Source organism: Phytophthora infestans, genomic scaffold (assembly GCF_000142945.1).
Source record: "Phytophthora infestans T30-4 supercont1.71 genomic scaffold, whole genome shotgun sequence".
NCBI lineage: Eukaryota > Oomycota > Peronosporomycetes > Peronosporales > Peronosporaceae > Phytophthora > Phytophthora infestans.
Genome location: NW_003303688.1, coordinates 461,915 through 533,328, shown reverse-complemented (window position 1 = coordinate 533,328; position 71,414 = coordinate 461,915). Strand labels below are relative to the sequence as shown.

Here is a 71,414-nt window from a genome sequence, read left to right as displayed (position 1 = left end):
GGCATTTCGGAGCCCGTTTAAGTTGCTGGCCCCGTGGATCCGATTCCCATCTCGACAAAGACTCAGTGGTGCGTTGCTTCGACAAGCACGTGATCAAATTCGCCAGAAGACTATTGAAATCATTCGCGAGCAAAGATTCGTCTCTATTGTAACAGATCCCTGGACTAATGTCAACCATTCAACCATTATTAACTTTATGGTCGTGGCTCCGGGAATGCCGTCCATGTTTTGGTCTTCATTAGCACTTGGCACGGATTCAGAAACGGGCGAGTATTTGGCAGAACACCTAGGTAGAGTTATTGATGAAGTCGAACGGGAAACAGGGGCCGTAATTCCTGGAATACTGACAGACAATGCTAGTAATATGGAGGCTGCAAGAGGAATATTGGAGAGATCTCGATCAATCTTTACAGGAGGTTGCTCTGCTCACGTGTTGAATTTATTGGTTGAGGACTTGTTCAAGCTGGACTTCTTCAAAGCTGCTCAAACCAAAGCACTTGCTATTACCACGTATGTCCGAGACCATCACGCCGTGCTTAGCCAGTTTCCAACAACACTGAGCGAGACGCTAAACGGACATCACAGAGCGTTGGTTGTACCCGTCAGCACGCGTTGGTATTCTCTCCACGTATGTCTATCCCGGGTGCTCGAGAATAAGAACGTGCTAAAAAACTGTATTTGGAGCCGCAATTTTCAGATTTAATCCGGAATTCTGCCTCAAGCGCAACAGCTAAAGAAAAATGCCGTCAAGTGAGAAGAAATATTAAAGATCGGGGATATTGGAATAAGCTTGAACAAGTTGTGGGATTTCTTGACCCCGTGATTCAACCCTTCGTGAGCTCGAGTCAGACAACTGTCCAATCTCACGCGTTTTATTCTCGGTTTTGGGAGCTGCTCAACCACCCTGCTTAGGGCACTGAGACTGAAGAATCAGATCTACAAGCGTCAATCAACGCGTGTGTTGAATATCGCTGGAATTTGTGCACACTGACGCTGCAGAGTTAGCATTTCCCCTAGACCCCCCACTGACCTGAATCGTTTTGTCGGCTCCGACGAAGGTGATACTATCAAACAAGGATGTGCATTTGTAGCAAGAACTGCTATACTTACGCGCTTACGAGTGACTAGAAATCAGTTCAATCAAGCTTTGTATGGCTTTGCTGGTAAGAAGCGGCGGTGGTCAGCTGCAAAGAGAGCGATATATGCGAGAGCGGATCCTCAGGACTGGTGGTCTTCTAACCGAAATGAGTATCCGTTGCTGTGGGAGATCGCCAAGCTCGTATTTTTGCAATACCGACGTCTTCGGCGGCAAGCGAGCGCGCATGAAGCATCATGGATTTCAATCATTCCAAGAAGCGCAACAAGCTGACGACAGAGAAGGTCGGTATCATCGTACAGCTACGTCAATCATCACGCCGCTCAGAAGGAGGCTGCAGACTGGGCACGGGTGCACTCCTATCCAGAAAACCATGAAGCCCTCGAGAGATAGAGATGCCAGAACAGAATGCTGCGTGATCAACATTCTGATAAGCGGTCGACCTAGGGTTGTTTTGATCTATTTTGAGCAATTTCGCAATTGATACTGCACAAGCAAATCGTTTTAAATATTTTCGAAATTACTCGAAACCATCACTATCAGCAGGATCACGACATGGAACCTACAGCCAGCGGATGACCTCGCCCCAGCCACGTCGATCTCCTAGCCTTGTTTCTCGGCGAGTTACAACTTCACCATTTGTTCAAGTACGAACACCGCGTGTTGGAGCTGCCCGGCGGCCCGGACGCCCAAAGCACTTGTTTTGGAGCTACTTCGAAAAGGTGACGGATGGGTCGTCGAAGCCGCATGCTGAGTGTAACTATTGCAGAGCGATTGTCCGCAGTGCCCAACCGGGGACGAACATGCAACGTCACCTTAAGAGCTGCCCAGATGCTCCTGCCGCTGTTAAACAACGCGTTATTGACTACTTCCCAAGCGTCCAACATTATCCAGTATTTTCAGCAACTGATGGGCCTCTTCTTGCTTCTGGTGATAATGCACACTCGACCTTGGGTGCCAACACTGCACAGTCAGTACCAGTGTCAACACCCGCCCAGCTGCAACTTCAGTTTGAAAGTTGCGTTGGCCGCCATGTTCTACCTGTGTGCACTGCCATTTACGCTGGTGGAATCCGAGGCATTTCGGAGCCCGTTTAAGTTGCTGGGCCCCGTGGATCCGATTCCCATCTCGACAAAGACTCAGTGGTGCGTTGCTTCGACAAGCACGTGATCAAATTCGCCAGAAGACTATTGAAATCATTCGCGAGCAAAGATTCGTCTCTATTGTAACAGATCCCTGGACTAATGTCAACCATTCAACCATTATTAACTTTATGGTCGTGGCTCCGGGAATGCCGTCCATGTTTTGGTCTTCATTAGCACTTGGCACGGATTCAGAAACGGGCGAGTATTTGGCAGAACACCTAGGTAGAGTTATTGATGAAGTCGAACGGGAAACAGGGGCCGTAATTCCTGGAATACTGACAGACAATGCTAGTAATATGGAGGCTGCAAGAGGAATATTGGAGAGATCTCGATCAATCTTTACAGGAGGTTGCTCTGCTCACGTGTTGAATTTATTGGTTGAGGACTTGTTCAAGCTGGACTTCTTCAAAGCTGCTCAAACCAAAGCACTTGCTATTACCACGTATGTCCGAGACCATCACGCCGTGCTTAGCCAGTTTCCAACAACACTGAGCGAGACGCTAAACGGACATCACAAAGCGTTGGTTGTACCCGTCAGCACGCGTTGGTATTCTCTCCACGTATGTCTATCCCGGGTGCTCGAGAATAAGAACGTGCTAAAAAACTGTATTTGGAGCCGCAATTTTTAGATTTAATCCGGAATTCTGCCTCAAGCGCAACAGCTAAAGAAAAATGCCGTCAAGTGAGAAGAAATATTAAAGATCGGGGATTTTGGAATAAGCTTGAACAAGTTGTGGGATTTCTTGACCCCGTGATTCAAACCCTTCGTGAGCTCGAGTCAGACAACTGTCCAATCTCACGCGTTTATTCTCGGTTTTAGGAGCTGCTAAACCACCCTGCTTACGGCACTGAGACTGAACAGTCGGATCTACAAGCGTCAATCAAGGCGTGTGTTGAATATCGCTGGGATTTTGCGCACACTGACGCTGCAGGGTTAGCATTTCTCCTAGACCCCCACACTGACCTGAATCGCTTTGTCGGCTCCGACGAAGGTGATACTATCGAGCAAGGATGTGCGTTTGCAACAAGGACTGGTATACTTACGCGCTTACGAGTGACTAGAAATCAGTTCAATCAAGCTTTGTATCGCTTTGCTGGTAAGAAGCGGCGGCGGCCAGCTGCAAAGAGAGCGATATATGCGGGAGCGGATCCTCAGGACTGGTGGTCTTCTAACCGAAATGAGTATCCGTTGCTGTGGGAGATCGCCAAGCTCGTATTTGCAATACCGACGTCCTCGGCGGCAAGCGAGCGAGCATGGAGCATCATGGATTTCATCCATTCCAAGAAGCGCAACAAGCTGACGACAGAGAAGGTCGATATGCTAGCGTACATCTACGTTAATCATCACGCCGCTCAGAAGGAGGCTGCAGACTGGGCACGGGTGCACTCTTATTTAGAAAGCCATGAAGCCCTCGAGAGAGAGATGCCAGAACAGAATGCAGCGTGATTAACATTCTGATAAGCGGTCGACCTAGGGTTGTTTTGATCTATTTTGAACAATTTCGCAATTAATACTGCACAAGTAAATCGTTTTAAATATTTTCGAAATTACTCGAAACCATCACTATGAGCAGGATCACGACATGGAGCCAGTGTCTCCCTACAGCCAGCGGATGACCTCGCCCCAGCCATGTCGATCTCCTAGACTTGTTTCTCGGCGAGTTACAGCTTCACCATTTGTTCAAGTACGAACACCGCGTGTTGGAGCTGCCCGGCGGCCCGGACGCCCAAAGCACTTGCTTTGGAGCTACTTCGAAAAGGTGACGGATGGGTCGTCGAAGCCGCATGCTGAGTGTAACTATTGCAGAGCGATTGTCCGCAGTGCCCAACCGGGGACGAACATGCAACGTCACCTTAAGAGCTGCCCAGATGCTCCTGCCGCTGTTAAACAACGCGTTATTGACTACTTCCCAAGCGTCCAACATTATCCAGTATTTTCAGCAACTGATGGGCCTCTTCTTGCTTCTGGTGATAATGCACACTCGACCTTGGGTGTCAACACTGCACAGTCAGTACCAGTGTCAACACCCGCCCAGCTGCAACTTCAGTTTGAAATTGCGTTGGCCGCCATGTTCTACCTGTGTGCACTGCCATTTACGCTGGTGGAATCCGAGGCATTTCGGAGCCCGTTTAAGTTGCTGGCGCCGTGGATCCGATTCCCATCTCGACAAAGACTTAGTGGTGCGTTGCTTCGACAAGCACGTGATCAAATTCGCCAGAAGACTATTGAAATCATTCGCGAGCAAAGATTCGTCTCTATTGTAACAGATCCCTGGACTAATGTCAACCATTCAACCATTATTAACTTTATGGTCGTGGCTCCGGGAATGCCGTCCATGTTTTGGTCTTCATTAGCACTTGGCACGGATTCAGAAACGGGCGAGTATTTGGCAGAACACCTAGGTAGAGTTATTGATGAAGTCGAACGGGAAACAGGGGCCGTAATTGCTGGAATACTGACAGACAATGCTAGTAATATGGAGGCTGCAAGAGGAATATTGGAGAGATCTCGATCAATCTTTACAGGAGGTTGCTCTGCTCACGTGTTGAATTTATTGGTTGAGGACTTGTTCAAGCTGGACTTCTTCAAAGCTGCTCAAACCAAAGCACTTGCTATTACCACGTATGTCCGAGACCATCACGCCGTGCTTAGCCAGTTTCAAACAACACTGAGCGAGACGCTAAACGGACATCACAGAGCGTTGGTTGTACCCGTCAGCACGCGTTGGTATTCTCTCCACGTATGTCTATCCCGGGTGCTCGAGAATAAGAACGTGCTAAAAAACTGTATTTGGAGCCGCAATTTTCAGATTTAATCCGGAATTCTGCCTCAAGCGCAACAGCTAAAGAAAAATGCCGTCAAGTGAGAAGAAATATTAAAGATCGGGGATTTTGGAATAAGCTTGAACAAGTTGTGGGATTTCTTGACCCCGTGATTCAAACCCTTCGTGAGCTCGAGTCAGACAACTGTCCAATCTCACGCGTTTATTCTCGGTTTTAGGAGCTGCTAAACCACCCTGCTTACGGCACTGAGACTGAACAGTCGGATCTACAAGCGTCAATCAAGGCGTGTGTTGAATATCGCTGGGATTTTGCGCACACTGACGCTGCAGGGTTAGCATTTCTCCTAGACCCCCACACTGACCTGAATCGCTTTGTCGGCTCCGACGAAGGTGATACTATCGAGCAAGGATGTGCGTTTGCAACAAGGACTGGTATACTTACGCGCTTACGAGTGACTAGAAATCAGTTCAATCAAGCTTTGTATCGCTTTGCTGGTAAGAAGCGGCGGCGGCCAGCTGCAAAGAGAGCGATATATGCGGGAGCGGATCCTCAGGACTGGTGGTCTTCTAACCGAAATGAGTATCCGTTGCTGTGGGAGATCGCCAAGCTCGTATTTGCAATACCGACGTCCTCGGCGGCAAGCGAGCGAGCATGGAGCATCATGGATTTCATCCATTCCAAGAAGCGCAACAAGCTGACGACAGAGAAGGTCGATATGCTAGCGTACATCTACGTTAATCATCACGCCGCTCAGAAGGAGGCTGCAGACTGGGAACGGGTGCACTCTTATCCAGAAAGCCATGAAGCCCTCGAGAGAGAGATGCCAGAACAGAATCCAGCGTGATCAACATTCTGATAAGCGGTCGACCTAGGGTTGTTTTGATCTATTTTGAGCAATTTCGCAATTAATACTGCACAAGCAAATCGTTTTAAATATTTTCGAAATTACTCGAAACCACCACTATCAGCAGGATCACGACACGGAACCAGTGTCTTCCCTACAGCCAGCGGATGACCTCGCCCCAGCCACGTCGATCTCCTAGACTTGTTTCTCGGCGAGTTACAACTTCACCATTTGTTCAAGTACGAACACCCGCGTGTTGGAGCTGCCCGGCGGCCCGGACGCCCAAAGCACTTGCTTCGGAGCTACTTCGAAAAGGTGACGGATGGGTCGTCGAAGCCGCATGCTGAGTGTAACTATTGCAGAGCAATTGTCCGCAGTGCCCAACCGGGGACGAACATGCAACGTCACCTTAAGAGCTGCCCAGATGCTCCTGCCACTGTTAAACAACGCGTTATTGAGTACTTCCCAAGCGTCCAACATTATCCAGTATTTTCAGCAACTGATGGGCCTCCTTTTGCTTCTGGTGATAATGCACACTCAACCTTGGGTGTCAACACTGCACAGTCAGTACCAGTGTCAACACCCGCCCAGCTGCAACTTCAGTTTGTTGGCCGCCATGTTCTACCTGTGTGCACTGCCATTTACGCTGGTGGAATCCGAGGCATTTCGGAGCCCGTTTAAGTTGCTGGCCCCGTGGATCCGATTTCCATCTCGACAAAGACTTAGTGGTGCGTTGCTTCGACAAGCACGTGATCAAATTCGCCAGAAGACTATTGAAATCATTCGCGAGCAAAGATTCGTCTCTATTGTAACAGATCCCTGGACTAATGTCAACCATTCAACCATTATTAACTTTATGGTCGTGGCTCCGGGAATGCCGTCCATGTTTTGGTCTTCATTAGCACTTGGCACGGATTCAGAAACGGGCGAGTATTTGGCAGAACACCTAGGTAGAGTTATTGATGAAGTCGAACAGGAAACAGGGGCCGTAATTGCTGGAATACTGACAGACAATGCTAGTAATATGGAGGCTGCAAGAGGAATATTGGAGAGATCTCGATCAATCTTTACAGGAGGTTGCTCTGCCCACGTGTTGAATTTATTGGTTGAGGACTTGTTCAAGCTGGACTTCTTCAAAGCTGCTCAAACCAAAGCACTTGCTATTACCACGTATGTCCGAGACCATCACGCCGTGCTTAGCCAGTTTCCAACAACACTGAGCGAGACGCTAAACGGACATCACAAAGCGTTGGTTGTACCCGTCAGCACGCGTTGGTATTCTCTCCACGTATGTCTATCCCGGGTGCTCGAGAATAAGAACGTGCTAAAAAACTGTATTTGGAGCCGCAATTTTCAGATTTAATCCGGAATTCTGCCTCAAGCGCAACAGCTAAAGAAAAATGCCGTCAAGTGAGAAGAAATATCAAAGATCGGGGATTTTGGAATAAGCTTGAACAAGTTGTGGGATTTCTTGACCCCGTGATTCAAACCCTTCGTGAGCTCGAGTCAGACAACTGTCCAATCTCACGCGTTTATTCTCAGTTTTAGGAGCTGCTAAACCACCCTGCTTACGGCACTGAGACTGAACAGTCGGATCTACAAGCGTCAATCAAGGCGTGTGTTGAATATCGCTGGGATTTTGTGCACACTGACGCTGCAGGGTTAGCATTTCTCCTAGACCCCCACACTGACCTGAATCGCTTTGTCGGCTCCGACGAAGGTGATACTATCGAGCAAGGATGTGCGTTTGCAACAAGGACTGGTATACTTACGCGCTTACGAGTGACTAGAAATCAGTTCAATCAAGCTTTGTATCGCTTTGCTGGTAAGAAGCGGCGGTGGCCAGCTGCAAAGAGAGCGATATATGCGGGAGCGGATCCTCAGGACTGGTGGTCTTCTAACCGAAATGAGTATCCGTTGCTGTGGGAGATCGCCAAGCTCGTATTTGCAATACCGACGTCCTCGGCGGCAAGCGAGCGAGCATGGAGCATCATGGATTTCATCCATTCCAAGAAGCGCAACAAGCCGACGACAGAGAAGGTCGATATGCTAGCGTACATCTACGTTAATCATCACGCCGCTCAGAAGGAGGCTGCAGACTGGGCACGGGTGCACTCTTATTTAGAAAACCATGAAGCCCTCGAGAGAGAGATGCCAGAACAGAATGCAGCGTGATTAACATTCTGATAAGCGGTCGACCTAGGGTTGTTTTGATCTATTTTGAGCAATTTCGCAATTAATACTGCACAAGCAAATTGTTTTAAATATTTTCGAAATTACTCGAAACCATCACTATCAGCAGGATCACGACACGGAACCAGTGTCTCCCTACAGCCAGCGGATGACCTCGCCCCAGCCACGTCGATCTCCTAGACTTGTTTCTCGGCGAGTTACAGCTTCACCATTTGTTCAAGTACGAACACCGCGTGTTGAAGCTGCCCGGCGGCCCGGACGCCCAAAGCACTTGTTTTGGAGCTACTTCGAAAAGGTGACGGATGGGTCGTCGAAGCCGCATGCTGAGTGTAACTATTGCAGAGCGATTGTCCGCAGTGCCCAACCGGGGACGAACATGCAACGTCACCTTAAGAGCTGCCCAGATGCTCCTGCCGCTGTTAAACAACGCGTTATTGACTACTTCCCAAGCGTCCAACATTATCCAGTATTTTCAGCAACTGATGGGCCTCTTCTTGCTTCTGGTGATAATGCACACTCGACCTTGGGTGTCAACACTGCACAGTCAGTACCAGTGTCAACACCCGCCCAGCTGCAACTTCAGTTTGTTGGCCGCCATGTTCTACCTGTGTGCACTGCCATTTACGCTGGTGGAATCCGAGGCATTTCGGAGCCCGTTTAACTTGCTGGCCCCGTGGATCCGATTTCCATCTCGACAAAGACTCAATGATGCGTTGCTTCGACAAGCACGTGATCAAATTCGCCAGAAGACTATTGAAATCATTCGCGAGCTAAGATTCGTCTCTATTGTAACAGATCCCTGGACTAATGTCAACCATTCAACCATTATTAACTTTATGGTCGTGGCTCCGGGAATGCCGTCCATGTTTTGGTCTTCATTAGCACTTGGCACGGATTCAGAAACGGGCGAGTATTTGGCAGAACACCTAGGTAGAGTTATTGATGAAGTCGAACGGGAAACAGGGGCCGTAATTGCTGGAATACTGACAGACAATGCTAGTAATATGGAGGCTGCAAGAGGAATATTGGAGAGATCTCGATCAATCTTTACAGGAGGTTGCTCTGCTCACGTGTTGAATTTATTGGTTGAGGACTTGTTCAAGCTGGACTTCTTCAAAGCTGCTCAAACCAAAGCACTTGCTATTACCACGTATGTCCGAGACCATCACGCCGTGCTTAGCCAGTTTCCAACAACACTGAGCGAGACGCTAAACGGACATCACAAAGCGTTGGTTGTACCCGTCAGCACGCGTTGGTATTCTCTCCACGTATGTCTATCCCGGGTGCTCGAGAATAAGAACGTGCTAAAAAACTGTATTTGGAGCCGCAATTTTTAGATTTAATCCGGAATTCTGCCTCAAGCGCAACAGCTAAAGAAAAATGCCGTCAAGTGAGAAGAAATATTAAAGATCGGGGATTTTGGAATAAGCTTGAACAAGTTGTGGGATTTCTTGACCCCGTGATTCAAACCCTTCGTGAGCTCGAGTCAGACAACTGTCCAATCTCACGCGTTTATTCTCGGTGTTAGGAGCTGCTAAACCACCCTGCTTACGGCACTGAGACTGAACAGTCGGATCTATAAGCGTCAATCAAGGCGTGTGTTGAATATCGCTGGGATTTTGTGCACACTGACGCTGCAGGGTTAGCATTCCTCCTAGACCCCCACACTGACCTGAATCGCTTTGTCGGCTCCGACGAAGGTGATACTATCGAGCAAGGATGTGCGTTTGCAACAAGGACTGGTATACTTACGCGCTTACGAGTGACTAGAAATCAGTTCAATCAAGCTTTGTATCGCTTTGCTGGTAAGAAGCGGCGGTGGCCAGCTGCAAAGAGAGCGATATATGCGGGAGCGGATCCTCAGGACTGGTGGTCTTCTAACCGAAATGAGTATCCGTTGCTGTGGGAGATCGCCAAGCTCGTATTTGCAATACCGACGTCCTCGGCGGCAAGCGAGCGAGCATGGAGCATCATAGATTTCATCCATTCCAAGAAGCGCAACAAGCTGACGACAGAGAAGGTCGATATGCTAGCGTACATCTACGTTAATCATCACGCCGCTCAGAAGGAGGCTGCAGACTGGGCACGGGTGCACTCTTATCCAGAAAGCCATGAAGCCCTCGAGAGAGAGATGCCAGAACAGAATGCAGCGTGATCAACATTCTGATAAGCGGTCGACCTAGGGTTGTTTTGATCTATTTTGAGCAATTTCGCAATTAATACTGCACAAGCAAATCGTTTTAAATATTTTCGAAATTACTCGAAACCATCACTATCAGCAGGATCACGACACGGAACCAGTGTCTCCCTACAGCCAGCGGATGACCTCGCCCCAGCCACGTCGATCTCCTAGACTTGTTTCTCGGCGAGTTACAGCTTCACCATTTGTTCAAGTACGAACACCGCGTGTTGAAGCTGCCCGGCGGCCCGGACGCCCAAAGCACTTGCTTCGGAGCTACTTCGAAAAGGTGACGGATGGGTCGTCGAAGCCGCATGCTGAGTGTAACTATTGCAGAGCGATTGTCCGCAGTGACCAACCGGGGACGAACATGCAACGTCACCTTAAGAGCTGCCCAGATGCTCCTGCCGCTGTTAAACAACGCGTTATTGACTACTTCCCAAGCGTCCAACATTATCCAGTATTTTCAGCAACTGATGGGCCTCTTCTTGCTTCTGGTGATAATGCACACTCGACCTTGGGTGTCAACACTGCACAGTCAGTACCAGTGTCAACACCCGCCCAGCTGCAACTTCAGTTTGAAGTTGCGTTGGCCGCCATGTTCTACCTGTGTGCACTGCCATTTACGCTGGTGGAATCCGAGGCATTTCGGAGCCCGTTTAAGTTGCTGGCCCCGTGGATCCGATTCCCATCTCGACAAAGACTCAGTGGTGCGTTGCTTCGACAAGCACGCGATCAAATTCGCCAGAAGACTATTGAAATCATTCGCGAGCAAAGATTCGTCTCTATTGTAACAGATCCCTGGACTAATGTCAACCATTCAACCATTATTAACTTTATGGTCGTGGCTCCGGGAATGCCGTCCATGTTTTGGTCTTCATTAGCACTTGGCACGGATTCAGAAACGGGCGAGTATTTGGCAGAACACCTAGGTAGAGTTATTGATGAAGTCGAACGGGAAACAGGGGCCGTAATTCCTGGAATACTGACAGACAATGCTAGTAATATGGAGGCTGCAAGAGGAATATTGGAGAGATCTCGATCAATCTTTACAGGAGGTTGCTCTGCCCACGTGTTGAATTTATTGGTTGAGGACTTGTTCAAGCTGGACTTCTTCAAAGCTGCTCAAACCAAAGCACTTGCTATTACCACGTATGTCCGAGACCATCACGCCGTGCTTAGCCAGTTTCCAACAACACTGAGCGAGACGCTAAACGGACATCACAGAGCGTTGGTTGTACCCGTCAGCACGCGTTGGTATTCTCTCCACGTATGTCTATCCCGGGTGCTCGAGAATAAGAACGTGCTAAAAAACTGTATTTGGAGCCGCAATTTTCAGATTTAATCCGGAATTCTGCCTCAAGCGCAACAGCTAAAGAAAAATGCCGTCAAGTGAGAAGAAATATTAAAGATCGGGGATTTTGGAATAAGCTTGAACAAGTTGTGGGATTTCTTGACCCCGTGATTCAAACCCTTCGTGAGCTCGAGTCAGACAACTGTCCAATCTCACGCGTTTATTCTCGGTTTTAGGAGCTGCTAAACCACCCTGCTTACGGCACTGAGACTGAACAGTCGGATCTACAAGCGTCAATCAAGGCGTGTGTTGAATATCGCTGGGATTTTGTGCACACTGACGCTGCAGGGTTAGCATTTCTCCTAGACCCCCACACTGACCTGAATCGCTTTGTCGGCTCCGACGAAGGTGATACTATCGAGCAAGGATGTGCGTTTGCAACAAGGACTGGTATACTTACGCGCTTACGAGTGACTAGAAATCAGTTCAATCAAGCTTTGTATCGCTTTGCTGGTAAGAAGCGGCGGCGCCCAGCTGCAAAGAGAGCGATATATGCGGGAGCGGATCCTCAGGACTGGTGTCTTCTAACCGAAATGAGTATCCGTTGCTGTGGGAGATCGCCAAGCTCGTATTGCATACCGACGTCCTCGGCGGCAAGCGAGCGAGCATGGAGCATCATGGATTTCATCCATTCCAAGAAAGCGCAACAAGCTGACGACAGAGAAAGGTCGATATGCTAGCGTACATCTACGTTAATCATCACGCCGCTCAGAAAGAAGACTGCAGACTGAGCACGGGTGCACTCTTATTTAGAAAACCATGAAGCCCTCGAGAGAGAGATGCCAGAACAGAATGCAGCGTGATTAACATTCTGATAAGCGGTCGACCTAGGGTTGTTTTGATCTATTTTGAGCAATTTCGCAATTAATACTGCACAAGCAAATTGTTTTAAATATTTTCGAAATTACTCGAAACCATCACTATCAGCAGGATCACGACACGGAACCAGTGTCTCCCTACAGCCAGCGGATGACCTCGCCCCAGCCACGTCGATCTCCTAGACTTGTTTCTCGGCGAGTTACAGCTTCACCATTTGTTCAAGTACGAACACCGCGTGTTGGAGCTGCCCGGCGGCCCGGACGCCCAAAGCACTTGTTTTGGAGCTACTTCGAAAAGGTGACGGATGGGTCGTCGAAGCCGCATGCTGAGTGTAACTATTGCAGAGCGATTGTCCGCAGTGACCAACCGGGGACGAACATGCAACGTCACCTTAAGAGCTGCCCAGATGCTCCTGCCGCTGTTAAACAACGCGTTATTGACTACTTCCCAAGCGTCCAACATTATCCAGTATTTTCAGCAACTGATGGGCCTCTTCTTGCTTCTGGTGATAATGCACACTCGACCTTGGGTGTCAACACTGCACAGTCAGTACCAGTGTCAGCACCCGCCCAGCTGCAACTTCAGTTTGAAGTTGCGTTGGCCGCCATGTTCTACCTGTGTGCACTGCCATTTACGCTGGTGGAATCCGAGGCATTTCGGAGCCCGTTTAAGTTGCTGGCCCCGTGGATCCGATTCCCATCTCGACAAAGACTCAGTGGTGCGTTGCTTCGACAAGCACGTGATCAAATTCGCCAGAAGACTATTGAAATCATTCGCGAGCAAAGATTCGTCTCTATTGTAACAGATCCCTGGGCTAATGTCAACCATTCAACCATTATTAACTTTATGGTCGTGGCTCCGGGAATGCCGTCCATGTTTTGGTCTTCATTAGCACTTGGCACGGATTCAGAAACGGGCGAGTATTTGGCAGAACACCTAGGTAGAGTTATTGATGAAGTCGAACGGGAAACAGGGGCCGTAATTGCTGGAATACTGACAGACAATGCTAGTAATATGGAGGCTGCAAGAGGAATATTGGAGAGATCTCGATCAATCTTTACAGGAGGTTGCTCTGCTCACGTGTTGAATTTATTGGTTGAGGACTTGTTCAAGCTGGACTTCTTCAAAGCTGCTCAAACCAAAGCACTTGCTATTACCACGTATGTCCGAGACCATCACGCCGTGCTTAGCCAGTTTCCAACAACACTGAGCGAGACGCTAAACGGACATCACAAAGCGTTGGTTGTACCCGTCAGCACGCGTTGGTATTCTCTCCACGTATGTCTATCCCGGGTGCTCGAGAATAAGAACGTGCTAAAAAACTGTATTTGGAGCCGCAATTTTTAGATTTAATCCGGAATTCTGCCTCAAGCGCAACAGCTAAAGAAAAATGCCGTCAAGTGAGAAGAAATATTAAAGATCGGGGATTTTGGAATAAGCTTGAACAAGTTGTGGGATTTCTTGACCCCGTGATTCAAACCCTTCGTGAGCTCGAGTCAGACAACTGTCCAATCTCACGCGTTTATTCTCGGTTTTAGGAGCTGCTAAACCACCCTGCTTACGGCACTGAGACTGAACAGTCGGATCTACAAGCGTCAATCAAGGCGTGTGTTGAATATCGCTGGGATTTTGCGCACACTGACGCTGCAGGGTTAGCATTTCTCCTAGACCCCCACACTGACCTGAATCGCTTTGTCGGCTCCGACGAAGGTGATACTATCGAGCAAGGATGTGCGTTTGCAACAAGGACTGGTATACTTACGCGCTTACGAGTGACTAGAAATCAGTTCAATCAAGCTTTGTATCGCTTTGCTGGTAAGAAGCGGCGGCGGCCAGCTGCAAAGAGAGCGATATATGCGGGAGCGGATCCTCAGGACTGGTGGTCTTCTAACCGAAATGAGTATCCGTTGCTGTGGGAGATCGCCAAGCTCGTATTTGCAATACCGACGTCCTCGGCGGCAAGCGAGCGAGCATGGAGCATCATGGATTTCATCCATTCCAAGAAGCGCAACAAGCTGACGACAGAGAAGGTCGATATGCTAGCGTACATCTACGTTAATCATCACGCCGCTCAGAAGGAGGCTGCAGACTGGGAACGGGTGCACTCTTATCCAGAAAGCCATGAAGCCCTCGAGAGAGAGATGCCAGAACAGAATGCAGCGTGATTAACATTCTGATAAGCGGTCGACCTAGGGTTGTTTTGATCTATTTTGAGCAATTTCGCAATTAATACTGCACAAGCAAATTGTTTTAAATATTTTCGAAATTACTCGAAACCATCACTATCAGCAGGATCACGACACGGAACCAGTGTCTCCCTACAGCCAGCGGATGACCTCGCCCCAGCCACGTCGATCTCCTAGACTGGTTTCTCGGCGGAGTTACAGCTTCACCATGTGTTCAGAGTACGAACACGGCGTGTGGAGGCTGCCCGGCGGCCCGGACGCCCAAAGCACTTGCTTTGGAGCTACTTCGAAAAGGTGACGGATGGGTCGTCGAAGCCGACATGCTGAGTGTAACTATTGCAGAGCGATTGTCCGCAGTGACCAACCGGGGACGAACATGCAACGTCACCTTAAGAGCTGCCCAGATGCTCCTGCCGCTGTTAAACAACGCGTTATTGACTACTTCCCAAGCGTCCAACATTATCCAGTATTTTCAGCAACTGATGGGCCTCTTCTTGCTTCTGGTGATAATGCACACTCGACCTTGGGTGTCAACACTGCACAGTCAGTACCAGTGTCAGCACCCGCCCAGCTGCAACTTCAGTTTGAAGTTGCGTTGGCCGCCATGTTCTACCTGTGTGCACTGCCATTTACGCTGGTGGAATCCGAGGCATTTCGGAGCCCGTTTAAGTTGCTGGCCCCGTGGATCCGATTCCCATCTCGACAAAGACTCAGTGGTGCGTTGCTTCGACAAGCACGTGATCAAATTCGCCAGAAGACTATTGAAATCATTCGCGAGCAAAGATTCGTCTCTATTGTAACAGATCCCTGGACTAATGTCAACCATTCAACCATTATTAACTTTATGGTCGTGGCTCCGGGAATGCCGTCCATGTTTTGGTCTTCATTAGCACTTGGCACGGATTCAGAAACGGGCGAGTATTTGGCAGAACACCTAGGTAGAGTTATTGATGAAGTCGAACAGGAAACAGGGGCCGTAATTGCTGGAATACTGACAGACAATGCTAGTAATATGGAGGCTGCAAGAGGAATATTGGAGAGATCTCGATCAATCTTTACAGGAGGTTGCTCTGCTCACGTGTTGAATTTATTGGTTGAGGACTTGTTCAAGCTGGACTTCTTCAAAGCTGCTCAACCCAAAGCAATTGTATTATCACGTATGTCCGAGGCCATCACGCCGTGCTTAGCCAGTTTCAAACAACACTGAGCAAGACGCTAAATGCACATCACAGAGCGTTGGTTGTACCCGTCAGCACGCGTTGGTATTCTCTCCACGCATGGCTATCCCGGGTGCTCGAGAACGAGAACGTGCTAAACATAGTGGTGAATAAGAGCAGCTTTGAATCAGAATAATTTAAACAATCAAAACTTTCTAAATTAAAGGAGCTAGATCAAAAATAATTATAATAACTCAAAACGGCGCCTTGAGCTTCTACTAATATGACAGTGGATTCGCCGGGATACCTCGAGTCATCATTGCTGGATCGCGCTAGACAGCGCAACTGCAAGTTAGACAAGGCGATATGCAACATGCCTGTCGTGTCTAAGACTCATTCCTGATTTTGCTGGTGGCAGCAACAAGAAACGAGCTACAAAAGGGGGTCGACCGGTGGCAGACGGTCAGCAGGACCACGACATGGAACCAGTGTCTCCCCACAGCCAGCGGATGACCTCGCCCCAGCCACGTCGATCTCCTAGACTTGTTTCTCGGCGAGTTACAGCTTCACCACTTGTTCAAGTACATACACCACGTGTTGGAGCTGCCCGGCGGCCCGGACGCCCAAAGCACGTGCTTTGGAGCTACTTCGAAAAGGTGACGGATGGGACGTTGAAGCCGCATGATGAGTGTAACTACTGCAGAGCGATTGTCCGCAGTGCCCAACCGAGGACGAACATGCAACGTCACCTTAAGAGCTGCCCAGATGCTCCTGCCGCTGTTAAACAACGCGTTATTGACTACTTCCCAAGCGTCCAACATTATCCAGTATTTTCAGCAACTGATGGGCCTCTTCTTGCTTCTGGTGATAATGCACACTCGACCTTGGGTGTCAACACTGCACAGTCAGTACCAGTGTCAACACCCGCCCAGCTGCAACTTCAGTTTGAAGTTGCGTTGGCCGCCATGTTCTACCTGTGTGCACTGCCATTTACGCTGGTGGAATCCGAGGCATTTCGGAGCCCGTTTAAGTTGCTGGCCCCGTGGATCCGATTCCCATCTCGACAAAGACTTAGTGGTGCGTTGCTTCGACAAGCACGTGATCAAATTCGCCAGAAGACTATTGAAATCATTCGCGAGCAAAGATTCGTCTCTATTGTAACAGATCCCTGGACTAATGTCAACCATTCAACCATTATTAACTTTATGGTCGTGGCTCCGGGAATGCCGTCCATGTTTTGGTCTTCATTAGCACTTGGCACGGATTCAGAAACGGGCGAGTATTTGGCAGAACACCTAGGTAGAGTTATTGATGAAGTCGAACAGGAAACAGGGGCCGTAATTGCTGGAATACTGACAGACAATGCTAGTAATATGGAGGCTGCAAGAGGAATATTGGAGAGATCTCGATCAATCTTTACAGGAGGTTGCTCTGCTCACGTGTTGAATTTATTGGTTGAGGACTTGTTCAAGCTGGACTTCTTCAAAGCTGCTCAAACCAAAGCACTTGCTATTACCACGTATGTCCGAGACCATCACGCCGTGCTTAGCCAGTTTCCAACAACACTGAGCGAGACGCTAAACGGACATCACAGAGCGTTGGTTGTACCCGTCAGCACGCGTTGGTATTCTCTCCACGTATGTCTATCCCGGGTGCTCGAGAATAAGAACGTGCTAAAAAACTGTATTTGGAGCCGCAATTTTCAGATTTAATCCGGAATTCTGCCTCAAGCGCAACAGCTAAAGAAAAATGCCGTCAAGTGAGAAGAAATATTAAAGATCGGAGATTTTGGAATAAGCTTGAACAAGTTGTGGGATTTCTTGACCCCGTGATTCAAACCCTTCGGGAGGTCGAGTCAGACAACTGTCCAATCTCACGCGTTTATTCTCGGTTTTAGGAGCTGCTAACCCCCCCTGCTTAGGGCACTGAGACTGAACAGTCGGATCTACAAGCGTCAATCAGGGCGTGTGTTGAATATCGCTGCGGAATTTTGTGCACACTGACGCTGCAGGGTTACCATTTCTCCTAGACCCCCACACTGACCTGAATCGCTTTGTCGGCTCCGACGAAGGTGATACTATCGAGCAAGGATGTGCGTTTGCAACAAGGACTGGTATACTTACGCGCTTACGAGTGACTAGAAATCAGTTCAATCAAGCTTTGTATCGCTTTGCTGGTAAGAAGCGGCGGTGGCCAGCTGCAAAGAGAGCGATATATGCGGGAGCGGATCCTCAGGACTGGTGGTCTTCTAACCGAAATGAGTATCCGTTGCTGTGGGAGATCGCCAAGCTCGTATTTGCAATACCGACGTCCTCGGCGGCAAGCGAGCGAGCATGGAGCATCATGGATTTCATCCATTCCAAGAAGCGCAACAAGCTGACGACAGAGAAGGTCGATATGCTAGCGTACATCTACGTTAATCATCACGCCGCTCAGAAGGAGGCTGCAGACTGGGCACGGGTGCACTCTTATTTAGAAAACCATGAAGCCCTCGAGAGAGAGATGCCAGAACAGAATGCAGCGTGATTAACATTCTGATAAGCGGTCGACCTAGGGTTGTTTTGATCTATTTTGAGCAATTTCGCAATTAATACTGCACAAGCAAATTGTTTTAAATATTTTCGAAATTACTCGAAACCATCACTATCAGCAGGATCACGGACCCGACCCAGTGTCTCTCTACAGCCAGCGGATGACCTCGCCCCCAGCCACGTCGATCTCCCTAGACTTGTTTCTCGGCGAGTTACAGCTTCACCATTTGTTCAAGTACGAACACCGCGTGTTGAAGCTGCCCGGCGCCCGGACGCCCAAAGCACTTGCTTTGGAGCTACTTCGAAAAGGTGACGGATGGGTCGTCGAAGCCGCATGCTGAGTGTAACTATTGCAGAGCGATTGTCCGCAGTGACCAACCGGGGACGAACATGCAACGTCACCTTAAGAGCTGCCCAGATGCTCCTGCCGCTGTTAAACAACGCGTTATTGACTACTTCCCAAGCGTCCAACATTATCCAGTATTTTCAGCAACTGATGGGCCTCTTCTTGCTTCTGGTGATAATGCACACTCGACCTTGGGTGTCAACACTGCACAGTCAGTACCAGTGTCAGCACCCGCCCAGCTGCAACTTCAGTTTGAAGTTGCGTTGGCCGCCATGTTCTACCTGTGTGCACTGCCATTTACGCTGGTGGAATCCGAGGCATTTCGGAGCCCGTTTAAGTTGCTGGCCCCGTGGATCCGATTCCCATCTCGACAAAGACTCAGTGGTGCGTTGCTTCGACAAGCACGTGATCAAATTCGCCAGAAGACTATTGAAATCATTCGCGAGCAAAGATTCGTCTCTATTGTAACAGATCCCTGGACTAATGTCAACCATTCAACCATTATTAACTTTATGGTCGTGGCTCCGGGAATGCCGTCCATGTTTTGGTCTTCATTAGCACTTGGCACGGATTCAGAAACGGGCGAGTATTTGGCAGAACACCTAGGTAGAGTTATTGATGAAGTCGAACAGGAAACAGGGGCCGTAATTGCTGGAATACTGACAGACAATGCTAGTAATATGGAGGCTGCAAGAGGAATATTGGAGAGATCTCGATCAATCTTTACAGGAGGTTGCTCTGCTCACGTGTTGAATTTATCGGTTGAGGACTTGTTCAAGCTGGACTTCTTCAAAGCTGCTCAAACCAAAGCACTTGCTATTACCACGTATGTCCGAGACCATCACGCCGTGCTTAGCCAGTTTCCAACAACACTGAGCGAGACGCTAAACGGACATCACAGAGCGTTGGTTGTACCCGTCAGCACGCGTTGGTATTCTCTCCACGTATGTCTATCCCGGGTGCTCGAGAATAAGAACGTGCTAAAAAACTGTATTTGGAGCCGCAATTTTCAGATTTAATCCGGAATTCTGCCTCAAGCGCAACAGCTAAAGAAAAATGCCGTCAAGTGAGAAGAAATATTAAAGATCGGAGATTTTGGAATAAGCTTGAACAAGTTGTGGGATTTCTTGACCCCGTGATTCAAACCCTTCGTGAGCTCGAGTCAGACAACTGTCCAATCTCACGCGTTTATTCTCAGTTTTAGGAGCTGCTAAACCACCCTGCTTACGGCACTGAGACTGAACAGTCGGATCTACAAGCGTCAATCAAGGCGTGTGTTGAATATCGCTGGGATTTTGTGCACACTGACGCTGCAGGGTTAGCATTTCTCCTAGACCCCCACACTGACCTGAATCGCTTTGTCGGCTCCGACGAAGGTGATACTATCGAGCAAGGATGTGCGTTTGCAACAAGGACTGGTATACTTACGCGCTTACGAGTGACTAGAAATCAGTTCAATCAAGCTTTGTATCGCTTTGCTGGTAAGAAGCGGCGGTGGCCAGCTGCAAAGAGAGCGATATATGCGGGAGCGGATCCTCAGGACTGGTGGTCTTCTAACCGAAATGAGTATCCGTTGCTGTGGGAGATCGCCAAGCTCGTATTTGCAATACCGACGTCCTCGGCGGCAAGCGAGCGAGCATGGAGCATCATAGATTTCATCCATTCCAAGAAGCGCAACAAGCTGACGACAGAGAAGGTCGATATGCTAGCGTACATCTACGTTAATCATCACGCCGCTCAGAAGGAGGCTGCAGACTGGGCACGGGTGCACTCTTATCCAGAAAGCCATGAAGCCCTCGAGAGAGAGATGCCAGAACAGAATGCAGCGTGATCAACATTCTGATAAGCGGTCGACCTAGGGTTGTTTTGATCTATTTTGAGCAATTTCGCAATTAATACTGCACAAGCAAATCGTTTTAAATATTTTCGAAATTACTCGAAACCATCACTATCAGCAGGATCACGACACGGAACCAGTGTCTCCCTACAGCCAGCGGATGACCTCGCCCCAGCCACGTCGATCTCCTAGACTTGTTTCTCGGCGAGTTACAGCTTCACCATTTGTTCAAGTACGAACACCGCGTGTTGAAGCTGCCCGGCGGCCCGGACGCCCAAAGCACTTGCTTTGGAGCTACTTCGAAAAGGTGACGGATGGGTCGTCGAAGCCGCATGCTGAGTGTAACTATTGCAGAGCGATTGTCCGCAGTGACCAACCGGGGACGAACATGCAACGTCACCTTAAGCGCTGCCCAGATGCTCCTGCCGCTGTTAAACAACGCGTTATTGACTACTTCCCAAGCGTCCAACATTATCCAGTATTTTCAGCATCTGATAGGCCTCTTCTTGCTTCTGGTGATAATGCACACTCGACCTTGGGTGTCAACACTGCACAGTCAGTACCAGTGTCAACACCCGCCCAGCTGCAACTTCAGTTTGAAGTTGCGTTGGCCGCCATGTTCTACCTGTGTGCACTGCCATTTACGCTGGTGGAATCCGAGGCATTTCGGAGCCCGTTTAAGTTGCTGGCCCCGTGGATCCGATTCCCATCTCGACAAAGACTCAGTGGTGCGTTGCTTCGACAAGCACGCGATCAAATTCGCCAGAAGACTATTGAAATCATTCGCGAGCAAAGATTCGTCTCTATTGTAACAGATCCCTGGGCTAATGTCAACCATTCAACCATTATTAACTTTATGGTCGTGGCTCCGGGAATGCCGTCCATGTTTTGGTCTTCATTAGCACTTGGCACGGATTCAGAAACGGGCGAGTATTTGGCAGAACACCTAGGTAGAGTTATTGATGAAGTCGAACGGGAAACAGGGGCCGTAATTGCTGGAATACTGACAGACAATGCTAGTAATATGGAGGCTGCAAGAGGAATATTGGAGAGATCTCGATCAATCTTTACAGGAGGTTGCTCTGCTCACGTGTTGAATTTATTGGTTGAGGACTTGTTCAAGCTGGACTTCTTCAAAGCTGCTCAAACCAAAGCACTTGCTATTACCACGTATGTCCGAGACCATCACGCCGTGCTTAGCCAGTTTCAAACAACACTGAGCGAGACGCTAAACGAACATCACAGAGCGTTGGTTGTACCCGTCAGCACGCGTTGGTATTCTCTCCACGTATGTCTATCCCGGGTGCTTGAGAATAAGAACGTGCTAAAAACTGTATTTGGAGCCGCAATTTTCAGATTTAATCCGGAATTCTGCCTCAAGCGCAACAGCTAAAGAAAAATGCCGTCAAGTGAGAAGAAATATCAAAGATCGGGGATTTTGGAATAGCTTGAACAAGTTGTGGGATTTCTTGACCCCGTGATTCAAACCCTTCGTGAGCTCGAGTCAGACAACTGTCCAATCTCACGCGTTTATTCTCGGTTTTAGGAGCTGCTAAACCACCCTGCTTACGGCACTGAGACTGAACAGTCGGATCTACAAGCGTCAATCAAGGCGTGTGTTAAATATCGCTGGGATTTTGTGCACACTGACGCTGCAGGGTTAGCATTTCTCCTAGACCCCCACACTGACCTGAATCGCTTTGTCGGCTCCGACGAAGGTGATACTATCGAGCAAGGATGTGCGTTTGCAACAAGGACGGGTATACTTACGCGCTTACGAGTGACTAGAAATCAGTTCAATCAAGCTTTGTATCGCTTTGCTGGTAAGAAGCGGCGGTGGCCAGCTGCAAAGAGAGCGATATATGCGGGAGCGGATCCTCAGGACTGGTGGTCTTCTAACCGAAATGAGTATCCGTTGCTGTGGGAGATCGCCAAGCTCGTATTTGCAATACCGACGTCCTCGGCGGCAAGCGAGCGAGCATGGAGCATCATGGATTTCATCCATTCCAAGAAGCGCAACAAGCTGACGACAGAGAAGGTCGATATGCTAGCGTACATCTACGTTAATCATCACGCCGCTCAGAAGGAGGCTGCAGACTGGGCACGGGTGCACTCTTATCCAGAAAGCCATGAAGCCCTCGAGAGAGAGATGCCAGAACAGAATGCTGCGTTATCAACATTCTGATAAGCGGTCGACCTAGGGTTGTTTTGATCTATTTTGAGCAATTTCGCAATTAATACTGCACAAGCAAATCGTTTTAAATATTTTCGAAATTACTCGAAACCATCACTAATTCCCGGCGAACCCACTTTATATGTTAAAATGTATTGCATAGAGTGATAGAAGTTCAAGGCGCAGTTTTGAGTTATTATAATTCATTTTGATATAGCTTATATAATTTAGAAAGTTTTTAGATTGTTTAAATTATTCTGATTCCAAGCTGCTCTTATTCACCACTAGTGTCAGGGTCAGGGTGTGACTCTTGCCGACTCGCGTGTGTACGTGATGGTCGTCGGGTGCGGTGTGCTAAATGCCATTTTCGTACCATAAAGCAGGACGAGCGAGCTCCCTCAGTTGCAAATTTTATAGTACTGAAGAACGCGGTAAGTTTATGAGCAAACATGTGATTTGTTAAAGCGCACTCCAACTTCAACTAGAATGTCCATCACTCTGGTTGATGTTGAACTGCCACTTCAAACAACTATGCCCACCACTCGGTCATGTAGCGGGTACAGGCTTCTCCTCCTCCTTCGTTCCATTCGCAGTCTCCTCTACGACTCCACGTCCGATGGGCTCTGGCGCTGTATCCGTCGCCTCTGCCTGCTGTAAGACCACGAGGGTAAACCTCAAGTGTTGGGCGATAATCATCTCATGCATCTTGGTGCGCAGTCTCAACCACTCGATCTCGCTCTCGTTTGGGTCCGGAAAGAGCTTGTACAAATGCTTCTTAGTGCGGCCGTAGAGACTGAGCACGTGGTAGGCGTGCATGATAGCCTCCTTGTACTCAAGATTCTCGTACTTGACCACGATGCCGTCATTATTCATGAGAATGTAAGACGAGAAGCCAGGCTTGCTCTTGAGCTGCTTGATCACTTCCTCCACCTCATTCGGAGCCGCTGCCGCCATATCTTTCGCTGTGTCTTGTCAAGCTTTGCAAAATGGTCCGAACCGGCGCAAAACCGTTAAGGCTGCCCCGATACTCCGACCATTATGGCACAAGGCTCTGGTTCCTACTACGATGACTACATGCGTAGCAATGCCTTGCTCAAGCACTGCAACGAGAAGAACACCAAGAAACTACTAACAGATCGCAATGCATATATTTCTTTTCTTGAGGTGCAGCTGGAGCGGGTGTCAGCCGCTTGCTTATCCACGCAGACCTTTGAGAAACGACTGGTGGAACTCGAGAGTTCCCAGATGTCCAACGATCAGAAGCTCGGGTCGCTCTCCAAAGTATTTCGACTCAACCAGGAATACGTGGAGCAGACGTCACAGCAGGCACAAAGTGAACTCGCAGGACATGCAGCTAAAGTGGAGACATGGATGGAAAAGTTATCAGCCGAGTTGGAGCGTCAGCAGCCGCGTATGGTCACACTGGAAGAACAATTCCAACAATGCCAAGAGTATCTGCCATTTCTCGCTGAAACCAACGATGCAGTTCTTGGTGATGTTAAGCATCAGTTCCAGCAAGAGATTGAGGAGCTGAAGGCGCACGTGTTTGCACTTGAGGCTCGAATTGACGAGGTTCACTCAAGCCAAGCAGCTACAGAGCGGAAGGTGGAGAATCTGACAGACACAACAACACTCACGCTCGACCAGGTGCGTAGGGCAGCGGCTGATACACGTAAGAGAGAAGGTAGAGCTTAGCGGTCGTTTTGCGGTTATACAGGAGTTGGCACTTGTGCGTTCGTCTGTGTCGGAGAAGAGTTTTCAACTGGAAAGAACGGTGGCTCAGCTGGTAAACTTTCTCTGGATTTTCTTTTTTAAAGGAAAGGATTAGTGTTGACGGACTGGTGTTTCAGGGCAAAGAATTGGAGCAGCTAGTGCACCAAATAGACGCATCATGGCGAGCTGAAGCATCAGAGAATGCTGGCCGATACGAAACACATTGTGGAGAGCTGCAGCAACGACTCAGCCAACTCCAACAGGAACTTGAACACGGACACACAGAAGTCAAGGATGTGTTGAAGAAGTGCCTTGATACTCAGCATCTTCTAAGTGGGACGGTAGTAGCTCTTCAATTCGAAGTTGACGAGGTGAAGAAAGAAGGGGCTGCGAGCGTCCACAAAGACAACAGGGCCATGTCGAGTGCGATCGAAGATTTACGAGAGAAGCAGATCACACTGAAGAATGCATTGCAACTATTGCAAGCTTGTGCACTTGAAGCTCAACAAGCGAGTGAAGATCGAAGCAGCAAATTGGCTGACAGAGTGGCCACAGCTGAAGATTTGATGGAGACTCGGACAGACGATCTGGTTTATTTTAACCATTTCTAGTTCGTATCACACCCTTGACTTATTAATACCTTTGTTTCTTTCTCTACATGTAGAGGAGGCGAATGCTCGCAGCACTCGATGAAATTGGAGATGATCTTCACCAAGATGCAGGCGCGACGAAAGAAAACACGGTAGGATCTGCTTTGATTGCTAGATGTTGTCAAATCGATCCACGAGAAAAAATAACACCATTTTGACAGCTTCAGGCAGCACGGAAGGACACTGAGTCTCAATTTAAACGCATAATGGACTTTTCGTCAACTCTTGAGAATCGACTTCGCATTTTGGAGCACACGGTTCTGTCACTGGAGGTGTGGTCTAGCTAGAGGAAAAAAGTACGGTCCATCTGATCAATATTGTGATATTCTTTCGCTCTACATAGACAAAATTGCAACGTACTCGAGCAATCTCGAAAGCCTTGGGTCGGATTGGCGCCAATAAACTCTCATCGTCAGAGATTACCACCGATTTGAATAATCTCCCATCCGACAGAGATGCTAGTGGTGAGGCGCAGGAGGTACGAGCGACGTCTTTGCTTACATTTTACCTCGTTTATTGAAAAAATAATACCTCCAAATCTTTTTTTTTGCTTGGATGCAGCGACTAAATAGTGAGCAATTCTACCAAAAGAGAAAGCGAGAGCTCGAAGAACGGCTGCACCGAAGAGCTCAATTTGAAGAAGAGCAGCGTATTTTGTTTCCCGAGCATGGCAACTCATCAAAATCGCCAATGGCGTCTTCTGGATATGTTTCGAGTTTTGCAACCGAAGACGAACCACGACGGGCTCGCTCCACGTTGAAAAAGGTGCCAGGTCCTTTTGACGAACCAATCGCTTGAATGACCCTAACGGTGCGTTTTTACGCCTAGAAAACAATCAAACGGAGCTCCAAGACGGCACAACTCGGTGACACATCGAAAGCGCTCAAGCCAAATAGACTTCATGCAGCGCTCCGGAAATAAAATTACCTTGGTAGTAGATTTCAATCACGGTATAAAAAAGTTTAGTGGCAAACATTAGGTGCCAGCCTTCGGCTCCTAGGCAGCAAAACTATCGCACGAATAGGATGAAGAGATCGACGAACCGAGCATATTCAAGACCTGAGCGCCTTTGCTTCTTCGATCACCTAGTGTAAATAGTCTGCAGCTGGTACTCGGATCACGATTTTGTGTTCCTGCAGTTGGAGAACGTGGGCAAATATGGGCACAGTGTGCATGTACAGTATGTCGTAGACTACGTAGTGTATATCCATTTATACCTTTAAGATGCGCATGATCCGATGTGCTGCCTCGTAGCGAGTCTTGGTGATCAACGCTACGCATCGTCGAGACTGCCGCGACCCCGATTCACTGGGTCCACTAAACTCGAGAAATTCTACTACTACAACACAAAGAACGTGAAACCTACGTCAAGGGTGCAGTAGCACTAGCTGCAGGCTAACTACCAATTTCTCTCCGTGTCTCCTTGGCGATCTCGGCCTGAAGGACATGCAGCAGATGTTCGATCTTCCTGCGATGGCGGTCGATACGAGCAGTTTCTGTAGCAACAGCGTCTTTGCTGTTTCGTTGATAGGAAAAAGTGCCTTTGTTGGTTCTAACATTTGGGCATGGCAAACCACGGCGTTAACCCAGAGTATAGTAAATAGAATAGAAAAAAGTCGAGCTCCTCATTTACTTGCTGCCACGGATTTGCTTCCGTCGATCGAAAGAGTAAAACTATTTGTCGGCCACGGCACAATGACGCTCTCGAGTCAACGCAGACTGCAAAAAAGAGAAGAGTGAGAGATCGTCACAGACATGGCAGTAAAGTTGGAGACGAACCACAGCTAGTGTCAACTCCTTGTCGGCCTCCAACTCGCTCTCGCGGGCGAAAAAATCGCGATCTTCGGCTGCCACTGCTGGAGAATTATAGCGCGGTCCGTTCTGTCCGACAATGTGGATTGTGTTGTCTGCCGGCTAGTCCATCGCTCGCATGCTCCTCGTAAAGTTGCTCATCTCGCCCTTAATGCCGCGTACTAAAGTGTGTAGCACCTCCAGCAACGAAGTAGCTGCTCTGTCTCGAGGTGGTGTCTGGTTTAACGATACAGAGCTCCTGGTTGGACGATACTGTAGTAGTCTTGGCAAGACGACGCAGCTGGAACGTTGCCGCGAGCTTCCAGTTGAAGGGAAACCTCCGGCGTGGCCCCAGAAGACCGCGATGGAGTCTTTTGACAATGTCATTACCAATATCCCACCACTAAACCAGCCATTATCCCTCTATTTGTACTGCTTCCTGATCCTAAAGAGGCTGATTCTACCTTGCTGACCAATGCGTTCGCACCGCAACATCGCAGCACTGGAGTCCAAAAAATCTCCCATAGCTTCGTCCTCTCCCCTGGCTTCGTGGGCTAAGTAGGTGATCGTCTCCTCGTTGCTAAATCTATAGATACTACGCGCCAGGTTTCTCCAGCTGTCCTGTCCGTAAATGGGGTTGATGCAGTCCGACACGAGAATGTAGTTGTAGCTACTGCGGGGCGAACTCCAGTCGGAGCCCCAGACGAATTCGGCCACGTGAAGACGCGCTCGCTCGGTATTGGACGTCGCGTTGGTCTCGACGTTGCGTTCCAGCAGCTCAAGCGCCTCACGTTGGTCCGTGAGCAGTACATCTGCACCCAATGAGGCCGCCACGAGTCCCGCAAGGCCACAGCCGCTGCCCAGTTCCAGCACTGATTGCCCGGCGCTCACGTTGAAGGTGACGGGTGACCCAGAGGCGAAGTGTACAAGGCGCTCAGCCAAGAAGCGACTGGCTTCCCACACGCGTGATGCTGTCCATGCGTCTTCGAAGATCGGAGCCAGCTCGGCGCTGCGTAGTGTCTCAGACAGCGAGTAGCTGCGCCCAGCGATGATCACTTCCTGCGCCATGACCGGCAGTTTGTATTGACACTATACATGAAGAATGCCCTCGAGAGAGTGACTCATCGTCACATTGTAAATAGAACCGTAAATAACGGACCAATGTGTTACATGTACTGTAATCGCACCCGTTCAACTGAATTGCACCAGTGATGTTGATTCGAGCCTCGAAGCTGGGGCGGAACAAGCGCCAAGGTTGTACAAGTAGTGATGAAAGAAGCGGGGGTGACGCAATGGGCTTTGCGTGTCTGTGCTTCTCGAGTGGCGGCTGGTTATTACACGTTGTTGATGTTACAGTTGCTGCTGTTGATTGGCCTTGTTGCCTCGATTAATCACTTGCGAGCGAGTTGCCCGCTGCTCACCTTGGCCAGCTCTTATTGCTCGCGGTGTAGAGAGAGCGAGAGCTGTTGGCGAAAACATGGCAGGAAACCTGCTGACAGTCTTGCCTTCTGTTAGTTCCCCCAAACCGGAGAGGTATGGATAGGACAGCGCGAACTCGCTGAAAATGCAAGGCCGTGGCGCGTGCCTCATTTCGATCGAAGCAACAATTCCAACATTTCCGACAGTGCTGACAAGCTTTCAATATGTGTGGGCCCTGAACATGTCGGCCGATTTCAGCGAATCTGAATAGACTCCCACTTCGGCGACAGTCGCCAGTAAGTCTGTACCCTCTCCGCGTCCTCACTCACCACAAAACCCTCTGTCGCCTGTTTCGCTGGCACACACGCAGGTCAAACAAACTTGGCACTGCCGATTTGCAGCCCGTTTCTGAAAGCAAAGAGCTGCAAAACGTCTATGGATAGTCGTCTTCTCGATACTGGTACTTATGTATTACTGCTGACTTCCATTGGAAATTTACTTTTCAAAAGTTGCCTTTTGAATTTCTCTCGCGAAATGGCTCCAGGCAACGGCCGTTGACCTGGAAAAGTATGCGTAGACCCGGCTGTATCACACAAGCGATCTGATGCCCTAACCCCCCATTGGGTCGTCGTAGGGAAAATGACGCGATCAGTGTAATTTGCATTTCATGCTGAATCGGTACGTGGTGTCTCTCTGTGCTGATCATCATGTATTTCTACAAAATAGTTTACACCGATTCACTCACGTTCCGAATAGAAAATCAGTAATTGCCACAGCTTTATCTAAGTCCCAAGTGAAGATTAACCGGGCGGAAACACTGAAAGCGCATGCATTATTTGCCTAATGACAGGGAAGTAGGCTACTAGTCCTTCTGATCTCAAGGTTGCGACCTTCGATTGAAAAACTTGCAATAGATCTACACCGTGAAGCTACAGTATTTGTTTGCCCACACCGGTTAAAACTATTTAATTTTCGCAACACACTTCATAAAATAAAAATAAACAGCTGTTCGATACCTACTGTGGTTCAGTCTAACAAACTGGCACTGAAAATGCAAATGCACACTGATTGAGTCATTTTCCCGTCTGCTCTCTCCTTCAAAGGAATCGTTCATAGTCTGGCCAGGGCAGTACCTACGCAGCGGCATGCCGCGCCCCGAGTACGCGCCCTTCATCACGTTGCCCCGAGGCGCGTCCGTGCCCATGCTTGGAGGACTCGCCGTCGCAGGTTCGGCGCCTTCCGCTGTCTCGGCCCTCACCGCCGCCGCCTCCGAGACCTTGAGCGCCGCTCTCAGTGTCGCCAAACTCAATCTGCACAGGCGTCGACGTCAGACGCTCACGGACTCAAACGCTCCCAGCAGCAGCAGCAGTCGCAGCAATAATGGACGACGTACTCCCTACTTGGACCGAGACGACGACGAGGAAGACGACCCGTTCGACCCACAACAACAGCATCAGGAGAGATATCACAGTCAACCGCGACCCAGGAAATCTACGCGCTCCCCTTCATCATCGAGATCACCAGCCCCGTCGCCGTCACGAGACTCAGCTTCGTCCACGCGATCGGGAGGCTTTGCGTCCATGACCTCTCTGTCCAACCGCTCTCCGTCTGCGCGCTCATCGTCGGTCACGTCGCCCTCGAGTCTCCGTGACGAGAGCATGTCATCAATGGTAAGTGACATGGCGCAGAATCTGCCTGAACTCTCGACCGAGCGCCTCCAGGCGCTCGTCAACTTCATCGACAAATCTGTGGACGATGCCTATAACCTAAGCCTGGGCTTCGGGCGTGTGCGCTGGACGCCCAGCAGAGCGAGAGAGGGCGTGACGATCCATCGAGCGAGAAGTGGGCCGGACAACACGCTGCTGGATGCCGCTGTGAGGGGAAAATGCAACGTCAGTGCGACGTTCCGAGAGATCACCGACCTGCTCATCACGGAGACCAGCGCCGACTTTGCAGACCACGAGAGCGCTGTAAACCCCAGCGAGTTTCTGGACGGACAAGTCCTGTACACGTTGGTACCACGCACACCTGAAGAGCGCTTCGTATGTGTCAAATGGCACTGTGTGCGGTCGTTGGCTCCCTCTGTTGCCAAACACCGGGACTATGTCTACGTCGAGCTCGTGGATTCCTTCGAAGACGGAGACGGCCGACGTGTTGGCTACCGACTGTGTAAAAGTGTCGAGCTGGATGTACTCCCTCCTCGCGATACCAAACATCTTTTTGTGCGTGCCAAGACGCTGACGCTGCAGACGTGGAGTGAACGAGCACCTGGGAGTCTGGAGTTTGTGACGATGGTGATCAACGACCTTGGAGATCGTCTGCCTTCGTGGCTGGTGCACAAGATGGTGGACACTGCAGCCATGCGCTCCGCCTGCATACGAGACCATATCAACCAGCGTCGTCTGGATATGCTCGTGTACGCTGGACCGAGAGACATGGTGCCTCTCAGTCGTCGTGTGTGCTGTGTGGTGTGCACTCGAAGCTTCTCTCTCGTACGGAAGAAGTACAATTGTGCAGCTTGTGGAGACGTAATCTGCAATCAGTGCAGCATACAGGAACTTGTGACAGCGCATCAACGACTGAGTGATCTGTCAGCGCCCGGAGGCAAGCGCAAGACTCGGATTTGTGTCAAGTGCAGCAGTAAAATGCAGAGTCGAGAACTGCCACGTCGTGCGTCGTCTGCACGACAGAGCGACACCTCTCGCGTCAGCTCGGACGGCAGCATCCGCAGCTCTCTGGCGTCTAACAGCTCCTTCCTAGCTCGGTCGCACGCGTCGGCCGGGAAAACGTCGGACGAGACTCGACGCAGTTTCCTCTCGGACTCTACGACTGGTACGAGCTCCCAGGACTCGGCGGAAGAAGGCAACAGAGGGAGTGGCAATGGGTCCTCTGGTATTCGTAAACAAGTGCCCAACATGTTCCAGTTTCGACCAACTTCTTCTTCAATGGGAAAGAGTGAACGGTTGTCCAAGGCGTCCACGTCGCCATCGTCGCCTGGAGAGGACGAGGACCGATTAGACGTGGAGGAACTGCAACCGCAACTGTTAGGTGATAGCATTTTAGCCCCTCCCGCTCCCGTAGAACTTGATCTAGGCATTGGTAAGTACAAGGAGACATTTACACAGCAACCGACGAGGCCTGAGAGAGATTACGAAGCCGAAGCAGCAGAGCTAGCAGAGTATAGCGACGAGGAAGAAGAGTATGCCGAGGACGACGCTGGCAACTTCCTCAACACGGAAGGCCACACACACGACGCGGTACGGCAGTCCTTATCGCAGGCTAGAGTCATGACGCTGGAAGTGGACGGACCCACCGTGCTCAAGGTGGAAGTGGCAAGTTTCCTAACTGAGGAAGAGAATGCCAGCTTGGACACCATGTCCAACGACTCGGACTCTGCCAGTTTCCTGACTGTGGACGAGAACTCGAAGATCGTGGAGAGCAGGTTCAGTGGCAAGCTGGAGAATGTGCCGATCCCAGTGCAGGTGGAGGAGCTGACTGTTGAGGAAATAATGCCCGAAAATGTGCGAACTGTCCCACGTCGCAGCTTGGATTTGGAAGAAGTGGAGGTGGAAGAGCTGGTCATAGAGGAGATCCATCCTGTAAATGTAGGCATCGTCCCAAGACGGTCGGAAGAATTTGCGGTGGAAGAAATCCAGCTCGAAAATTCTTCACGGCTGAGTATGGAGACAGAGGAAGTGGAAATGCCCGTGGTCGTTCATATGGTGGCGAAGAAGTTGGTCGTTGGTTCAGGAGGACGACGCGGTCGCGACTCCAGACGAGCGCCTGCCCCTCAGCCTTCAAGTGCCCCTCCTCCACCTCCAAAGGTGGCAGACATGCTTACTAGCAGTATGACCAATGTCAGTGCCACCAAGAAGGCACGTGCTGCGCCACCTCCCACTCCAACGACTGCTCCGGAGTCGACCCAAATGCCAACTCAAGCTCCTGCCCCAGAGCCTGAAGAGGAGACACTCAAGCTCGAAGACTTGCAGGTACATCTGAACCGGATGGACCAGATTTCGGCGAGTCTGCGTGATCTTCGCAAGGAAATGAAGTCAACGACGGCAGCCCCAGCCAGTACGCAGACGGCAATGGCTGCACTCACATCGTTCGAGAGCAAGGCCAATGCCGAGCGTGCAGCCAAGATCGCAGCCAACTTCATCAGCCTATTGGATAGAAACGCTGCCCCTGCAGCTCGGCGTGCCCAGCAGCATCTGAAGCAGCACGGCGGACCTCGTACGAGTCTCTTTAACTTGACTCTAGCCATGGGCGATGGAACCTTCGTGGATTACCTTGTGGACTCGACATTTGAGGACGTGGGAGAAAGCCCGGACGGCACAGGAATCGGGTGGCAGGCTGTGGTCTCGCAGACGACAGGCAAGCAGTATTTCTTCAACCAGAACTGCGCGCTTGCGTCCTGGACGCTGCCAGGACCCGACGTTTACCGGGGAATGGTGTACATGGTGCTCTAGACCCGGAGTTCCCCGTATTATTTAGCTAGCAAAAAGGAGACAACTTGAGTCCAATACCTACCGTGTACAGTTCTGTGTCTAAGGAAACCAGAGCAAACAAGAAAAGAAAAGTGACGTCCATCAAACGCTTATCGCTCTCTCTTTCTTTGGTCACTTAGGCCTTCACCGATAGGGACATTCTTCCGAGCTGTGAGCTGTAGCTGGCATACTACAGCTCGCTCACTCGGCTGTTTTGGGAGTTCCTGCATCTGCTGCCGACGTGATGCTGGTTCGAGGGGTGGGAGGCTTTTTATCCATGACAGACGCTGCCAAGTTAGCAAAACGTGACGAGAAACTTGCAAGACCGGAGCTTGGAGTTGGCGGCTTGGCTGCAACTAGCACTGGAGGTGGCAACGAGGCATTGGACGTGACAGACAAGCGCTGGTTGGAGACCTCGGAGGCTGTGTCTGTCATGCTGCGGTTGCGTGGCGATCCTGGACGGAAGACGGCGAAGCGGATGAGCTTCTCCTTACGCGCAAGTTTGCCCAGTAGCTGGGTGACCTGCTGCAGCGACATGAGCGATGCATTAGTCTCGTTGATGCTCATGATGTACATGCCTGGATACACGTCTCCATGCTGCTCAATGGGACCCTTTTCGCCTGTCGGGAGGTTGGTGAAGCCGTGAACGACAGCACATTCCTGAATCCCGCTATCGAGTAGCACACCGAGTGGACCAGGAGGCACTCGGACATCTACGATCTCTTCGATCTCATTGTCACTCTCACTGTCACTGTCATTATCGAAGAATGCCGCCCCTTGTAGAGCTCCCTGTAGCATGGCGTCGTAGTCTTGCGGGAGTGTCACTGGAATCTCGGCGTACTGGTAGTCAAACTTGCGTAGCTCCTCGTAGTATGGATTCGAGCCTACGATTTTGTAGTCGGTGCCGGCCCAGAGGTTCACGAGCTTGGCTTCTCCTTTATCTTCGTAGTAAAGACCACGCAAACTGCTTGTGCGGATGCTCGTGCTAGGCTCGAAGAAGACGACGGTGGCTTTGCGTCCAAGGTGGGAGATCGCTTTGCCATTCAAACTCTCGGGCTCTAACAGCAACACGTATCAGTACGCAATATTCTGCATCACTAACTACAACTACTCTACAGCCTACTGTACCTTTCATGGGCGCCACGCAGCCCTGAGACCGCAGCAACTCGATGATCTGTAAGTGACCCCTCCAGATGGCCAGATCCAGCGCCGTGTAGCCATCCTGGCAGCAACATTGGGAGGTTAAAAGGCACCAACTACTGTTTTACCAGCAGTGCTCAGTAGTATTACGTCAGTTAGCGCGAGTACGTCGGCCCCGTGCTGAAGTAGCATCATGGCGATCTGCGTGTTCCCCACGAGGCAGGCGCAGTGCAGCATGGAGAAGCCGCCACTTTCCGTAAGCGCCGCCACATCAGCCTTGCCAATCTTGAGCGTCAGGTAGCGCCGCGCCTTCTCCACGCTTTCCTCGAGTATAGCCTCGCGTAGATACTGGTTGCTCTTGCCCTGCAGCAAGTTCATCTTCGGCCGATTCGATGAGTTTTAATGTCTGATATTCTATGTACAATTGGTGTGTAAAATTGGATCAAACCAATCACAGCCAAGTTGAAGTGCATAAACAAACTCATTTTTTTTAGCTTTAATGTTAGAGGCGACCTGATCGATTGGCAAGGGAGGCAAAGATCGAGTCGTGTCGCTGCAAGAGCGACGAAGGCAAACCGAACTCTGCGACCCTCCCCGCGTCCATGACTGCAATTTTGTTGCGGTGCAAGATGGCCCTCCGAAATAATAATTGTATTGGAAATCCAATGCAATATTTTGCAGTCAATAAGTTATTTTGGAAAAAAAATCAGTCCATCGCCAGTAATTTATTTTTACCAAGTCCAAGCCATACATTTTTTTTTACGAAATTTACGTTTCGCCCACTCACAGCCTTCATATACCTCGTAATTACGCCCTACAGCTTGGTTGGTGCTGCACGCACCAATGGTGCATGATGTAAAGCTCCCGATTAATATTTATCTCTCACTTCTGCTTTCGCCATGACCTCTTAAGCCACCTTCAGTACCAAGCAAGTCTGCTCTTACTTTTTCACGCCGCTGCTCGATGGCCAAGACGAGCCTACCGATTACTACCGCTGCCAGTGTGGTATACAGTCCGCAAACAAGACTTGAAGACTGGCTACTCCAATATCTTCCTTCATGTGACGAAGTAACACCCTGACTACGTCGCAACGATGACGACCAGCGGGGTCAACTCGGGGACGCTCGTAAGCTTCATCGACCAGAAGAGCCAGACGATCTACTCCTGGCTCGACTACGTCACGGCGTGCAACCTGCCTTTCTCCTTTTGCGAAGATCCTACTGTGGCCAAGTACACGACCATGAAAACGATTTGCTCGGAGACGCTGCTGAAGTATGCGGTCCTGCTGACCAAGGAGGTTGAAATGGAGATCGCCGATATTCTTCCTGCCTCGTTTGGTGTCATGCTTGATGGTTGGAGCTTTCAATCGGAGCACTATGTCGCCGTTTTTGCGGTTTTTGAGCACGACCAGCGCTCGGAAAAGGTGTTGCTAGCACTAGCACCGATTGTCGATGAAAAGACTGAAGACCAGTCGGCCGAGAGTCACGTCTTGTTTCTTAGAGGTATTCTACCTTTCTTTAAGCGTGACACAGCGAGCATTTGTTTTCTGGTGGCTGACAATTGCTCGGTCAACACTCGGCTGGCTGATTTGCTTCAGGTTCCATTCATTGGATGTGCAAGCTACCGTCTGTAAAATTGTACTTGCTTGACGACGAACCTTTAATGGAGCAGCTTCAACAGCTTATGCTAAAATTACGCTGCCTCAGCAAAGCAGCTGCGCTCAGGTAAGAAATCAGTATTACCGGTATTACGATTTTTTTTACTAATTTATTAATTAATTTTTTTTAGGAAAAAAACTGATTTACGGCCAGTTCTTCGCCAAACAACAAGATGGACGTCAACGTTCAAAATTGACCGATACTTAGCAATCCGGTCTGCCTTGGACACCGATGACGACGACGTCGTGGCGTTGATGCCAACACGCAGGCAGGAGAAGCGTCTACAGGAGCTGCGGTCCGACTTCGGCGACTTTCAGTCCGCGACAATGAAGCTTCAGGAGGACCACTTGACGATTCTCGACGTGCGTGATATCTTCGATGCTCTTGTCGTGAAACACCCAGTGGTTGACAAGTACCTTGCGGCAGACGCTTCTATAGTTAAGAGTCCTGCTTTCGAGGAGGCATGTGTGCTGACGTTGACAGGAAAGGACAACGAGCTGACGGGTGAGCAGGAGTTGATGCTGCTACCGTTCGAGACCGTGCCAGAAGCGGACACAGGCAGCGAAGACGCGGGAACTGCACGACCCCAAGGATTCGCGAATCAGGTGTTGGAAGCGCGAAAGAAGCAGCGCGCGGCCCGGAAGAAGTTTCGCGGAGTCGAGTACATCCCGCCGACATCCAATACCGTGGAGAGCTTTTCAGCATCGCGAAGCATACGCTGTCACTTCATCACCACGGTATGCTCCCGAGGCACCTGGAGACCGTGCTGTTTTTGAAGCTGAATATGCGCTTTTGGAAAGCAGCCACCGTTGCCAAGGTGGTTCATGCTCAGTGAATTGATCTTGCTGTGAGCTCGGGGTAATGGCAATACATTTTCATTACGGACAATAAATTATTTGCGTTCCTTCACGCTGATAACAATTACTTATTTTCTTGTGATGCAGCAATTCTATTGCAATAGTATTATCTGAGGGTCTGGTGTTGATCCGATACTTCCACCTCCTTGGGTCGGGTAGTCTGCGGTTGTTCATTGTGACGAGGTCACACAGCACCTTGCGCTAAAGGAAGTTATCTTCCGAGAGTATACAAACTCTCAGTTAACGGCAGTTCACAGGTCACCTCTTTATTCAAAAGAGAGCGAAGTGACCTAATTAAGGTAGAATGTAAACCGAGTATATTTATCGGTAGATAAAGCTTGGGTTTAATACAAACTATAAGTCACCTATAGAAATGCAATGTCATCAACCAATGGGTGCCTTCCATAAATAGCATAAGCACGTGTCATTTTTGCAGCAGATATGTCAAAGTTTAAGATGACATAAATTCTCGTGAGACGTATATTTGGTCTCACGAGACGCACCTACCCCTAGATTTATGTCGTGTAGCCATCTTAAAATTTAATATAGAAATTTGTAACCTTTATGTCGACCATCACTCTGATAGAAGCCAGCGACTTAAACTCTGGCATAAAGCTCCGCAACTTCAAGTTGGCCATCACTTTCGATTTCGGCCAGAGGCGAGAAGAGGTGGGTGACAAGCAGTGAAGTTTATGTGTTGTTATTTAACGCTCATGTATGTGTCTACAGGAGACATGGTGCATCTAAGACACCCCGGACTGCACTGGAAGGTTCGCTGCGTGCTTGACAGCGACGACGAGAATACTCCTCCAAACGTCATGCAGGGCAGGGCATCGCCGGAGACCAAGGAAGTACCCGATAGCCAGAGCACAGAGTCCGATCTGGCGTCATCAGGGACTGCTACGCCTCCATGGTTATCGCCCGGGCTCACGGATCGCGTGCCGAAGGACAAGTCGAACTTGCCATCATCGCAGGATCTGAGTGCTGCAACTCGCAGTCCGGTTAGTCGTCGTTTACCTGCCAGTCCTACGACATCCTCCCCGTTGCTTCTGGAGACTCCTCCGCGTTCTCCTGTGCGACTTGCAGCACGTTCAAAGACATCTGCGGCTCGCCATGGGCGTCGTGAAGCCCGCCGAAGTGCATCTTGCCCATATGCTCCGCTTAACCGCGAACTGCTTGTGCTCAACGATAACGGGTCGTTGGCATCTTCGCCAGAGACCCCCCGTCCTCTGCCAAGAAGGTCAACGGCGCCTACATTCCAGCTCTTCGTGCCTGCGCGGTGGCCAAATCGTGTTATTCACCTCCGCGAATCCTATAACCCTTCGTACATTAGATTCCCGTACGTGCCGCACTTCGGCTGGTGTACATGCTCATCGCCGTTCCGGGTCGGAGTCTGTCGCAACTCGCTCATGGATGTATTCTGTAACGTCAACACCTGCCCATTTGAAGGAAAGTGCGGAAACGGCTTGGCAGAGTCTCCGAAGGTATTCCTGGGGCGCAACGTGCGTACATCATCGCTGGCAGTGGTTGCGGCGGAGGACATCGGCGTCGGAGAGGTGATCGGGCAGTATCTCGGCGAGCTTGAGCACCTCAGTGTCTCGCGAGCTCGGCGCCCGCGGAACAACGGATATCGATTGGTGATGAAGCAACGTCCCGAATCTCCGGCCCACCGCGTTCAAGTCGCAATAAATGCAGAGACCATGGGGGGATTGATGCGGTTCGCGATCCACTCGTGCCGGCCGGTTGCAGAGTTCTTGGAGGTCAGCAATTGGCGCCGAACGACGGTCGTGGTTGCGACGACAGAGCGCGTCTTTCGCGGAGAGGAGGTCACCGTTGGTTATGGGGACGACTTGTGGTTTGTCTGTCGCTGTGGTCTCGATGGATGTGTCCACAGAGACATACAAGACAAGCAAGATCCTTGAGCCAAGGCTCGACGAGGCGAGGTAGCAGGCTAGGTAGCAGCCGCCACGGAGAGCGAGTCACGGACCCACAGGGGAGATGTAGAGGTATTGGACCTTCCGTAGGGACGAGACTCCAGGAAGACGGCACTCAATCAAGATGTGTTGTTCATGTTGATGTTCTCTATTCTTAGTTTCTGCAAGGTCACACTCGGTACGACCTTCTTCCGCGGTATTCGGTTGGTTTTGGAGAGCAACGTGGTTGAAGATGGCAAATGGCCTTCGAATCACAGGTTGGACACTAACTGGGCGCAGCAAAAGCGACTGAAGCCGGTACACGAAGTTTCTCATTCTGCTTTATGCCAAAGCCGAGCAAGTCCACGCCGTCAGTCTCACGCCACTAGCGGTGGCTCTAACGATGGCGAAGGTGTCGGGTAGCGCAAACTACAAGATGGCAGAGATCTCCCGCTTGCTGAATCTCATTGAAGACATCCTTCCCCTTGGTAAGGACGAATGGGAGAGGCTGGCGGGCTTCTACAATGGAAGTAGGATGCGTGGGTGGCCGGAGCGGGAGTTTGACAGCCTACGGCGAAAATTCAAGGTGCTCTACAGCACAAGGAAGCCGACTGCGACTTCTGAAATGCCGCCGCACATCAAGCTCGCTAAAGAGCTAAAGAACGCCATCGACGACAAGGCCAGTGTCGTTGTAATGGATGACGGGGCCGACAACGAGGAAGAAGACTTCAGAGAGGATTTCGCTTTCGACGTCGAGCCTGATGACGGCTCATTTGCTGTTGGCGGCAATTCGTTAGAGTCTGTGGGGTTCGGTGCTGTGGCGGAGAGCTCTGCCGGTCAGGTGAATGCAGATGGAAGCTTTCAGAACACCGAAAACGTGCCGACCTCTGGGGGATTCCAAGATATGCTTGCCTCCCATTTTACTTCAGAAGATCGGAACGAGGATATTGGCACCGTACGCACTTCAGCATCGCCGCGGACCGGACCCAAGACTCGGGCGAAGGCTCGGGGGCCCACAAAGCTCCCTAAGACGACTGAAACTCAGACGAAAACGTCTGTGGCCCAAAACCGATCTGCTGAGTTCCAGACTGCCTCAAATCGATTTGGAGGAGTGGATCTAACCACGTTGCGCGACGAAACGGGCTCCAAGTCCGCCATGGAAGGAGACAAGGAGATCATGGAGGCAAGTTTCGCAAAATCAAAGCGGATCCGAGCCGCTAAAGCGACCACGGTGCTTAAATCCAAGCTGGACTTGCTAGAAACAGCCTCGAAAATGAGCGGAGGGAGTATGCTAGATACGATTTTGCTACTTCGCGAGACCGAGCGGAAGGCGGAAATCCGCCGTGCGGAAGAGGATCAACGACGTCGTGACGATGCTGCAACCCAGGAGGCACGTCGCCTCGCGGACAAGACGGAAGCTGAAGAGCGCCGTCGTCAAGACAAGATCGAGATGGACGAACGAGCTCGCCGTGACAAGGAAGAAGCCAGAGCTCGCACGCAGGAGCTCATTTTGCTCATCGCGAGCATCAACAAGAAGCCCTAAGGGCCATCGAAAACCAAAGAAGGCGGCAAAAGTCCGACACCTTCGAAGTGACGTCGTTCTTACCTGTAGGATCTCTACAATGCATTAAAAAATACTTTTGGATGTCAAATTACTAGCATGGTCGCGTATCGAAACGAAACATAGCTCAAAAGCTTGAGAAGGTTTACTAAGAAGCAGATCTCAGACTGGATGCCAATCATGTTCAAAGTAAACTAAACAATTCGGCCTTACAAAGCTACCCCTTCATCCATAACACCCGAGAAAGTCGTACGTATTTGCGAGATCCCGACAGTCCTCACCCGGTAGTTGGTAAGGCGAAACAAATTGTCCAGCCTCATACCGCGAAGCTGTGGATCGTAGGGGAGCGGCAAGTTAAGCCGGGAGTATACCTTCTGTATACTCCCCATGCCCCATTCGGCTGCTTGACGCACTAAAGTTATAGCATTATGAAGGGTGCGTGCTTGACTGCGCAGGGCAGGGTGAATCCGCTCTAAGTCGCCGTCCTTCAGCGGCGTTAAAATGCGTCCGACCATCGCTGTAGAGCACGGAAAGGCAGAATCGGACACGACATTCTTTCTCGCATCTGGGCACAACACCGGGTCCAGGAGCTTCGACCGATATTCCATGGACGTGTCCGAGTCGTTCCAGGACCCGGGACAGTTGTGCTTGCACCAGATTATACAGCCATCAGCCGCGAAACAAATGGTCCCCGTAACAAATACTGTATGCAGCCACCCGTTGTACATCGCGTTCTGTAGATCAGCGTTGGATGGCTGCTGCACCTACTTTGATAGCATTGGTAAGATATTTGAATTAAGTAAATGCAAACATGTACGCACTCGTAGGTTTTTACCGTCGATAAACCCGAACGTGTGGTGAAGAAGGGGTTCGCGGGCTTCTACCAGCCTCGACAGCTTGACTTGATGGCCTGGTGATGGCCAGGATATGCGCGCAGGAGCGAAGTCATGTAGCGCCTTGTTCAACGACTCCTCCGCCTTCCGTAGTGTCCTCGATAGCGTGCTGGGAGGAGCTCCAAAGAGCATACAGAGCGTCGTTTGCTCCATCGAGCTAGTGTAGAACACTAATACTAAGCCTAACACCTGTTGGAGGTTACGGAACTTTGGCGGCCGTCCACGTACTCTTGGCCCCGGTAAGCTGTAGAACCGTGAAAAACGCTGTAAGAGCTGAGAGAAAGAGGACCTGTTGGTACATGTACTGTCAGCATCCAAGTCAAGAACAGCATCCAGACAAACAATAATAGGCGACCTCGTTAAACTGGTGGCGTTAAGAAAGTTTAGATCACTCCCGTTCTCGTATAGAGCCATCCAGGACGCGCTGCTCGGGGAATCCAAGCAATACCCGGTCAAATAGTGGCGACTGCGCATGGCGGCGCGCCAGGCCTCCTCGATTAGGAGACCGAAGACCTCTCGGCGCACTTCGTGCAGCTCCTGCCTCTACCGGTCGATGGCCTCCGCCACAACAAGCATTGCTTCCGCGTCTTCGCTCTCCATGCTTTCCCGGACGTGCGTAAATTGCGAAGTGACGTACAAGAAGAGCTTCACCCTGCCTGTGTCCCATTCGAAGTGTCGGGTACGCTTCCATATAATGAGTTCGGTCTGTGTAAGATCTAGGTAGCGACATATAAACAGGACAGAGGTCTTTGAGATATGCCTCATTTATGGTATTTGTGGTGGACGTTTTGATACTTAAGCTCAGCATACATGTAAAGTATGACAGGCTTATCTGCTGCAAATATGACACGTGCTTATGCTATTTATGGAAGGCACCCAATGGTTGGCTTTGGACGACCTTGGTACTTTGTACCAAATATCCCGAAGTATGACGTGTCATACTCCTGAAGTGTGACGTGTCACACTTCATGTAACCAGGGTACACTTAGGGCTACGTACCCCATTACATCCTCCCCCACTTAGGTCCGGTTTACCGACCAATCAGAATGAAGAGGTGTTCGTCACAAACTCTCATTCTCAAAGTCGAAAACCATCGACTTGGCCGCGCGATCGCGGCGGAGGCTCACTTCACAGTTAGAGCCTCGAGCAGCAGTCTGTGCGCTCTTCTTCTAGGTCTCCACTTCGACCGTTTACCATGCCTCGTGGCACAGCAAAGAGCGGTGCTAAGACACGCTCCAAGGCTGCTGCCGGTAAGGCGCAAGCCAAGAGCACTAAGCTTCACAGCAAAGGCTTGGCACTTAAGGAGGCTACTCAGGTGGCCTCTGACGCGATCGGTTCCTCGGGTGACGCGGCTGTGGGCAAGCGAACAAGCAAGCGCCGCAGCCCGTCGCCCTCGGACTCAGACAATCGTCCGAACCCTCGGTTCGTGGAACATGAGTTCAACTCTGACAGTGACGACGAAGCCGAGTCCGAGAGCACGCACGATGCTCCTGCGGGCTCTGTGGGAGGGCACAGCCCAGTGCCCAGTGAGCACAAGGATGACTGCAGTCGCTCGCTAGTGATCAAGGTGATCACAGTCCCAGGACGTCTGTGCGCTCTGAGAGTCCGGCCGTCAAGGCTAAGGGCACTCCCAAAGCTGGTGGCGATGAGGAAGAGAATCCTCGCAAACGTCTCTCGCTTGCCGAGGGTCTTGCACGTGCTAAGGCCTCTAAAGCCGAAGGCGCCAAGCCCTCAAAGAAGCGTACAGCCTCTAAGTCTCCACTCCGCGAGGAGAAGGAGAATCGACACTCCCATCGGGGCATCTTCGACTCCTCGGATGAAGAGGAGGAGAAGGAGGAAGAAGAGGAGGAGGAGGAGGAGGGTGCTATCTCTGAGCCCCGGGAGGTCACGAATGACCTCGACCAGCTGCAGGAGGATTTCCAAGCTTCCCAGCGTGTGCGTGGGGGTTCGGTGGTGACACCCGTCAGCCAGGGAGCTTCCATCAGCTCAAGAGGGTATTGGCCTCCCGAGGAGAGCACTGGGGCTGACCTCTTCCTAGAGCTTCTCGTCGCTCCTCGTGGTCTTGTGGGCGGACACACTTCTAGGGGCATTTACAAACGTGACCTTGTTCAGAAGGAACAGTTGTTTGCTGACAACTTGGAGGCTGCTCGGTGTGTGCTTCTCGCGCCACACCGCATCCCCCTTAAGGACTTCACGACTTGTCGTAAGAAGCCCGAGACCCAGGGTGGTCTCTATCCTCTTTGGGGATACCCCTGGGTTATGCCCGAGAACTGTCCCACGTGGAGTTCTTGTGAGGACATGTTCTGGGCATGGGTGGAGTCTCTTAAGTACTCACCCACGGAGTTACGGGAACTCCATGAAGATCAGCTGCTGTCCCGCATCCTGGACCAGCGTGATCTTCGTGTTAGGTTTGCCCACTTGGTCAGCAAGCGCATGCTGCCAAGGGACATCCTGAAGCGCGCGGCTTTCAGCTCTCACGATGAGCGCGGGTACGGAGTGTATTCAACGTCCGTACCCCGTTCGGGCAAGAAGCCCCGAACTACTTACGAAGCTGCCGCCGCTTCTGTTCCCAGATTGCGACAGCCTTCGGGCAGTCAATCAGGAGCCGTTCAATCGGCTCCCACGAGGTTTTGGAGTGGGCATAACCCCTCGATTTCACGAGGAGCTGTCGCTTACCGCGACGCCGTTGCTCCTGGAGGATCCGCTCCACGTGGAAGTGGACTTTTCCATTCCGGTCAAGCAGGGGCGGAGGTGCCCTCGTACGAGTACTCGGCGCCTCCCGAACGCCACTCTCGTCCGAGTGCTCCGACCGCGGGTCCGACACAGGACCCTGAGGTTGACCGCCTTCGTCAACGCGTCCTCACGCTTGAGATTGCACTTGGCCTTGGGACTGGCGGCGATGCTGCCGCCCAGACCGGGAATCAGGGCGAGCTCGCTCGTCTTGCGGGCCGCCTGGACCTGTTGGAGCGAGAGGTCGCGAGCCTGCATCTGCGGGTGGATCGCCGGGCCTCTTCGTCCGATCTGGACGAGGCCTTTCGCATGATCCGACGGATCGAGGCTCTGCTGCCACGTCCGGAGCCGCCTGCGGCAACTCCCAGACGTACGCGTATGGTGCGTACCCGGCGTACTCAGAGTACTCGGCGTATGGCGCCGGGGTCCGTTCGTACGGAGCCCCTCCGGCGTACGGTCTTGACCGCAGCCTTGCCGTTCCGACCGAGGCTTGGGCGCCTGCTTCGACGCGCTCGTCGACGTCTGTGACCGGCCCTTGTTTCGAGGAGCTGGGTCAAGGTGGGGCTGCGAGTCAGCAACCCCCTGTGGGTCAAAGTACCGCTTAAGACGTCCAACATAGAACGTCGGGTGCGTCGTCATTGACTTTGGCAGGTCGATGGTGTACGACGCACCATGTCTGGCCAGGACTGCAAATGGTCCGATGAAGCGGTGCTTCAGCTTTTGCTGCCGACAGAGCCGACAGTGTCAAGAGGTAGGTTCCTCGTGTCTAGTAGCACTAAGTCCCCCACTTTAAATACACTTAAGTTTCCTCTTCCATGTTTGTCGGAGTACTCCTTTTGTTTATCTTGGGCCGCTGCCATGGCATCGTGGACCCTGCTGACAACGCTCAGCTTGGTATCCGGAAGCTGCGTCGACCACGTACGTGGTGCTGCCCCGCACACACTGCGCAGAGTGTCCTCGAGCACTCGATTGACGCGCTCTGTTTGGCCGTCGGTCTGCGGATGGTCCGCAGTGGACATCTGCAGACGAGTTCCCAGTAAAGGGAACAGCGTTTTCCAAAACGCGGCAGTGAACCGCGGGTCTCGGTCCGAGACAATCGTCTCCGGGAGACCGTGATAGCGGAACACGCCATCGACGAACAACCTTGCGGTTTGTTCGCCCGTAATAGTGACGGGAACCGGAACAAGATGTACCAACTTGCTCAGCCGACACACGAACACCAAAATTTCGTTGTTGGCGTGTCCGTCGGCGGGAAGCCCAAACATGAAGTCAAGACTCATCGACTTCCAACAGTTAGCCGGTACGGGCAGGCTCTGTAGTGGGGTCGAAGAGTGCCCTGCGGGTTTGACCCGCTGACATGTTTCACATGCCTTAGCGTATCGGGCGACCCACTTGTACATGTGGGTCCACCAGAAGGCCTGAGCGACCGACAGAAAGGTCTTCTCGCGGCCCAAATGGCCGCTGGAGGGCGCGTCGTGCGCCTCCGCGAGGATATCGAGCTTCAGACCCTCGTCGTTGTGTACGACCACCCGTGGAGGTTCACTGGGCTCCACCCAGTAATAGAGGAGACCATCCTTCAACTCATATAGGTGGCGTGAGCGCTGTCGCGACGAGAGCCAGTCGGACTTCGCGCTCGTTCCTGCCATGAGGAACTTGACGATAGGCGCGACAGCCTCATCGTCCCGATACGCCATGCGTATCCGATCATATGGATCCGTTGTCACCCGTGTGATGTGGACCAACTCATAGTCAGGACACCGAGAGAGGGCGTCCGCAAGCACGTTGAGCTTGCCCGGCTTGTATTCGACGCGGAAGTTGTACTCCGCGAAGAAGGACAGCCACCTCGCCATCCTTTGGGAGAGGTGAGGCGAGTTAGTCGCCGTCCTCAAGGACGCGTGGTCTGTGTAGATCACAAAGGGCCTAGAGCCCAGAAGGTGAACACGGAACTTCACAAGGGCATATTTCATTTTGTGATCGGGGCGTCGGCCATGCAGCTATGGCCTTGACCTTGTCTGGGTCAGCCCGAACGCCCACGTTGCTTACGAAGCAACCGAGAACTTTAATATCTGGTGACGCGAAAACGCACTTGTCGATGTTGGCGTAGAGCTTGTTTGCTCACATTACGTCCAATACTCGACGGAGGTGCCCCAGATGCACCTCCATGACCGTCTTGCCTCCCTCGGCACGGCTATGGACGAATATGTCGTCCAAGTACGTCTATACGAAGGTACGCAAAGGGCGGAACAATTGCGTCACCAGGCGATTGAACGTCGCCGGGGCGTTAGACGGGCCCTGCGGCATGACGAGCAACTCCCAAAGCATGCGGCTTGGAGTGCTCACCGCGGTTAGCAGGATGTCACTCTCTCGCATCAGGATTTGGTAGTATCCGTCTACCAAATCCAGCGCACTGTACAATACGCGCTCCCGGCCATGCTGTTTAACAACACATCCTTTCGTGGGATTGGTGTTTGGGCCGGCACCGTTGCGTTGTTCAGCTTGTTATAAGCGTGAACCAGACGCCACTTTCCGTTTGGCTTTCGACGAACGCAGAAAGTCAGCGTCGTGTGCGGGGATTTGGACTCCCGCACCATGCCTGCCTTCGTTTTCGCGGCGAATAAGGCATCAATGACCTCGCACTGTTCGCGCGGGAGAGGCCATTGCATCGTGACACAATACTTTGTGCTGGGCACGAGATCAATCTCATGCCGTACGCCTCGATCCGGTGGGAGTTGGGTCAGTGGGTGTTTGTTCACCACGTCCGCATACTCCGTCACCAAAGGATACACCGGATCCTTGGGGTTCTTAAGGATCTCAGAACCCAAGCGCGTCTCACGCTGCTTGTTGAGGTCTTCCAGGACATTCTCGTCCAAGACAGAGGAGGAGTTCAGCTCCTCCCGAGTAGTCTCAGGTCTCATGAGCACCATCTCAGCAATCTCTCCAGCCTTGAGGTTGGCCAGGAAGACTCGACCGTCATTTCCTCGAGGTTCAGTATCTCTGCAACCTCTGGCAACGGTTCCAAGTGGACACCAGATGCCTTGACGGGTAAACCGGTCTCGCCATCGAAGATGTGATAACACTCTCCCACCGGCCTTGTTGGAGGAGCCCGGGCCCTGGACTCCGAGTCGCTTGAAGCGACGTCAATCTGAACAAAGTTCGGATCCGACTTGAGGCAGCAGCGGCGTCATTGATGACGGCGACCGTGACGTGGAGCTTTGCTGCCCACGTCTAGGGATGTCGGCGCTACGACATCCGAGGCATTCGTGGCCTCGTGTGGTACTATGGTACCTACACAGGAAGCGTGTTCGACGCCTTCCTCGTCTGAACGACCGCGTGTGGCACTTTGTTACCCACACAGGAAGCGTATCCGACGTCTTCCTCTTCAGTTAAGGTCTGGGCGACCGTGTGTAGAACTCTGTTACCCACCTTGAACACACTATTGTCAGTGCTCGTGACAGCTGCAGCTGTCTGCGGAACTAAGTTACCCACTTGGCCAGCGCCTCCTCTGGGCGCTGCCACCATCAAAACATCATTGGAGTCGTCATATACGTCGACGACTCCCAAGCATCTGCCGAATGCTTTGGTACCCTGGCAGTCCTTGCGGGCGCCCCGGGTCCTGACAGAGGTGGGAACATGACTCACCAATGCTCTGTCGGACTGCGCAGGGCGGCTGGCACCGATTGCCTTGCCTCACCAGTCGAACCAGGGCTCGTGCTTCTCATGCCAGGGCATGCCCAGGATCATATCATATGGATCCATATCGAGAACAGTGAACTGTTCGAGGCTGTCAAAGTCTTCAAACTTGACGGCCAGATCCACTTGTACGTTGGGAACAGTGACGACCTTCCCGTCGGCCAGTCGCACTGACACCGTCCCGTTGCCCTTGCTTTCTCTCAAAGCATCGGACAACTTGTTGCTGTTGCGAGCAACCGTCTGGCGGCGTGCGAAATTCTTCGACGCCCTAGAATCGATCAGGATTCTAAAGGGATGATCGTATCCCCGTACACATCCGTGTACTACGAGCAGCCCGCCGCTGCTCTTCGCCGATTCGAGAGTGCGAAGACTCTCAGGGGCTAAGTCCCCGTGGTACGCGCCACCCGCGCACCCATCACGAAGACTTAGTTCTTACCCAGTAGGGCGCCCCGCCCCTACTGGTTCCCGGCGTTCCCCTGTCCCCGGGATCCTGGCTTCTGCCAGCGACCCTTGAGGACGGGCTTGGGAAAGGACCGTCTGCGTAGTCTTTCCGCTGGACAGTCGCGCTTGAAGTGGCCCATCTTCCCACAGCCGAAGCAGCGGATGCCACGCTGTTCGGCGGACCCGAGTTCTATGGGAACTGGTCCGTTGGGGCTTGTTCGACCGGGAGCCGACAAGGAACTTCCAGGCCACGCTGAGGCCGGCGTGTGCGCCTGGCGATGGCTGTACTCCTCTCGAAGAGCCACTTGAATCGCCTCTTCAAGGGTGCTTGACTGCACCCGGAACAGCTGAGTGCGAGCGGGGCCCACTTGAAGGCCGTCCATGAACACAGTCATCTTGATGTGTTCGTTGAGTGAGTTTCCCACTAGGGACGCCGTGAGCTCCCGTATCTCTTGCACGTACTCGTGCAGTTCGCGCCTCCCTTGTTTACACGAGAGGAAGCGCGAACGCTGGAGGTACTCGTAGTTCGCCGGGAGGAACGCGGCTCGGAGCTGTTCGCACAGCTGAGCCCAGGATGTGAAACATCCAGGGGATGTTGCCTCCCGCGTGTACACCCAACTCTTAGCACGACCGCTAAGGTTGGAGAGTGCAAAAGCAACACGAAGTTTCTCGGTCAAGATCAGAGCCGTGTCCATCGCGAGCTCTACTTCTCGGACTCAGAAGCGAAGGTTCTCGCCTTCCTTCCCTTCATACGGCTTAGCCTTCAGCCGTATTGGCTTCGGGCGAGGCGGATTTACTCCCGCCGCCGGAGCCTGCAGGCTTTCTCGCACATGCGCGATGACCGCTGCTCGTAAGCGTCAAACGCATTGACGTGCTCGAGCTGCTTGGCCGGTGTTGACGCCACCAGGCTCTGCAGGGCCTCCATCCCGAAGATGCCTACCATCTTCCGAACCGACTCGAGCTGTGAGTCGCTCAGACGGGAGAAGTCGTTCCTATCCATAGCAACGAACTTCAGAGAGGTTCATGTGGTCTACTAGCGTTGGCGTGGATTGAATACAAGCGCTACCAAGTGTGACGGGGTCACACAGCACCTTGCGCTAGAGGAAGTTGGTTTCCGAGAGTATACAAACTCGCAGTGAACGGCAGTTCACAGGTCCCTTTTTACCTAAATGGAGCAAGGTGACCAATATAAGGTAGGTTGTAAACTGAGTATATTTAAAGGTAGGCTAATGTGACGGGGTCACACAGCACCTTGCGCTAGAGGCAGTTAGCTTCCGAGAGTATACAAACTCTCAGTGAACGGCAGTTCACAGGTCCCCTCTTTATTCAAAAGAGAACGAAGTGACCTAATTAAGGTAGAATGTAAACTGAGTATATTTATAGGTAGATAAAGCTTGGGTTTAATACAAACTATAAGTCACCTATAGAAATGCAATGTCGTTAACCAATGGTTGGCTTTGAACGACCTTGGTACTTTGTACCAAATATCCCAAAGTATGACGTGTCATACTCCTGAAGTGTGACGTGTCACACTTCATGTAATCAGGGTACACTTAGGGCTACATACCCCGTTACATTCTGGGAGTACGGCCACGTTCAGCGGCAGGAGCGGTAGGCAATAACACTTAATTATATAATTGTTGAATCGACTTCCACTTGCGTAGATGGTAGGAAATGTCAGACTGACGAGCTAAGTAACGAGAAGCGTAGCGCCTTCTCGTTCTCACATGCATGACACCACTTCCTTTTCACTAGAAGGGCGAGTCCTCTTACATGACATCCGCCCTCGTAGGACAGCATAGAGCTCTGGGAAGGGGATTCGATCGCGCGAGGCACCGGGTAAGTACCACGTCGATCATGCCCCAGCGTTCCATGACCACTCTAGAAGACATCTCTAACGCCCTCGGCGTAGGGTATGCGTGTTTGCGAGTCCAGTGGGTACCGGCCAGTCGAGGCTGCACGACGAGGAGTAGCCACAGGACCTCGGGTCATCCCAGCCTGCGGCACGACGCCTGGAACGACCCCTCATTCCCGGATACGGGACATCCTCCCGACTTGGCGTTTGCAGTCGTCGGGGAACGAGGTCACTGCGCCTCAGTAGGTTAATCAGCGTGGCTTCAGCATTTGTGGTGTAGTGATTTCTCTAGCGTTTCGGATAATCGCCCGTCCACAAAGATGCGGCACCGTCGAAGATGCTCAAGCGACGAACACTCGGTCAAACGATGTACGGTGACTCCAAGGTGCAAGAGACTAGACGTTGTCACTACCGAGCACTCAGCGGATATTGGATACGGTCCAGATGTCACTCGATCAAGGCTGTCTTTATTATTAATAATGGACTGGCAATCTACGGTACGAACCCTCGGTGGCGGTTGGGATGTGTTCTCGGAAGACTCCGCAACTCTTTGAAGGCACGGTCTCCGTCTGGGAAAGAACGCGAGCTGTTAAAGATGCGCATGCAACGTTGCAGACGACGCTTGGCGTACAAGAAGATCCATAACGGATCATAGTTTACCTGATATTTGTAAACATAATTAGGACTTCTTTTTAGAAATAGGCCCGATAGGGCAAACATAAATACAGAACATAATTTCCACTCAAGCACACAGAGCGACGTCCGGCTTCACGGTAAGCGTCTAGTCAAGCTTGTTTGAGTGTGTTATGCCTGTCGGTGAACTCGAAGGTCTGTAGCGAGGGTTCATCCGGCACGGCCAAGATACTGTATGTGTATTGGCCGATTACAATCTGGAGGTTTACGTGACGGCTTATTGTTGCCTATTTGCACGACTGGGAGTGCTTGAATTGCATCCCTTTCATTCTTCCAACTGAGTGTTGAGCACTCGGTGCCCTCGTAAAAGGCTTACCCGTGCATGGTATGCTTCCGCTGATGGAAACGGCAGGCACCAAATATCGCTTGTTCCCCGTATACACGTATCCAAGCTAAAATTGGTCAGAGAATATCCGGACCGGCTGAGATCCATCTTGCAGTGGATGAGTCCAAACGAGAGGATTTTGACGAGGTCCTCCTACCGGAGGATAGTTGGAACATGGATCTGGAAGCAGACGAGTTCGAAGTCGAGAAGATCGCTGACATGAGGTCAGGAACACGAACCAGGCATGGACGAATTTACCGAAAATGTATGGTGCATTGGCGTGGATATGACGAACCCAGTTGGGTAGGCGATGCAGATCTGAACTGTGGAGCATTACGCTATGATTTCTTGCGGGATCGTACGAATCGGAATCGATTTGGCGTGATGCAGTCTCACGAAGAGGAGTAGGTCGGAGCTGTTCACACAGCTGAGCCCAGGATGTGAAATAACCGTCTTGCATTTGTATGGTTGGAAATTCCCGCGTGAACTCTAGCTACAAATGTAGTTAGGACGTTCCCACAACAATACGTCTACTAGGATAGTAAACGATCGTTCGGACTGACCTGAAGACCCCAGTTCTGCCCTTGCACCGGGACAGACTGGACCTTGTAAACTACTTATATAGGTCAACCGGTAAAACTGAGAGCACGCTACTAGCACGAGCAACGCTAGTAGGTGTTATGAATCCTCGTGGTCCCAATAGCGGAAGCGTACCAGGCACGGGTAAGCCTTTTACGAGGTCACCGAGTGTTCAACACCCGGTTGGAAGAATAAAAGGGATGCAATTCAAGCACTCCCAGTCGTGCAAATAGGCAACAATAAGCCGTCACGTAAAACCTCCCGATAGTAATCGGCCAATACACAAAGTCTCTTGGCCTTGCCGGATGAACCCTCGCTACAGAACTTCGAGCTCACCGACAGGCATAACACACTCAACAAGCTTGACCAGACGCTTACTTTAAAGCCGGACGTCGCTCTGTGTGCTTGAGTGGAATTTCTGTTTTGTATTTATGTTTACCCTTTCGGGTCTATTCCTAATAAGAAGTCCAAATTAAGTTTACAAATATCAAGTGAACAATGATCCGTTATGGATCTTCTTGCACGCCAAGCGTCGTCTGCACCATCGCATGAACATCTTTAACGGCTCGAGCCCTGTCCCACACGGTGAACGTGCCTTCCAAGGTGAACGTGCCTTCCAAGGGTCGCTGAGGCTTCCGCGAACTCATCCCAAACGCCACTGAGGGTTCGTACCGTAAATGGTCAGTTCTTGGCCGCTGAATGCGAATCCGGCCAGTCCATTATTAATTATAAGGACAGCCTGGATTCAGTGACATACGGACCGTATCCAATATCCGTTGAGAGCTCGGTACTGACGCCGTCGAGTCTCTTGCACCTTGGAGTCACTGTACATCACATGACCGAGGGTTCATCGCTTGAGCATCTTGGGCGGTGTCGCGTCTTTGTCGACGGGCGATTATCCGCAACTATGGAGAAATCACTACACCACAACTACCCCTGTCGCAATGGAAGCCACGGTACTGGTGCCCGTTGTGACATTTCTTCATTCTCCAATTCACCATTCAATCTCAGGATGTCCAAGCACCTTAATCGTGCCGTGAACAACGCGATCCGACTTCTTAACCCTCGCCGACGACGTGAACGTGAACAGCTGGAGGTACGTCAGCTCATCTTCCTCTTGAATCATCAGCGCCTCGCTCATCACCTTGCATTACTCGTTTTGTCTCTCAGGAGGGTGACACCGAGGTTTCGAACGCCCCTCAGCCTGCTACACTTCCTCCGACGGCAACGTCATCAGCTGGACCTCCGGCGCTTCCTGCCCCGGACTCTTCACCTCCTGCTGCAGCTCACAATGGCACTTCCTGTCGTCGCTGAATCCACGGAGATGGCTCCTGCTGGTCCGCCTGCGCCTGCTGGTGGTCCTCCACAACTCACCGAGGATTCATTGCGCGCCATGCTGGCTGAAAGTACGGAGACGTCGGTCGATCATATGATGACCTCGATAATTCCGTACTTGACTGCGATGACTCGTCACCAAGCGCAGCTCAACGTTGCGCCTCCTCTTCACGGCGATGTCCACACTCAACGTCGCCTCGAGACCGCCGTGGGCTTCGACGAAGTCCTTGCCGCCGTACAGCCTCTTCCTGATGCGTTGTCAGCATTGCCCGACCGAGTTATCAGCTTGGAGCGTCAGTTGCGGGATATTCAGACCGAGGCTGCCGCCGCCGAAGTCGAAGATCTTCGCAAGAACGTCAAGATTCTCCGCGAGTCGAACGCCAAGAACGATGCCATGCTCGCGAGTGTTCAGGCCACCATGGAGCAGCATTCAGAAAACTGGAATCGTCTGCACTGCGAGGTCCAAGCGCGGGACGCGTTTATCGCCACCTTGAACAAGAAAATGGCCCGTGAACGCGAAGTATACAAGTCTTCGATCGGCGCGAACACCGAACAGACTCGCCAAATTCATCTCCTTTTGGTCAAGCTTTCCAAGGGCAAGTACGTCGACAACGACACGCTCAAGATTCTCGAGAACCAGCAAGATCGCAATACTCGCCTTTTACAAGTGAATCGCACTCTCCGTGCACACGTGAGTCTGGCCGGGATGGATCCGGAGGTACTGCGTCTGGCCGCTGATAGTACGTTCCTCATGATGTTCTTTCCACCGTGAGTTCAGCAACTCACGTTCATTCACAATCCTTCGTGACAGGTCTTACTGCGGGTGAGCTGGACCTGGACGCTCTGGACTTGGATCAAGAGACGTTGGTCGCTCTGCAGCGCATACAGTCTGCTGCCGTGTCTTCGAACGACCCGCAGACTCTTCGTGCAGCTTTGGCTAAGGCTGCTCATCAAGTGGCTCATCGGAAGCCCCACAAGCGTCTTCGACCAGGTGGAAAGGAGTCAGACGACGGGTTGGACGACTCTGACGAAGACAAGGCTCCCATCCCAACGGACAAGGCCAGTACTTCAATGGCAGCTGCTGGTCTCGGTGATACGCCACCTGCCGACACTTCAACTCCCAAGTCGGCACGTCGGTCGCTGTTCAACCCGAAGGCATGGAAGCAAGCGGCCCAGAAGACCCGCCTTCGCTCTCCTACCAAGTCGCCCCGACGTCATATGAAGACTCGGTCTAAGTCTGTACCGTCTTCTCCGTGCTCATGGCCACCACCTCGCACCCCAGCGTCATCCTCTACTCCCGCCGTTGTTTACCTCAGCGGTGACCAGAGTGACGTGGACATGGTGGATGTTGGCTCAAGTGGGGTCCCGTCAGCTCAAGATACTGCCACCGAATCTTCGGGCAAAGAAGTGGGGTCTGGGGATCACGACGATGTCTCCGGTCTTCCCGACGCGCCTTCGTCTCTACCTCAAGGTCCTCCCGACGAGGCCAAGCCGCCAGCGTTGACGATCTATCCTTCTCCAGCTGACATACGTGCCGCTGAAGAGGCTTTGCGTGAGGCTGAGGAAATGCGACTTATGTTCGGCTCAAGTGACGAAGGTGAATAAACGGACAACACCGTCCCATCAGGCAAGGCGGCTTCGTCGTCTGCTGCGACTTCCAAGACGGTTGAAGTCTCGGGAGTTATTTTTACAGCAGGGCTTGCCCCTGTTGAAGCTGCTCCACAAGCCTCCGTGTCTTCAAAGCCGGCTCCGACTTTTCCAACAGCTGCCGCGCCAAGTGCTTCTTCGACCGATTTTTCGATGGAGATCGATGACGATGGAAATATTGACGACGATCGTGGAGACAACGTGGATGATGATGAACTTTCGGTGGATGATTCTCCTGATGGTACAAGTGGTTGCGGTGATTTTCCGCCACCTACTGAGCATTCGGGTAAAGCTGATGACGAAGATGTTGAAGATTCTGACGGCAACTGGAGCGGTATTGGTCCTGCTCGGCCTCCGACGCCTCCTCGGACAAATCCTTCGCCGATGGTGACTTCTCCGATCATAGTCGGTGGCTCGCCTCCTTCGTCATCGCCAAGCCCACAAGCACCACCATCTTCGCCTCCTGCTCCTGCTCCGGTGCCTCGGCGCCCGTTCTCTTGGACTATCAATGCTGGACCTGGTCGCAAGGTTACGGCCACCTACACTTCGGTGCCGCGTCGGGGTGGTGCACCGTCGGTTGAGCCGTTGCCTCACCGTGGGTTGCCTGGTGTTCGCCCAACGGTGCCGGACTCGTCCACCTTGCCACCGTGGGCTCTTCCGTACTTGGACATGGAGTTTGCCGACGCAGGTGCCAAGATGTGTTTTAAACGACTCTTGAGCATGACACTTCCCGAACCAGCTGGTGAGGTAACCGTCCGTACGACGTTGGAGGGTCTCCGAGTGTACTTCGACTACTCGAATCCTGATCACCCGTACCAGCAGCTTCGGCAACTCAATCCTCTTCAAGCCTGTCTCTTCGACACTGTCGGCTTCGATCCAAGCGTCCCCATCTCAAAACGTGCTCCTATTGAGACCCGTCTCAAGATGATCTGGGCAAACTCTTCGGGGTGACGGCGGCAAGCAGGGTGACCTCGGGTTCGCGTTATGGGAGCGTTTCCACTGGCTTCCGTTGGCTGGTATTGAGCGAGGTCTCGTCGAAGTAGCCAAGAAGGTCGGTCACGACAAGAAGCTCTTGAAGGAACTGAGAGCTATGTTGAAGAAGCTCTTCAGTGAGCGCGACCGTCGTGCCGACCGTCTTCGTAACAAGTACCGTGAACAGTACATGGCGTGGAGTCGTGACTCGGTTTCCTCTGGTACTTCCGGCGCGCCGTTCATTCGTCCCGAGCTGCTTTTGGAGCCGTCGAAGCCGTGGTACCCCATTGAAAACTTGCCGTTCGCACCTCGGACATCTGACTGGCTTTCCGAAGTTCCGGCTCTTGACGCTCGTCAGCCCTGGCGTACTGGATGGATGAATGCGCCGCATCAGCACCCGTACAACACTACGTACTTCCCGTGCCAGTGTGATCCGGAGCTTTTCAATCCTCGTGGTACGCGTTTCGTGGATGTGTACCGAAGCGTTCGTTGATCCGTCTCTGGATTCTACTGAATTTATTCCGACCTGGCGCGACTTGTTTGACTCGACACCGTTTACGCCACGTCCCGCTCTGACTGTTGCTCCTGTTGAAGCAGGTGCCGATGTTTCGAAGGCTCCGGCTGCGGCTCCAGCTGCCGAGGTTCAGGTTCCCGATGAAGAGGAGGAGGAGAGTGGGGACTCAACTTCGTTGGCACTCTTGGCTACAGCCACCAGGCAATTGGAGTCACTTTGAATCCTCGCTGCACGTTCCACGACGTTCTCCAACATCTCAGCTAACTGTTGAGGGGTCCCGCGAGGTTTTGTTTTCAGTGGTCGCTCCTCGGTCGGCATTCATGTTTTCTTATTCTTAATCCACTTCCACAGCGTATCGTGTTCATGTTGCTCTTCAAATGCATATACAATTTGTTGTTGCAGTAACGATTTTCGTCTGTTACCACAGGCTGCATTGCCCTGTGGCAGTTCACACGTGATCCAGCCACGCTAGTCTTCGTCCGCAACTTGCGCCATCTGCAGCCGATTCTTGCTCTTCTTGGCTCGCAAATAGTCGTACAGCAGACCTCCACATGACAAGTTGGATGCTGGTTCCAAAGTTGGATCTTCATAGCCTACCCACTTGACTTCGAACTCGCGTACAGCACGCTCCGTGCTCGTCGACAGTGGTGTTCTGTCGTCGAGGATGGCCTCGACTTCATATTCGTGGCAACTTGATCTGGTTCCCAGCTGTCTTCAGGCAATAACCCCTCGTCGAAATCGAGTCTTGCTTCATTAGTCGCGTCTAGGACTAACCGAGTGTTCGGTCGACTGTTGAATTCGTTGACAGCCTTGAGTCTCGACACATGCACCACTGGGTAGAAGCGATACCCACTTCGGTCAGGCAGTTCCAGCTCGTACGCAAACACTTCCACCTTGCGCCTGATCGAAAAGGTCCATGCCACCGATGAGCTAATTTCTTCGTCAGGCTTGGTATGACGCGTTCCATGTACAACCACGCTCGGCTCCCAATCTCAAAAAGAGATCTCGGTGGGGCTCTTGCAGGATCGTCTGTCTCTTTCGAAGCTTCTGGAGGGTCCACCGAGTGTTCATTTCCACTTGGTTGAGGTACAGCGGCTTTTTCCAGTCGACTCAGGGCATCATTATGCTTTTTAGCCCTTCGCTCCTTTTCTACAGCCTGATAATCTTCGGCCATAGAGAGGGCGATCTCGTGTCGTCGATTGATTTCACGCCGCCACGCAAATGCGTCATACTGCTTGCCGTGTCCTCGTTTGAATGATGACGACATCGCCCGCAACGTCGACTGCGCATCCCAACCGTGAACGAGGTAGAACGGTGGTTCCTTCCTCGTAGTGTCCTGAGAAGTATTAATAGCAAATACCAGCTTCTCGGCGATTTCGTCCCAATCTTGCTGTAGAGGGTCTTCCGCGTACACTCGTACAGAACCCATCACCGACTTCACCGAGCGTTCCTGCTGTCCGTTAGTCTGTGGCAGATAGCTTAAAGTCGCTCGTGTTTTTGACTGCATCATCTCCGCAAATGCTTGAAACACCTCGCTAATGAAGCGTGGGTCGCGGTCGTGCCTGATCAATGATGGGGCACCGAACCATCGGTACACACATTCTTCGAATACTTGAGCAACAATCAGCGCCGTTGTATCCGACATAGCTTTTGCAATAACGAATCCCGTGAACGAGCACTGAAATAGGAGCAACGCAGTGTTGCCCCTGCGAGATTTCGGTAGCGGAATGACGAAATCTATAGAGACGACCTGGAACGGTCGCTCGGCCAGCACGTTGCCAGGTGAGTAGCTGCGGAGCTGCGGAAGGCTCTCACTTGAGCTACAGTCCGGACATGACCTCACATGCTTTTCCACGTCGACGAACAGGCGAATCCAATAATAATTGGACCTAACGCGATAAAACGTTCTCACCACACCTTGATGTCCACCTTCCAGCGAGTCGTGACAGTTTTGCAAGACCTCATGAATCATCGTTGTCGGTACCACAAGCCGCAGCTTGGTCTCCTCTTGCCAACTGTGGTCGTACCGACAATTCAATCCAAGATAGTGAAGCACGCCGTCTTCTGATAACACAAACCGGTCAGTATACTTCCAGGCATCTCGAGCTTCTTTATAACTCAGCTCTTCTGCTTGGCCCTGAAGCACCTTCTTGATGTTAGACCAGTTCTGCTCCTCGTTTTGTGTCGCCATTATCCGTCTGCGCCACTCATGCTGTATAGCTACCGGGTCAATATCTTCCGTATCGGGTAATGCCGCTGGTACAGTCTTCTTAGGATGGTCTGGCAAATCTTCGTTGATTGAATCCTCGTTGGGCATCTCTCGTCGTTCTTCATGCTGTTGTTGAGATTTTGAGACTCCCTCCGAGTGTTCATCTGCAAACCTGACGCGTTTGTTGGCTTTCGTCTGTCGCCTGGTCATCACTGCCATATTACCATAATCACACTCTGGTGAGCTGTAATCAACCTCGAAAAGTTTCGAACGTTTTCCATTTTGAAGAGACAGTACATGTACTTGGCGTTCTGCTCCACGTGACGAAACATCTACCGAGTCTTCATCCGGCTCGTAGATCATTTCCTGGATGCGATTCAGCGACGCCAATTCCGACTTGCGTGTTTCAGCCAAAGGTGATACGACTGACCTTCGATTCCAGCGCTTCAGTGGCTAATGAATCCGTGGCAGCGTTGTATTCTCGTACAACGTGAAGATATTTCACTGATCGAAACTTGGCCGCGAGTTCCTTGTGAGTATTCAGCAGCGCTAGCAGAGTTTTCTTCCTGCATGCGATCACCCCTAGTGATTGTTGAATCGCGAGCCTTGAGTCACCAACGATGACCAAATCCTCGGCACCGTGCGCAATAGCAGCCTTGACACCGTTTATCATCCCTGTGTACTCTGCCTCATTCACCCTGGAGGCCAAGAGGTAAGCGCTCGCAGCAATCACTATCTTCCACCCAGGAAGGCTCCACAACACCCAGGAACAATTCCCGTAGCCACCGTACTTCTCTGTCTTCGCTGATCCGTCAAAAGCCATGACAAATCCACGGTAATTACGGGGAAGCCTGGCGTACAGCAACGCGGGGTCCATTCGAATAGTCGGAGAGCCCTTGTTTGGAGGTGCTACCGGCGCGAGTGAATCTTCCAAGTCGACGAAGCTCGTGATGCTTGACTGCAGTAGCTGCGCGAAGGCGACATCCTTCTCCTTCACGCGCTGTACCTTCAAGTGCCACTGCGAGAGCAGCACTGCGAGCTGGACTGCGCGTCCGAAGAGAGACTTCGACTTATGTATCCATTCTAACGTCGAGAATCGTGTATATACGTATAGCGACTTTCCTGTCAGCTGGACGTAACATATCTTCAACAGCAAAAGTAACGCCAAAACTTCCTTCTCAGCAGGATGGTAGTTCATCTCGGCTTCCTTGAGCACCCGACCGAGGAATCGTACGGGGTGCAACTTGCCTTCGTGTTCTTGCATTAGCGTAGTGCTCAACGCTCATTCATTCGCAAAGAGCATGACATGAACTTCCTTCGGCCGATCGAAGTGCCTGAGGATGGGTGAATGTGAAAAACTCGCCTTCCGTTTCTCGAAGGAGCGACGTGCCACAGAAAGGCCACCTTCAACGGCAAAGTCTTCATCCTTAAGCTGGTACAGCGCCGCAACGTAGACCGCGAAGTCTTGAATGCAGCGGCTGTAGTAATTAATTGCTCCAAGAAACGACGGCATGCCCTTCTTACTTCTTGGAAACGAAAGCTCGGTGATGACCGCAAGATTCTTCAAATCAGCCCTGATTCCTTGTGGCGAAATTTTATGCGACAGAAAGTCCACATTGGTCTGGCAGAAGATGCTCTTGGTGAAGCTAATGCTGATCCGACACTATGCAAATCTTGCCAGCAATCGGTCCAGCGTCGCCAGGCAGCTGTCGAAATCCTCGCCACCAAAGCAAACAACATCCACAAACGATCGTCGACCAAACACAGGTACCAGCGATGATGCGTCTGGTTCCTCGTTCGTAAGCATGTCAGCTACGGGGCTGTTGACGGGTTGTAGTACAGGGTCGGCCTCCACCGGTGCATCACGGTCTACCGCACACTTCGTTTGAAATGAACCCTCGGTGCTTGGCCTACGACGTTCCTTGGCTTGTTCTTCAGCTAAATGCATCCTCTCCGAGTATTCCAACCAACCTCCTTTAGGCTGAACGAACCCCCACAGTGCGTTGTCAATCATACGTTGGTAGATCATCGACGCGTTCTTTAAACCGAAGGGCATGCGCAACCACTCGAAGTGTCCGAGTGCGCAGACAAACGCCTACACTTTACGTGCTCGCAAGGTCATCATGACCGCCCAGAAGCCGCTTGCAGCATTCAGCGAGCAGAACCATGGGTAGCACTCGAGATCGGTCAACAGATCGTCGACTTGCGGCATTGCATACTCCATGATTGCGGTGATAACATTCACCATCTTGTAATCGATGCAGAGCCGGATGTCCAGCCCGTTCTTTTTCATCACAATCACGATCGGCGATGCCCATGGACTGTCTGAAACGACGATCAGTCCTGCTCGCAACAAAGCGCGTAGCAGCTCGTACAGTTTGCCTAGAAATCGTAACGGCACGCGTCGGGCACGCTGTTTAATTGGGGCGTGCCCATGCGTGTCGATATCGCATACCGCGCCGCTGGCTGGCGGCGGCAGTGTGTAATGGGCCCTCCCAAGTTACATATGTAGGTAGTTTTATAGGTTCTTTGTAGTGGCTCACACCATTACATAAGTATGTAGACTTGCATTACAAAACTAGGTGCAGCAGCACACGAGTAGCGTGTGCTGACCTGCTGTCACCCTATTGGTTGATATATGGGAGACAGACCCATAATCGACCAATAAGGAGTTGACGTGTATTTGAGTGGTCAGGGCAAGCCGCCCTGGACCTAAATAAAAACAGAGTTGATTTTCTTCAGACTAAGTACTTGGTTTCAGTATTACTGGACTTGTACGCTTCCTCATCACTACGTGTAAGCAAGTAACGGACACCCTAGGCCCATACACCTGGTAGCACTTAGTAGTCCTTCCCATGACCAAGTTCACGATGAGCCAAGGTATGACGTCTGAAACTCAAGGGCCGATCCTGGAACATGCTGCTTTCTCTCATCTCACTCGTGTCGAGTGGGAAGCCCCTCACCGCCTCGAGGCGGTGTCTGGTGAGGCTGTAATCGCGTCGCAGCTGAGCTCAGCGACGTCCGACCAACAACGCCAAGCAGCCCAAGAGTTCATGGAGCGCGAGCTAGCCGATACGAATCAGCGAGCAACAACTCCCGCGCGTTCCTCGAAAAATGATGTCGTGAAGCTGGAGACGTCTACCTACAACGGTGAAGGAGCGAATTGCCTCCCGCTGAACCGGTGGTTTCGCGAGATCGACATCGCGATTGCTTCGAGAGTGATCGAAGCGCAAGGGGCAAATGTCAATTTCTTTTTGTCCCGGTTGTCCGGGAAGGCCAAGGAATGGGCCCTCGGTAAACTTGTCGTTGATCACGACGCATTCCCCACTCTGGAGTCTCTCCAGAAAGATCTCAGGCTCGCGTTCGAGCCGCCTCAAGACGAGTCCCGCGTGCGTGCCGAGTTCTTCGCCCTTCGTCAAGGTAAAATGACTATGCGCGACTACGTTCAAAAGACTCGCCACCTCGCGTCATGCATCGTGACAAATCCGATTGACACAGCATCGCAGGTCCATGTATTCGTATTCGGCATGCGTGAAGGCATGACACGGTACTGCCTGACCCGAGCGGAACCTTCCTCTCTCGAGGAAGCTTTCGCCCTCGCATTACGCGAGGACTATGTTGTGGCGGCGTCTTACGCGCGCGCGATGTCTACAGCAGCTCGTGAGTCAGCCCCCCAGCCCATGGAGATCGACGCGTCGAATAGTCACCATCAGTCGACTTCTCGTGGGCCCAACTGCCGTCCTAATCGTCCGCTCACTTGCTTCCGCTGCCGGAAGATCGGTTATCGCGCGGCGGAATGCCGCGCGCCAGCGCCGGTACTCGCGCACACCGCCGAAGTCTCACCTGCCGTTCAGTCAAAAACGGTCAGGGCCAGTAGGTGCGGGGCAACCTACTGGCTGGAATGGAGGTCCGGGTCCCCCGGTGGCTACCCAACCTTCTAGCCCTCCTGTGCTACACGCACACTTTAATACCACCACCACGTCGGGTGACTCGAGGCTGATCATCGTCAGTCTTCATGTCGCCGGTGCCTGGCGACCACTTCGCGCACTCCTGGACTCAGGAGCGTCGAATAACTTCTTTTGCGAATCGTGTTTATCGATGCTTCCAAGAGAGATCGCAGTCCGTAATGGTCGAGGTCAGGTCGTCGTCAAACTTGCTGACAGAAAGCCACGCCGCGTTGCGCGGCGCGAGATCACGTTGCCGTACACATTCGACGGCTTCCGCAGCAACGACATCTTCCTCGTGATTGAGATGAACTACGCGTTCGACTGCATCTTGGGTATCCCGTGGCTGTCACGATATCAACCAGAGATGGACTGGTTGGCTTGGTCGGTTAAACAGCGCTTTGGCTTCGATGTGAGTGAGGTGTTCACGCACCTCCTGGTTGCCCAGAAGGACTGGCCCCATGTCACGGTCGTGGACCGGTTGTTCACAATGCAGGTTGAGCAGAGAGCGAGCGATGGCCCTCTCTGTATGTCTTGCACAGCGCTGTTGCGCGAAAACTCCTCGCTGCGAAGCGATGTTGTTAACACTTTGGCGGTAGAGCAGGGGCCCCCGCAATCCGAGCAGGCGGTCGAGCATGGGTTCCCGTCACGCAACGCGGCGGTCGAGCATGGGTTCCCGTCACGCAACGCGGCGGTCGAGCATGGGTTCCCGTCACGCAACACGGCGGTCGAGCATGTGTTCCCGTCACGCAACACGGCGGTCGAGCATGGGTTCCCGCAAAACACTCTAGCGGTTGAGCAGAGGTTCCCGCAACGCGATTCGGCGGTCGAGCAGTTGGAGCTCCCGTCATCCACAGCGGTGGTCGAGCAGCTGACACTCCCACCGGCTACGACGGCGATCGAGCAGGGGCCCTCACCAGCCGATGGCGCGGTCGAGCATCGAGAGCTCCCGCGCACTACCGACACGGTTGATGGTGCCCCTCCGCGTCTAGAGTAGGGTGATCCCTCGTCCAGCGATAGCGAGTCTTCAGTCTGGAGCAGCGGTTCGAGACGCCACAAGAAGAAATCCAAGCGACGCCGCCTTAAGCGACGTGGTACGCCCACCGCCGATATCGCAGTGACTGAGTCCATACACGTCCTGTAACACGTGGAAGGAGGCGCCGTTCGCTCATACACACTTGAAATTGAAAGCCCACCTCGCGAAGCTTCTTCCATCACACGCCTTCCGGGTCTTTCCTGGAAGCATTTTCTGCGCGATCTGAAGTCAGGAGACATCGAGCAGGTCTGCTTGATCACCAAGTCTGCCTCGGCGGAAGAGATCCACACGGTCGCTACCGACAATCTCCCACTTCGTCCAAAGAACGCTGAGCCGAAGTCGGCGCGCGAAGAGCGCTTCGCTGCCCAGTCGTGGGAGTCACTCCGCGACTCGGGCAATCCCGTATACGACACCGTCCGCGAGTTCGCGGATGTTTTTCCCGACAAGATTCCAGCTGAACTCCCTGCTGACAGAGGCATTTGCCGTGAGATTGATCTCACGACGGGTTCCAAGTACTGTGTGACGCGACAGTGGCCCCTCCCACGCGATCAAGTTAAAGCGATTAACGACTTCTTCGAGAGCCGCCGCAAAGCGGGTCACGTGCGCGAGAGTACCTCGCCACACTCGAGTCCGACGTTCTGCGTGAAGAAGGCCACGGGTATCTGGCGCATTGTTCACGCTTTTAACAAGCTAAACGACGCCACCATCCCGGCACAAACTCCGATTCCTCGGAAGAAATGGTACTTGACACCATGGGCCGCAGTGTTATTTTCAGCGCCATCGACCTGACCGATGGCTTCTATCAGATCTTGATGCGACTCAGCGACATCCCGCTCACAGCGGTGAGTACTCCCAGCGGGATGCTGTGGGAGTGGCATGTCATGCCGCAGGGCCTGAAAAACGCACCAGCCACGTTCAATCGCATGCTTTCCCACGTTCTGCACCCACTTCGCGACTTCGCTCCGAGCTACTTCGATGACATCTTCGTTCACAGCCGCACTGAGGGCAATATCAGCGCCACAGAAGTTCACTTGAATCACTTACGACAAGTGTTTTAAGTCATGCGCGAAAACAAACCGTACGCGAACTTGAAGAAGTGCATCTTCTGTGCCCCGGAGATTCCGGTGCTTGGCTGTTATGTGAGCAAAAACGGTGTCCGAGCGGATCCTGAGAAGGTCTCGTCCATCTGTGCGTGGCCCACGCCGCAGAATCAGACTGAATTGCGTCAGTGGCTTGGCCTCACAAATTATCTCCACAAGTACACAAAAATTACGATGGTCTGATCCAGTCATTGTCTTCATTGCTGAAGAAAGGCATCACGTGGTCGTGGACTCCCGAACATCCGTCAGCCTTTAATGCAGTGAAGAAAAGCTTGGCGGAGGCCCCAATCCTGGCGCTTCCAGATGACTCAAAGCCATTCCACGTTGTTTGCGACGCGAGCGACTTCGCCATCGGCTGTGCACTGATGAAGTTCGACGACGAAGGTCGAGAACGCGTCGTGAGTTACCAATCCAGACAGATGAAGCCCGCCGAGAAGAATTATCCGGTCCACGACAAGGAACTCCTTGCGATGCGCTACGCACTGATCAAATTCAGAGTGTACTTACTCGGTGAGCAGACATTCGCGATCTACACAGATCACGCGTCGCTGCGAACAGCGACGAAGATCCCTCATCTCTCTCAGCGCATGGCACGATGGCTGTCATTCTTCTCCGAGTACAACCTCGTCGTTCACTACAAGCCAGGCAAAAACAACATCCTTGCGGATGCCCTATCTCGGCGCCACGATTACGACCCACGCCGAGATTTGGGTCGTCAGTCACCTGAAGACGAGGACGACGACGAGGTGGACTGCGCCATATGTGTGGCCGCAGGTATGAACCTGATGACGGCGGTATCTCCAATACTTCCCCTGCGGGAAGAGATCTCTGCCGCGTATCGAGATGCCTCGATATATGCCGGCATCCTGGAACACCTTCGCACACCAAGTGATGCCACGCTAAAGACACTGAGCCGCTCCACGCGCGACCAGATTCACAGATACCAACTTAACGGTGATCTGCTGATGTACAGTATCGATCGATTCGATGCTCCTCGCGTCGTTGTCCCCAACGACCCCGATCTACGCGCAAGAATTATACACGAATTTAATGACGCTCCAGTGGGTGGCCACTTGGGCCGTGAGAAGACTTTCGCGGCGGTATCCCGCGACTTCTACTGGCCTCACCTATACAAGTGGGTGCGCAAGTGGGTCCGCTCCTGCGAAACTTGTCAACGCGTTAAACCGTCACCGTCATCGCAAGCTCCGCTGCGTTCCCGTTCGACAGAGGCGTGGCGCTCCGTGTCAATGGACTTTATATTCGGTCTCCCACCCGATACTGACGGTCGTACTGGTGTTCTGGTCTTCGTGGATCGCTTTAGCAAGATGTGCCATCTCGTTCCGGTTACGGACTCAATCATCGCGGCCGATACCGCGGTGCACTTTGTCGACGCTGTCTTCCGACTTCACGGCCTTCCTGAATCAATCGTCTCTGACCGCGATCCCCGACTCACATCGGCGTTCTGGACGAAACGCTTCGACCTCCTGGGCACCAAACCCCTCATGTCGACGGCGGCGCACCCGGAAACTGACGGGCAAAGCGTCAACCGCGTGCTAGAAGATGTTCTGCGCAGTTACGTCCCGTCCTTGCGGAGTTTGCACTCAACAATGCCGAACACGCGTCGACGGGATTGACTCCGTTCTTCGTCAAACGCACGTCATCCACGTGTCCCCGCACAACTTGCTGTGGGCCAACCCACGGCGACTGATGGTTTCACTCTGGAGGGGGATGAATGTGATAACCCTGCCCAACCCGTTCCGATACTGGTTCAACCACCGGTTTCCGGTGAGACAACGGTTCTGCCGTCTACGAGTTCACTTACTTCTGCAGCAGACATCAACGCGGTGACGCGTTTACAGTCGAAGAAGGTCCCCGCACCCGCGCAATCCACGTCGTCGCCGTTAGTTGACTGGACACACCGAATGCTGATCGCTTCAACACAGCCACACTCGACTGTGTCTAACTACGCGCCGAAATCTCCAGCGCGACCCGCTGACAAGGCAGCGGTATCCAACTTTGTCCTTCATCGCCAATCGGTTACCCGATTCGTCCGTGACGCGCTACACTCGCGGTTGACAAGCAGAAAGAAAACGCTGACAAACGTGGCCGCAAGAACACAAGTTCATTCAAGATTGGTGAGCGTGTATTAATCTCAACGGATGGAATTCGTACCTCTGCTATTACGAACCTAGGCGCGAGCAAACTCGCGCCGCGCTACATTGGGCCATTCAAAGTACTACGCGTTATGGGTGATGCCTACACGCTAGACATTCCTACGTTGATACGACTACATCCGACGTTCTACGTCGGGCGACTTAAAAAATATCTTCCCGCGACGATCCCGGAGGCGGAACAGGAGCATGCGTTGAGCGGCCCTCGCGACGAACCTGTCGAGCCAGCGTCCCATCTGTCCCAGTTCCCAGCTCGTGCGGAAGAGCTCCACTCCTCGGTCCGCCAAACACCTGCGCCTCCAGACTACGCAGTCGCTGCAAGAGTTCACGATTCGACTGCAGCAGGACCACCTCGGCTAGCTCGCCTGCCTTCAAGGCTTCGCCAAACTCGGCAATGGACATCTCGTCCAGCTCTAGCAGAGCCTCTGCAGCGGGCAGAGTGTCAAGGCTGATATCGCCTTCTACCTCCCCCGTCACTCCGTTCACGAGTGCAGACTACTCGCCGTCGCCTCGGCGTTCCGAGAGCTCTCAGCCGCCCGCTCGACCTCCTCCTGTGCGTCCCGAGAAGTGTTCAGCGCCTGCTCATCGTCGTCCTGGTCAACCAGGTCGCGTCGAATTCCACCGCAACGGTCCTCCGCCCATCGTTGACTCGAATGGAGATACGTGCTGGATCGTGGACCGTATTGTTGATCACGAAGATCCTCCCCGCGCGCGTAACTCGACCAAGTCGTCGGCTGTACACGCGGCTCCCGCCCGCGGAAGTATAAGGTACGATGGCTCGGGTTCAACCTGCTGATGATACGTGGGAGCCTCGCGCCAACTTGCTTCGTGACATTCCTGATGTCGTCCACGAGTACGACTCCAGCCTTGAGTCAAACGCGACCGCGAGCGACCTCGCGGCGATCGAGAACGGGATCGACTACGCGCCCGATGAGACGTCGAATGCGCCGGAGACGGGCTCCGTCGCGAACGCTGTCGGCGCGAGCCGCCGCGAATAGCCGCCTGGGTGAACTTGGAGAGTGAGCGCTTATACTTCTCGATCCAAGCGTGTTCGGTCGGCATGAGCGGATACTCGACAATATGCTGATCCCACTCAGCTTGCGTCGGGCGTCGCCCGATGTCACACGAACTGCAACCTTCGCGTACGTTGACATAGCACAAACGTTCTTCGGTCCAAGCGTTGTCGCAGACTTTCAGGCGCAGATCACCGAGTGAATGCTCGGCTTGTAGGGCTTCACAAACACCGAGCCAGCCGACGACACTTTCTCCAGCCTCTTGCATCCGATTCCACCGCCGGATGAATGCGCACCATGATCTCTGCAAAGCTTCGTACGACGCGCCGTCGAGTGTTTTGTTCTGGAGACGCCTGAAGCGCCGAAAGTGGTCCTGCATGGAGTCCAGTGCGTCCGGGGTCACCGCCCCCGACAAGTCGTACAGCGCCCCCGGCTTCATATCCTCGTTCATTAGGCCGGGCCGAACCCCAAGTCGACTCACGCTCTCAGGTGCGATACCAGCGGTCCACCCACTGTTCAGCGTCGTCGCCGACGCTGGAGCCGTCCGCGTTGCTCCGCTTTCTGTCTGGTTCGCCGCCCCCGTCTGCTGCGCCATGTTGTTCTCGTCCGCGCAAGTTGTATTGTGCTGCTCCTGGGCTTCGCAGGAGCTCTCGTCCGTCAAGTTCTCAAGCGTTCTCTTCTCCGCCATTTCCCAGTTTTCCCGATTGTTCTCCGAGTGCACTCACGTTAGGTGATTGCTGTCTTAAGAGGGGGGTGATGTAATGGGCCCTCCCAAGTTACATATGTAGGTAGTTTTATAGGTTCTTTGTAGTGGCTCACACCATTACATAAGTATGTAGATTTGCATTACAAAACTAGGTGCAGCAGCACACGAGTAGCGTGTGCTGACCTGCTGTCACCCTATTGGTTGATATATGGGGAGCCAGACCCATAATCGACCAATAAGGATTTGGCGTGTATTTGAGTGGTCAGGGCAAGCCGCCCTGGACCTAAATAAAAACAGAGTTGATTTTTCTTCTGACTAAGTACTTGGTTTCAGTATTACTGGACTTGTACGCTTCCTCATCACTACGTGTAAGCAAGTAACGGACCCCTTAGGCCCGTTACACAGTGCGTTACCACTTGCAATCAGGATGTGCTCGTGGTTCTTCAGCGTTGCGACCAGACGTTCCCTGCGATCGGTCGACAGCTGGAGATCGGCAACATTGGGCGCATTATAGTCTATCGTCGTGTTGATTTCTTCGATAAGGTCTGGCAGGAAGGCCAACTCCTATGCGTAGTCTTCCAGCCCGATGTTGCTAGCTGGATGCTCGCAGACGGCATTCCTTGCGTCCTCCGTTGCTTCATTTCCTTCGGTCATTAATACTCGAGCAACCGAGATGTACGTCTCGTCCAAAGTCGCTACGGACTCTTCTCTCGACTTAAAATCGACATCCGCCTTAAGGTTGAACACTTGGTACTGGGTCCATCTTCTTCCCATCCTGGTTTCCCATCTCTGCGCCACCTGCCGAGTCTTTGTTCGCAATGTTGAATGCGCAGGCAACCAACATATTGGGCTGTTGACTTTTGTTCAGCGTCTCGGATGACCGTTGTCTTGACAGTTCAGCATTCGCACCATTCTCGCAACGAAGACTCGGTGCCGTATTCACCACTTTCAGCGCGACGTCTGCATCCTCTGGACCAACCACTGATGACTCGTTCGCAAATTTGGCTGCGCACAAGGCCGGGACATCTTCGTCTAATCTGGTGATTCCATCTAATCCAGTGCTGTTACTTGTCGCTTCCGTTGTCACCCCAGACTTGAAACGAACACTGGTTGGCGTGTGTACAACGTTTACTAAACTTAGTAGATCGTGTGTACGCGCTGCCGAGGCTTCGTTTGCATTTTTGCCTCCGCCATGAACTGTCGTGTAAGTGTCCAAATGTTCTTCGGAAAGCTGGCCATCGGCCGAGTCCCTGGCTGTCACCCTAGACGCCATACAGGACTCAACTCGTTCACGTTCCTCAAAGATCATCGCCCAGCGCTCTGCGCAAGTCAGGCGATCACTAGCGTCCATTAGCGAGTCCTCGATGGGCCTTGCCAGCACCCCACGCGGTACTGGATAATCTGGTCGCTCGACTGCCGAAGGCTGAGTGGCGATCCATTGTTCGTAGATCTCACACTCCCGCTGAAACAGCTCGCGGTCTCTGCAGCCTTCATAGGCCAGCACTTGCCAGTGTTGGTTTTTCTTGGAATCCAGACGCATATAGCCGTCACCTCGCGGCAAATCCCCATCTGGAATCCACATCGCGATCGAGTCGTGTGCTGATAGGTACACAGTTCGGTCAGACATTGGTCAGCCGAATGCTCTGAGGCCGTACACGTCGAAACCTCGCCACTGACGGAATTAGCTTGTTCGTTCGACGAGCCCACAGTACATGTTCTTCTCGTCCGACTTGACGCTTCGCTAGTCGATATTCTCGCCACTCGTGCGCTTGAATGTCCAAACGCTCGGGTGGCCCGGCGTTAACATGGGAGCCGTTCTCTTCGCTGTCGATCATGTTCTTGGTCTTGATCAGTGGGATTTGAACTTCGCGCGGTAGTTGCGCCGCGCCATGAAACAGGCCCAACCGGATCCCAGCTGGGATCATAAAGTCGGTCCCGAGTACCACGTCGACGCCTGCACTATGCGCCATTACCCATCCGAGCGTAATCCTGACGCACGCTCGTCGCGTCGTAGACACCCTGCCTTCGTTGATTCCTTGCATGTCAATGCGGCGTCCGTGATCGGGTACATCTCGGAGTCGCAACTTCTTGGCAAAGGCGTCCGTGATCACACTAACGTTCGCTCCTGTGTCGAGGAGGATCCTCGTTCGCTGGTCATTCACAGCGCCTTGAACCAGAGCTCTCATTCTGATCCGTCGGTCGAATTTCTTGGCCGACCACCACCCCTGTCTCTCGCCAGAGTTCAACTTCATCATCTTGGAGTGACCCTTGGGCTCGTCTCGCGCTGCACTCGAAACCAAGCCGAACGAACCCTCGCTGGCGCCCTCATCAGCATCAGCACACCCCACTCTCTCTCCAACACCTCCACCGAGGATTCTACCCCTCTCCTTTTCATTTTCCGTCGCGTTCACACTTGTTACGTAATTATCAGGCCATTCACTCTGCTTCCATTGAAGGCTCGGTTAACTGTGGCAGCCCGATAGGGGCCAACCCAGTTGTAGTTGGCGGGCTGCCTAGTTTAAATGACGTTCTTGAACGACGGTCTTGAGCTATGGAGGGAGTTCCTCCTTCGTGCCTTTAGTGCGCACGAATTTGGCAAGGTCTTGTAAGTTGCGGAAAAGTTCGCATTGTCCAACATCGTGGAGTTGTTTGCAGAACTTGCATAGCTTGTTACAGTAGTGGGCGGAGTGATTCATGCCACCGCTCACCGCGCATGGTCCTTACTGTGGACGTCGGTTGTCGCGGTTGAAATCACGTCGACCGCGTTGGTCCTGATTGAACCCACGGTCACCACCTCGGCAATCTTGATTGAAACCATTCTCGCGATCAGGCGTGTTTCCACGCGGTTGACGGTTGTCTGAATGTGCGTAGGCGCCTTCAGCAGCTGCACGGCGCTCATTTTCGCTAGCAGCGGCGAGGTATCGGTCATTTTCATCCAATGAGAAATCACCTTCCGTATTATCGGGCTGAAAGTCGTTGTACTCGTCTTGGACATCGTTGCAAGCGTTCAGATCTTCGTTGAATACTCGGTGCCTCCCTGAGCAGCTTCACGACCCTCTGATTCGGCTAGTAGGTCATCCACCGTGGCATCAATGAGCGTCACGCTTGGTTTGTTGCGGTTGTCATCGCGGCGACGGTCATCACGCCAATTGTTGCGGGCGTACCCATCGTCGCGTAGCGCATCACGATTCTTGGAGTATCGATACTCACTGTCACGCTTGGCCATTCTCTCCTTGCCCTTGAGAACATCTTCGATAATCTCTTCGAGCTCGTGAATGTCGGTGACTCAGGCGTGGTAAAGACTCTCCGCCAGCTTGTCATCATCGCATGTAGCCAGGAACTGCTGTACGTGTTCTTTCGCGTCGCGACCACTCTTCTCGATGTGTAGACGGGCTGTCCGAGCGTATCCATTTCGCTTGTTTATGTAGTCGCACAGATGTTCGTTACGTTCCCGATTTGCAGAGTAGTAACGGGAGAGTGCCGTCTGCGTGAACTGCGAGCAGTAATAGCGGATGAACGCATCGCGCAACAGCTCCCACGTGCGCTTCGTCTTCTTCAGAAGTTGATGGAACCAATGAATGGCTCCGTCCCGGAGCCTTAGCTCAAACGGAATGCACCATTTGTCGGCATCTGCGTGGGTTCCAGTCATTTCGTACACGAACCCACGGAGCCACTGCATGCTGTTTTCGCTCTTGTTACGAGATCCTGAGAACGGCTTGATGCGATCC

The 71,414-nt window shown here is 52.2% G+C and overlaps 5 protein-coding genes across 5 annotated transcripts; 2 read left to right on the top strand and 3 right to left on the bottom strand.

Annotated features, from left to right (window-relative positions):
* Positions 1-23,190: 23,190 nt before the first annotated feature.
* Positions 23,191-23,598, bottom strand: PITG_18659 (uncharacterized protein; the record flags this gene model as incomplete). Its single annotated transcript, XM_002997517.1, has 1 exon — positions 23,191-23,598. One exon carries the CDS (start codon positions 23,596-23,598, stop codon positions 23,191-23,193), a length of 408 nt encoding a protein of 135 aa, XP_002997563.1.
* An 84-nt stretch (positions 23,599-23,682) lies between these two features.
* On the top strand, positions 23,683-24,968 carry PITG_18658 (uncharacterized protein; the record flags this gene model as incomplete). Its single annotated transcript, XM_002997516.1, has 4 exons — positions 23,683-24,249; positions 24,362-24,430; positions 24,495-24,728; positions 24,804-24,968. The coding sequence occupies 4 exons, from the start codon at positions 23,683-23,685 to the stop codon at positions 24,966-24,968; spliced, it is 1,035 nt and encodes a 344-aa protein (XP_002997562.1).
* A 2,253-nt stretch (positions 24,969-27,221) lies between these two features.
* Positions 27,222-27,866, bottom strand: PITG_18657 (uncharacterized protein; the record flags this gene model as incomplete). The annotated part of the gene is made up of 1 exon (XM_002997515.1): positions 27,222-27,866. One exon carries the CDS (start codon positions 27,864-27,866, stop codon positions 27,222-27,224), a length of 645 nt encoding a protein of 214 aa, XP_002997561.1.
* A 1,018-nt stretch (positions 27,867-28,884) lies between these two features.
* PITG_18656 (uncharacterized protein) lies at positions 28,885-32,686 on the top strand (the record flags this gene model as incomplete). Its single annotated transcript, XM_002997514.1, has 2 exons — positions 28,885-28,895; positions 29,359-32,686. The coding sequence occupies 2 exons, from the start codon at positions 28,885-28,887 to the stop codon at positions 32,684-32,686; spliced, it is 3,339 nt and encodes a 1,112-aa protein (XP_002997560.1).
* Positions 32,687-32,848: 162 nt separating this feature from the next.
* On the bottom strand, positions 32,849-34,222 carry PITG_18655 (uncharacterized protein; the record flags this gene model as incomplete). Its single annotated transcript, XM_002997513.1, has 4 exons — positions 32,849-32,900; positions 32,946-33,762; positions 33,833-33,926; positions 33,995-34,222. The coding sequence occupies 4 exons, from the start codon at positions 34,220-34,222 to the stop codon at positions 32,849-32,851; spliced, it is 1,191 nt and encodes a 396-aa protein (XP_002997559.1).
* Between the last annotated feature and the right edge of the window lie 37,192 nt (positions 34,223-71,414).